Consider the following 72,089-nt stretch of genomic DNA (forward strand, 5'->3'; position numbering starts at 1 on the left):
TGGTTGCTGTCGCACCATTTAGTGAATATGTTAATCTCATCATGGAGCACCGAGGGGTCTGTATCTTTATCAAGGAGACTTAGAATTGCAGTGTCGTCAGCATATTTTATAATATGGTTGCTTGGGTGGTTACTTTTACAGTCGTTGGTGTATACTGAGAAAAGATATGGGGACAGAACGCAACCTTGGGGGACACCTGTACTGCAGTGTTTAGTCACTGACAGTGTTCCATTGACTTTCACTTGCTGTTCTCTTTCTAACATGAAGGAATGGATCCATTTGATTAAAGTACTATTGACACCCATGTCTTTGAGCTTTCCTAAGAGCACGTGGGGTTGTACCGTATTAAAGGCGGAACTAAAGTCAACAAACATAATTCGGGCATAGGCCTTTTTGTTCTCGAGGTGCTTGGATACAGAATGTGTGATATAGAGAATAGCATCCTCCGTGCTACGGTTCTGTTTATAGGCAAATTGAAAAACATCTAGCAGTTGGTCAATGTGTTTTCTAAGCAGAGACAGTACATATCGTTCAAAACATTTAATCACAATGGAAGTTAGAGCAATGGGGCGGAAGTCATTATTGTCCATGGCACAAGGTTTTTTCGGCACAGGGATTATAATTGACTTCCTCCACAGAGCTGGAACTTCGGTATTCAGGGACTTTTCAAATAACAGACACCATGCTGTGGTTAGTTCTTCTGCACAGTTTTTGAGAAGAGAAGCTGATAGACCGTCTGGACCTGTGGACCTGTTGGTAGACACCCTGCTAAAGAGGCGTTGAATGCTGGTAGGATTTACCTCCAACCAGCAGTTGGCATCAGTCTCTGGCAGGGTCTGCAACACACGGTCACACTCCTGAGGGTTCCGTGTGTCAAACCTCAGGTAGAAGTCATTCAGCTCGTTTGCTTTTTGTTGTTCGTTTAAGGTCATGATCTGTCTTTTTGTTGGGTTCATGTTGGTCACTGATTTCATTGTGTCCCATAGTTTTTTAGAGTTGGAAGTCAAAAAACGTTGTTCCATTGTGTCCCTATGTTTTTTCCTTGCACTAACAAGCAGTTGATAATGTTGACATCACATGTGGGGTCCCTCAGGGGTCTATTCTTGGTCCCTTGCTGTTCTCCCTGTACATGATCCCATTAGGTGGAATCATCAGAAAACATGGTGTACATTTTCATAGTTATGCTGATGATACTCAGCTGTACATATCAGTATTGCCTGATAATTCACATGCACTCAGCTCGCTGGAGAATTGTCTCCGAGATATAAAACTCTGGGGGCCGGTTTCACAGACAAGGCTTAAGCCTAATCCTAGACTAAAAAACATCTTCAATGGAGATTTTACATTGAAAGTGTGATTTAGTCCAGGACTAGGCTTAAGCCTTGTCTCTGAAACCGGCCCTGGATGTCCAAACATTTTCTACAACTAAATCAGGACAAAACTGAGATTCTTGTCATTGGACCAAAACCACAAAAAGACAAATTGTCGAATACGATGGGAACCTTGCTTTTAAACTGCAAACATGAATCTAGGTGTGATTATAGATTCTGACTTAAGCTTTGAGCCTCACATCAAATCTATCACAAGAAATGCTTTTTATCATCTACGGAATATTGCAAAAGTTAGACATTTTCTCCGGCAAGCTGATGCAGAAGTGTTAATGCATGCTTTTGCTATTACACGTTTGGACTATTGTAACAGTCTCCTTTCTGGTCTTCTGAAGAAAGCTATTGGCCAGCTGCAATTAGTCCAAAATGCAGCAGCGAGAGTTTTAACCAAAACAAGCAGACGAGCTCATATAACTCCTATTTTAGAAACTCTACACTGGCTTCCTGTTAAGTTCAGAATAGATTTCAAGATCCTTCTGCTTGTTTATAAAGCTCTCACTGGCATAGCACCAGAATATTTGAAAGACCTTTTGCTAGCATATCAGCCCAATAGAGCTCTCAGGTCTTCTGACGCTGGTTTTCTCTGTGTACCACATGTACAAAAGAAGAAGTTTTGCTTTACAAAATCGGAATTGAGCATCAAGACCTGCAGTATGAACGTAGCCCAAGTTTGACACTACATACATACATACAACCCTTACACATACAACATACCTTCTACACCCATTCACTCATGGCATACACCACTGATTCTTATCCATATTCATATACATGTAATTTAGTTTATTTTGCTTATTTACTCTAATAAAACTTAAGTTGTATAATTTAAATACATGTGTGGACTCCCTTTGTTGCCACTACCCTCGGGTTTGTGACAGATTTAACAGAAAAAAACATCAAACATTATGTGCAGTTGTCACTAACCCGGCTCAGAGCAAGTTAAAAAATTGGAGAAGTCAAGGGTAAAGGTAAATAATCAATATTTTATTATCAACTAAAGACTAAATAAGCAAAAATAGAGATGGGATGATAGTCAGTAACATCAATAGTGTAGGGTGTGGTGGGTGAGGGATCTGTATGTGGAATGTTGTAAGGTGTAAACATAGGGTATGCTTCCTTCCTGTATGGAGAGAGAGAGAGAGAGAGAGAGAGAGAGAGAGAGAGAGAGAGAGAGAGAGAGAGAGAGAGAGAGAGAGAGAGAGAGAGAGAGGCTGTGTTCGGAATAGCATACTAGCATACTACTCATACTAGATATGACGTAGATTTGAGTATGCGAGAGCGTTCACACTGTACAGTATGCCAGATTTGAGTATGTGAGAAATGTAGTATATAATATACTATATTTTCTGAATAATTTAAGTGTGTTATGACTGGACACTTCTGGAGTACTGCTTCCCCAAAATGCATTGCGCGTCCAGGGTTGCCAGATGGGGTGGGTTACCGCCGAATGGGCTACTGGATTTAGAGGTTATAGAAAGTTTAGGCTGTAAATTGTAAATCCCATCTGGCAACCCTGTGCACTTTCAGCCTTGTCAAACTGCGTCATACAAACTTATCATACAGCTGTTGTTTACATTGTCCGATAGCCTGGGGACCAAAAGCTCACAATAAACATAGTTTTTTGCACAGATTTGAGTGTGCAGATGGTGCTTTTTTGCACTCTATTTGATACTCTTCAGCTGCAGCACCCCAGCTAAGTCTGATCACGGATGAGCGGTGGTATTTTCACTATACTGGGAATTAACATGGTGAAATGCATTCTTAGACAAGGCTACGTCGTCATGATTACAAATATTCCACTTGAAATGCATGAAATCCAAGTTTATTCGTGTCTTACACACACGAATCCCAGTATTGTAGCTTCAGACGGACAAGTTGGTTGTAGTGCTTGCCCACGATATGTTATTGCTCATATATATTTATTTTAATCATGTTCTTTTACCAACTGCTAAGACAACAATATAGTAAGCTAGTTACTTGAGCTAACTAAAGATATTGGCCCCCCAAATTATTTTACAACTTGTAATTATATTACGATGTTTCTGTCGAACTCTGTAAGTGAAGGTATGTAAGCAACGCAGGGTGCGTTCGTAAATTCGCTCTGAGAGCGCCGGAGCGCACACTGGGTTCAACGTCATAAAGGGACCAGGTAATTTGATTGGACAAGAGGCATTCCATGAGTGCTGATCAGATTTCCAGGGCGAATTTACGAACACAGGTGTATGTAGCTAGCGAACAGAAGACGAAAAAAAACGTATCAGATATATAAAGAGGTTATTTTGATAAACTGGACACATTTTGGGAATATATGTGGTTACTTTCTCACCTGAAAACATATTAAAACTTCATAAAATGACATGTTAACACTTGTAAAGCCAAAATTACAGCTTTTAGCCAATGGAGGTGTGATTGAAAATGTCTTTGTTTTATTGTATTGCTTATGCTATGCTAGCTAGGTGCATAGAGCCGGAGGGCACAGTATATGCCCATATTTGGTTATGTCATGTGCAACTAAGCCGGTTGAGTGGAAACTCCCCAAAGTTCCCAAAGTCCCCAAGTCCCCAAGTTCCTCTTATTTCTCTTGTTGACAGTTTTGATCTAGTGATACCTGACATTCGGGCCGTTTGGGTTTTCACCAATAAGAACACGACACCACCCTTGGATCGAACCAATCAATGATCTTGGCTCGCAGGTATCAAAAAGGTAGTGCAGCCTCAGCTCAGCGCACATTCTGCCAGTCAAAAACCTTAAAATCTACAAGCTTCATTCAAATTGAGGTAAGTCTTGTCTCACTTCATTTGAATTCAAGTTGGTCTTATGTGTGTCTGTTGAAAACTGTGTATGCTCCAGGTCGAACCGGCGATTTGAGTACACAGGTACAAGAAAATCCGCCACAGAGGTTTAAAATGAAGGTTTAAATTCCTCGCTCCTGGCGAAATGCATTCTGGGAGGCAGTATGCATATGTAACAGGTTAAGGAAGGAGTCATATTTTTGTAACCTTTCATTTTATATTTTGTGGTTAGGTAAGTTTTATTTAACCAAAATCTGGTATTGTTAATTGTAATTTGTAGGTATTGGGAGATTTGTGTGTAGTTGCGCCCCTAGGGGGCAGTGGTGGCTATAGGCTGCATTTTCCGCGTTTCTCTCTCAGTCTAAATTCTATGAGACGGAGAGAGGTACGTGTCTACAGCAGTGCAATGTAAACTTATAATCTACCTATAATAACTTTAATTTGAGTGCACATGAGAAGTTGTACATGCATTTAAGGATGAGTGCACATAAATTCTGTCATGTTGTATCGAAAACATAGGTGTTATGAGCGTTTTAGAGACTTTAATTTAGCTAACCTCGTGGTTCATTTTTCTGTATGCTAGCGCTCATCACTGTGTCAGCTAGCGCTCGTCACTGTTCTCCGTGTCAGTTAGCTGAAATGCTTCAGTTGTTTTTTTTTGTGCTAGGTTGACTCGTGCTGAGAAGACACCTACATGTTTTGACGTTTCATTACAGCATTATTTTTGTGTGCATTCTACAGGTATGTTGCTACTCCCAATACCAGGTTCAAAATATAATGTGAAATGTTTTCTTTTGTTCAATGTTCAATGGCACTGAACTGCTAGATGTAAAGCATGCATTTTGTATCATACATGTCACTGTATGCGAGGGGAAAGTGATTAGTGAAAAGAAGGTGGTTTATTTAATGCTGTAAAATGTAAAAGCCAAAATCTAAATATTTTCTGTTTATTATTATTATTACTATTAGAGCGCAGTCTAAATTCTATGAGACGGAGAGAGGTTGACTCGTGCTGAGAAGACACCTACATGTTTTGACGTTTAATTACAGCATTATTTTTGTGTGCATTGTACAGATTAAAAGTGCCTAAAGTACACATCAGCGTCCTGTCATCGGTCATCACAGAACACAATGCAGGTAGTCGACTCGAGACAGACCGAACCGGTTACACATACTGTGTGTAAACGGTCGGCTGGTTTTCGCATACTTATTATGAATTTAGTAGGCAGTATGCAGTATATACTAGTAGGGCTGGGTATCGCCACTGATTTCCCAAAACGATTCGATTCCGATTCACAGCTCCCAATTCGATTCGATTCACGATTCGATTCGATTCCGATTCGATCTAGTTACAATATACATTTTTTGCTTGAATATGAAAGAGATTCTCCGAACTAATGCTATAAATGGTTCAAGGAACCCTATAACATGTAGCATTGTTAAACATATCAATGAATTGACTCCAAAGCAGTTACATGAATGTACTTTTTATTTACATATGACTTTGCTTTTGTCCAGCTCATCTCTAACGTCACATTTTTTAAATCCAAAATGCACCCAGACATCTGACTTTAAGCCTGGTGGTGACTTGAGTGTCCCTGCCATCGCCATGTTTTTAGATTTTAGTGTTGAGACCTCACGTTGCGTGAGATATGATAAATTCTTGTAGCGCGAGATCTGGCCACGAGATCTCGTTGCGGGTTGAAGCTGCAAGCAAAAAATAAATAAAAAAAAATAAATAATCGATCTCGGGATTTATGAATCGATAATCGCTCATTTTAATGAAGATCGATTCAGAATCGGGAAATCGATTTTTTGAACCCAGCCCTATATACTAGTGTTGTTCCGATACCATTTTTTTATCCCGATACCGATACCGATACCTGACCGTGCAGTACTTGCCGATACCGAGTACCGATCCGATACCACGGCGTTTGAAAAAACAAAACAAAAAAACATGTTTTTTGAGCCGCATACTCACCTCGATGTAAAATTATTGCTAACACTTAGTCTGGCACTGCTCAAAACCTTTGTAAAACTCGTAAAGTTTTTGTAAAACTTAAGTATTTTTTTAAATACGTTTTTGTAAAGTACTTGCCGATACCGATACCAGCATTTTTGTGCGTATCGGTGGCCATGCCGATACTAGTATCGGTATCGGAACAACACTAGTATATACTCATTGAGTATGCTAGTATGCAGTATGCTAGTATGCTATTCCGAACACAGCCAGAGAGAGAGAGAGAGAGAGAGAGAGAAACCAGCACCAACAACGATGTGCTGCATCAACCAATCAGGTCTCCTCTCCCCACTGCCATCCTGCAACACAGAACCAGACAGCAGTGGAGGGAGGAGACTGTGACACAGTAAGAAACAGTCCAGTGTGATTTAACATCCCCCCAGCCTGACTCTGAGTTGTACTGTCTGATTACAGCAGGCAGAAAATATCTCCTATAGCGCTCCTTAGAGCAGCGTGGTTGTAATAGCCTGTTGCTAAAGGAGCTTCTCTGTTCTGCCACAGTGTCATGTAGGGGATGGGAGGGCTTGTCCAGGATGGCCAGGAGTTTGGTCCTCGTCCTCCTATTGGCCACCTCCTCCACTGTGTCCAGGGTGACTCCTCCTCTTATTGGCCACCTCCTCCACTGTGTCCAGGGTGACTCCTCCTCTTATTGGTCACCGCCTCTACTGTGTCCAGGGTGACACCCCCTCTTATTGGCCAACCTCCTCCACAGTGTCCAGGGTGACACCCTCTCCTATTGGCCAACCTCCTCAACTGTGTCCAGGGTGACTCCTCCTCTTATTGGCCACCTCCTCCACAGTGTCCAGGGTGACGCCCCCTCCTATTGGCTACCTCCTCCACAGTGTCCAGGGTGACGCCCTCCTATTGGCCACCTCCTCCACAGTGTTCAGGGTGACGCCCCCTCCTATTGGCTACCTCCTCTACTGTGTCCAGGGTGATACCCCCTCCTATTGGTTACCTCCTCTACAGTGTCCAGGGTGACACCCCCTCCTATTGGCCACCTCCTCTACTGTGTCCAGGGTGACGCCCCCTCCTATTGGCCACCTCCTCCAAAGTGTCCAGGGTGACGCCCTCCTATTCATAGCGTTCAGTCACGTGGTTTCTTCCCTAGCAACCACCAACCTGACGGGCAAAAAGTATCATAGCAACATCGCTCAAAATGGCGAGTGGACGCAATATACCGGCTGCCTACTATTTAGACCACCTCACCCATGAAGAACTATCAAGATACACGACGGTGAGTAGGATTGACACCATTCAAATGGTTTTGAATTCCCTGACTTCTCCTCTATCCGGACACGTTGGAATTATTTTCCTAACCCCCGGAGAATCAAAGTTATTAATAACCCGCAAAAGGTGCTTCCTTGACCGGCTTTGTCCGTGAATAACACCGGTTATGGAGGTGGTACAAACACAAGACTATTATTGCTAAATTCACCATCAGTATACGGTCATTTTGAGCCCTTAACCAACTCGCTGACACCCCGAGAAGATATACTTTTAATATGAAACTCGATCAACCGGGAGTTCTACCGCTGCTGGACGAAACTCCCAACTCCCGCTGTTAGCGGGGCGAGGGAATATTTATATCCGGGAATTCGCTCCTTGCTGTGTCCACGGTGATAGGAGTGGAGGATCGACTCCATTCAAAAACTTTTGGATTCCCTGGCTTCTCCTCTTTCCGGACACGTTGGAATTATTTTCCTAACCCCCGGAGAATCAAAGTTATTAACCCGCAAAAGGTGCTTCCTTGACCGGCTTTGTCCGTGAATAACACCGGTTATGGAGGTGGTACAAACACAAGACTATTATTGCTAAATTCACCATCAGTATACGGTCATTTTGAGCCCTTAACCACCTCGCTGACACCCCGAGAAGATATACTTTTAATATGAAACTCGATCAACCGGGAGTTCTACCGCTGCTGGACGAAACTCCCAACTCCCGCTGTTAGCGGGGCGAGGGAATATTTATATCCGGGAATTCGCTCCTTGCTGTGTCCACGGTGATAGGAGTGGAGGATCGACTCCATTCAAAAACTTTTGGATTCCCTGGCTTCTCCTCTTTCCGGACACGTTGGAATTATTTTCCTAACCCCCGGAGAATCAAAGTTATTAACCCGCAAAAGGTGCTTCCTTGACCGGCTTTGTCCGTGAATAACACCGGTTATGGAGGTGGTACAAACACAAGACTATTATTGCTAAATTCACCATCAGTATACGGTCATTTTGAGCCCTTAACCACCTCGCTGACACCCCGAGAAGATATACTTTTAATATGAAACTCGATCAACCGGGAGTTCTACCGCTGCTGGACGAAACTCCCAACTCCCGCTGTTAGCGGGGCGAGGGAATATTTATATCCGGGAATTCGCTCCTTGCTGTGTCCACGGTGATAGGAGTGGAGGATCGACTCCATTCAAAAACTTTCGGATTCCCTGGCTTCTCCTCTTTCCGGACACGTTGGAATTATTTTCCTAACCCACGGGAAATCAAAGTTATTAACCCGCAAAAAGTGGGTTTTGCCCGTGGGTTTTGCCCGCAAAAAGTGCCTTTTGCCCGTCAGGTGGGCGTTTCCACTATGCTGTGACGTCACATGAAAGCTATGAATTGGCTACCTCCTCTACTGTGTCCAGGGTGACACCCCCTCCTATTGGCCACCTCCTCCACAGTGTCCAGGGTGACGCCCCCTCCTATTGGCCACCTCCTCCACAGTGTCCAGGGTGACACCCTCCTATTGGCCAACCTCCTCCACAGTGTCCAAGGTAACACCCCCTCCTATTGGCCACCTCCTCCACAGTGTCCAGGGTGACGCCCCCTCCTATTGGCCACCTCCTCCACAGTGTCCAGGGTGACGCCCTCCTTTTGGCTACCTCCACCACAGTGTCCAGGGTGACACGCCCTCCTATTGGTCACCTCCTCCACAGTGTCCAGGGTGACGCCTCCTCCTATTGGCCACCTCCTCCACAGTGTTCAGGGTGACACCCTGTCCTATTGGCCACCTCCTCTACAGTGTCCAGGGTGACACCCCCTCCTATTGGCCACCTCCTCCACAGTGTCCAGGGTGACACCCCCTCCTATTGGCCACCTCCTCCACAGTTTTCAGGGTGACGCCCCCTCCTATTGGCCACCTCCTCCACAGTGTCCAGGGTGACGCCCTCCTATTGGCTACCTCCACCACAGTGTCCAGGGTGACACGCCCTCCTATTGGTCACCTCCTCCACAGTGTTCAGGGTGACACCCCCTCCTATTGGCCACCTCCTCCACAGTGTACAGGGTGATGCCCTCCTATTGGCCACCTCCTCTACTGTGTCCAGGGTGACACCTCCTCCTATTGGCCACCTCCTCCACAGTGTTCAGGGTGACACCCCCTCCTATTGGCCACCTCCTCCACAGTGACCAGGGTGACGCCTCCTCCTATTGACCACCTCCTCTACTGTGTCCAGGGTGACTCCTCCTCTTATTGGTTACCTCCTCCACAGTGTCCAAGGTGACGCCGTCCTATTGGCCACCTCCTCCACAGTGTCCAGGGTGACACCTCCTCCTATTGGCCACCTCCTCCACAGTGTCCAGGGTGACGCCCTCCTATTGGCCACCTCCTCCACAGTGTCCAGGGTGACGCCCCCTCCTATTGGCCAACCTCCTCCACTGTGTCCAGGGTGACGCCCTCCTATTGGCCACCTCCTCCACAGTGTTCAGGGTGATGCTATTGGCTACCTCCTCTACAGTGTCCAGGGTGACACCCCCTCCTATTGGCTAACCTCCTCCACAGTGTCCAGGGTGACGCCCTCCTATTGGCCACCTCCTCCACAGTTTTCAGGGTGACACCCCCTCCTATTGGTCACCTCCTCCACTGGTCCCTCTCATACAGGACATCTGAGTTACCAGTCCAGTTTACTGTCCTGGTGCACCCCCAGGTAGTTGTGTCTCTGGACCACCCCCGCTTCCTCTCCCTGGATGTAGACAGGAGACAAGGGGGACACTAGTCCTCCTAAAGTCCACCACCATCTCTATAACTGGCTGGTAATTGCTTGGAAATGTATGCCCACGTGGGATTGTGGGGCGCAATCTTCCCGTCTCTATAAAAATCAATTATAAATAGATTTCCCTTTTTGAAAAAAAAAGCTCAACATTCACATCCCACAAGCACTCAGGGCCCCCGGGCAGCCCCATCCCACCCTCTGAATCAGACATTAAAGACTTAATTTGGATGAGTTCGTTGGCAAAGTCCCGGTCGGATGGATATGCAGCATAGAGTGCATTTATCTTCTCCCACCATGACATCACCGTTAGACACCTGACTCGTGTGAAGTCATCTTTCACCGAGAACTTGATCACCGCTGCAGTGTTCACCTTCCTCATCTGATCGCTGCGATCTGAGATCTGCCATCTAATAGCGCTGCCCTTTGTCCACTTGTGCAAGCGTGCGAGCATGCCACGATCTGTGTTCTGAACTCTTTTCGTGCTCCCCTATTCTTTCAGAGTGTTACCCGTCACTAAACCCCTTGACTAAAGCCACCGGGCTTGCTGGAGAACAGTTTTGCCATGCCAAACAGTACAAACAAACTGTTGTTGAGGGTGAGTAGGCCTACAGTAGCCCACTGTCTAGAACCCTTCTACCACCCATTCATTAATATACAGTTCAGAAGTTCATTGCTGAAACTTCTAGTCTTGCTCTCTCTCTCTCTCTCTCTCTCTCTCTCTCTCTCTCTCTCTCTCTCTCTCTCTCTCTCTCTCTCTCTCTCTCTCTCTCTCTCTCTCTCTCTCTCTCTCTCTCTCTCTCTCTCTCTCTCTCTCTCTCTCTCTCTCTCTCTCTCTCTCTCTCTCTCTCTCTCTCTCTCTCTCTCTCTCTCTCTCTCTCTCTCTCTCTCTCTCTCTCTCTCTCTCTCTCTCTCTCTCTCTCTCTCTCTCTCTCTCTCGGAATGAAGCTGGGTATTTTTCACTGCTGTTTTTGGAAGGGGACTGCTCTGTTCTTTCCCCAAGCACTGACTGAGCAATGTCACTGGTGCACAAAGTGCTTTTCCATGATGCAGAGGGTCAGTGGCCTCATAGCAGCGTGGGGAATGCCTTGGTTGCTGATTTGATTCTTGTGAGCTGGCCAACTGAGGAAGTAGTAATGACAGCTCTTGTACACCATAAGCGTATTGGTGAAATGTGTGTTTTAAGTAAAGGTGTCTTATATCAATCCAGGGTTAGTACAATAGTAGCCTTAAGTCTGGGCCGTCATCTCGGCGCCCGTGGTAACAGGTTAGAGCAGCCACACAGCCCATGTTAACAGGTTAGAGCAGCCACACAGCCCATGTTAACAGATTAGAGCAGCCACACAGCCCATGTTAACAGGTTAGAGCAGCCACACAGCCCATGTTAACGGGTTAGAGCAGCCACACAGCCATGTTAACGGGTTAGAGCAGCCACACAGCCCATGTTAACAGGTTAGAGCAGCCATACAGCCCATGTTAACAGGTTAGAGCAGCCACACAGCCCATGTTAACAGGTTAGAGCAGCCACACAGCCCATGTTAACAGGTTAGAGCAGCCATACAGCCCATGTTAACGGGTTAGAGCAGCCACACAGCCCATGTTAACAGGTTAGAGCAGCCACACAGCCCATGTTAACAGGTTAGAGCAGCCATACAGCCCATGTTAACAGGTTAGAGCAGCCATACAGCCCATGTTAACAGGTTAGAGCAGCCACACAGCCCATGTTAACAGGTTAGAGCAGCCACACAGCCCATGTTAACAGGTTAGAGCAGCCACACAGCCATGTTAACAGGTTAGAGCAGCCACACAGCCATGTTAACAGGTTAGAGCAGCCATACAGCCCATGTTAACAGGTTAGAGCAGCCATACAGCCCATGTTAACAGGTTAGAGCAGCCACACAGCCCATGTTAACAGGTTAGAGCAGCCACACAGCCATGTTAACAGGTTAGAGCAGCCACACAGCCCATGTTAACAGGTTAGAGCAGCCATACAGCCCATGAATGAAACGCACACGCGCTGCCGAGGTGGAGGTATCCGGTGTGGCCCAGGCGTAATGGCGGCGCCCGAATTCTGTTTCTCTTTGGTCACAAAAGGTTCTACTAGAACTAGTCTTTCGTACTCTTTACGTTTCCCCATCGAGCTTAAGGAGTGCTTTCGTCTTGCGAAAGCCGAAAGCCCTCCTTAAGCTCGATGGGGATACGGCACTGTAAAACAGGAACATAGTCAAACTGTTCTGAAACGTCTTGCTTCATTCGCAGGAATCTCCATCACTCCATACTTGTTTATATGAGGTTGAACCGACAGTTTCCCACTAGAGCTTTTTTCTGGGTCCCTATGCAACACAAGAATCCTATTAAAATCAGCGTGTGTATCCTTCAGTTTGTTTAAGGTTAATGTGGGTTGGCCCCATGGCTGCCTATCTATGTGGGGTTTTGCTCTGGTGAACAGCCACCTAACCCTAACCCTAATAATAGAGAGTGAGAGAGAGAGAGAGAGAGAGAGAGAGAGAGAGAGAGAGAGAGAGAGAGAGAGAGAGAGAGAGAGAGAGAGAGAGAGAGAGAGAGAGAGTTTGTAAGATATACACCAAGTAGGTCCCTGAAGTCTTCTGGCACTGAACTTTTAACATTCCCCAGAGCCAGAACCAAGAGACATGGAGAGGCAGCCCTCAGTTTTCATGCCCCCAGCCTCTGGAATACAGCATGTTGCCAGAAAACCTAAGAATGGCTGAAACTGTGGGAACTTTTAAGCGAGATCTTAAGACATACCTATTTAATCACGCTTTTATCATGTGGCTGTACTACTGTCATAATGAAATCTTCTTGATCTTAAACTTTTTCACCGTCTCTCTTAAACTTTGTTTTCTCTCTCTCTTTGTATTCTCTCTCTCTCTCTTTGTATTCTCTCTTATATATGTTATCTGTCTTGCTTTGTTTTCTTGTTTTGGTGTATGATGAACCATGTTTTTATTTGTCTTTCCTTATTCTGTAAAGCGCTGTGTGCTACATTTGCTTGTATGAACATGTGCTACATAAATAAACTTGACTTTGACTTTGACTTTAATCATGAATGAAATGAATACACAGCGGCAGATATACAAAGGACCACACCCAGAAACAGTACATATAAAAACACAGTAAACAGACAATGACGGGGTCTGTTGGGCCCCAGGCGAGATCTTGAAAATGCCCCCCCCCCTCGTAGAAACTCGTTTTTACAAATAATAATCGCCACGTTGCTCAACGTCCAAGAGAAACACTGTGACTGGTTAAATTGATTCACCAGACATCTTTCAATCATCTTAGCTGACACCTAATTTCACCAGTCACAGTGTTTCTCGGACGTTGACCAACGTGGCAATTATTATTTCGTTAACCTCATAGCATAATTGCCTACGTCATGCTTTACTTGGTCACCTGGTCACTGGGCCATCTTTGTAGGTAGTGTCAACAATGCCTATGTCAAAGAGATGACTTGGGCAGATAGTGATTTTGGAATGTAACAAGCATTCTGATAGGCTGATGGCATAGGCAATAATGCACAGTGAATCAGCAGTGTTAGGAGAGTAGAGTTAGGCTGATTTGGCAGTATAGCCCACAGAAGTTCACAGTATATATCTCAGTATATTTCTCAATATAAATCACAGTATATTTCTCAATATAAATAACAGTATATTTCTCAATATAAATAACAGGTTATTTCTCAATATAAATCACAGTATATTTCTCCTGGGTCAGGGTCCTCTTGAGTAGAAGGACCTGGGTCAGGGTCCTCTTGAGTAAAAGGACCTTCAAGCAGACATATGAGATAATATATAATAACCAGAAAATCTTTACCTTAAACGGACATACTGTATATCTGCAATGTCACACAAATAATTGTGCTCCTACATAACACAGTATAAAGTATGAAACATTACTCACCAGCAGCAGTAGTAGGATCTACTGGAGGAGGTGGCTGGGTTGTCACATCAGCTGGAGGTGGGGGCCCACTCAGGAATTTCAACAAAGCTCCTACAGGAATACAGCCAAAGCATACCATTAATTAACTTAATCAAGTAAGGTTAAGGTGATGGACTGGCCAAGTATGTCTCCAGACCTAAACCCAATTGAGCACATGTGGGGCATCCTCAAGAGGAAGGTGGAGGAGTGCAAGGTGTCCAACATCCGTGGGCTCTGTGATGTCGTCATGTGGTGTACTCACTTTTGAGATATACTGTATATATGTATATTTCGGGGCCCGGGCCGGCCATGCTCCCTAGAGAACACACGCTCATAGTCAAACATATACAGTAGGTCCCTTTTGTGTGTTTGTGTGTGTGTGCGTGTATGTAAGTGTGTGTGTGTGTAAGTGTGTAAGTGTGTGTGTGTGTGTGTGAAGTAGTAATGACAGCTCTTGTACACCATTAGCCTATTGGTGAAATGTGTGTTTTTAGTAAAGGTGTCTTATATCAATCCAGGGTTAGTACAATAGTAGCCTTAAGTCTGGGTGGTCATCTCGCCCATTAAATAAACTTGACTTTAATCATGAATGAAATGAATCCACAGCGGCAGATATACAAAGGACCACACCCAGAAACAGTACATATAAAAACACAGTAAACAGACAATGACTCCCTAGAGAACACACGCTCATAGTCAAACATATCGGTCCCTTTTGTGTGTTTGTGTGTGCGTGCGTGTGTGTGTGTGTGTGTGTGTGTGTGTGTGTGTGTGTGTGTGTGTGTGTGTGCGTGCGTGTGTGTGTGTGTGTCTGTGTGTGTGTGTGTGTGTGTGTGTGTCTCACCTCCATAGTTGCTACAACTTTTGTTTACACAGGATATCACACAACCAGGGGAGGCTGGTGGAGGTAGAAATCGGAGGACGGGCTCATTATAATGCATGGAATGGAATGAGGAGTGGTGTCAACGCGTGTGTTTCCGTTCCATGCATTACAATGAGCTCCCCTGATGTTCTACCTCCCCCAGCCTCCCCTGGTGTTCTACCTCCATCAGCCTCCCCTGGTGTTCTACCTCCCCCAGCCTCCCCTGGTGTTCTACCTCCACCAGCCTCCCCTGGTGTTCTACCTCCCCCAGCCTCCCCTGGTGTTCTACCTCCCCCAGTCTCCCCTGGTGTTCTACCTCCATCAGCCTCCCCTGGTGTTCTACCTCCGCCAGCCTCCCCTGGTGTTCTACCTCCACCAGCCTCCCCTGGTGTTCTACCTCCCCCAGCCTCCCCTGGTGTTCTACCTCCCCCAGCCTCCCCTGGTGTTCTACCTCCACCAGCCTCCCCAGGTGTTCTACCTCCGCCAGCCTCCCCTGGTGTTCTACCTCCACCAGCCTCCCCTGGTGTTCTACCTCCCCCAGCCTCCCCTGGTGTTCTACCTCCATCAGCCTCCCCTGGTGTTCTACCTCCCCCAGCCTCCCCTGGTGTTCTACCTCCACCAGCCTCCCCTGGTGTTCTACCTCCCCCAGTCTCCCCTGGTGTTCTACCTCCATCAGCCTCCCCTGGTGTTCTACGTCCGCCAGCCTCCCCTGGTGTTCTACCTCCACCAGCCTCCCCTGGTGTTCTACCTCCCCCAGCCTCCCCTGGTGTTCTACCTCCACCAGCCTCCCCAGGTGTTCTACCTCCACCAGCCTCCCCTGGTGTTCTACCTCCACCAGCCTTCCCTGGTGTTCTACCTCCCCCAGCCTCCCCTGGTGTTCTACCTCCATCAGCCTCCCCTGGTGTTCTACCTCCCCCAGCCTCCCCTGGTGTTCTACCTCCACCAGCCTCCCCTGGTGTTCTACCTCCCCCAGTCTCCCCTGGTGTTCTACCTCCATCAGCCTCCCCTGGTGTTCTACCTCCGCCAGCCTCCCCTGGTGTTCTACCTCCACCAGCCTCCCCTGGTGTTCTACCTCCCCCAGCCTCCCCTGGTGTTCTACCTCCACCAGCCTCCCCAGGTGTTCTACCTCCACCAGCCTCCCCAGGTGTTCTACCTCCCCCAGTCTCCCCTGATGTTCTACCTCCGCCAGCCTCCCCCGGTGTTCTACCTCCCCCAGCCTCCCCTGGTGTTCTACCTCCCCCAGCCTCCCCTGGTGTTCTACCTCCCCCAGCCTCCCCTGGTGTTCTACCTCCCCCAGCCTCCCCTGGTGTTCTACCTCCCCCAGCCTCCCCTGGTGTTCTACCTCCCCCAGCCTCCCCTGGTGTTCTACCTCCCCCAGCCTCCCCTGGTGTTCTACCTCCCCAAGCCTCCCCAGGTGTTCTACCTCCCCCAGCCTCCCCTGGTGTTCTACCTCCCCCAGCCTCCCCTGGTGTTCTACCTCCATCAGCCTCCCCTGGTGTTCTACCTCCCCCAGCCTCCCCTGGTGTTCTACCTCCATCAGCCTCCCCAGGTGTTCTACCTCCCCCAGTCTCCCCATGTGTTCTACCTCTGCCAGCCTCCCCTGGTGTTCTACCTCCCCCAGCCTCCCCTGGTGTTCTACCTCCCCCAGCCTCCCCTGGTGTTCTACCTCCCCCAGCCTCCCCTGGTGTTCTACCTCCCCCAGCCTCCCCTGGTGTTCTACCTCCATCAGCCTCCCCAGGTGTTCTACCTCCCCCAGTCTCCCCATGTGTTCTACCTCTGCCAGCCTCCCCTGGTGTTCTACCTCCCCCAGCCTCCCCTGGTGTTCTACCTCCCCCAGCCTCCCCTGGTGTTCTACCTCCCCCAGCCTCCCCTGGTGTTCTACCTCCCCAAGCCTCCCCAGGTGTTCTACCTCCCCCAGTCTCCCCTGGTGTTCTACCTCCCCCAGCCTCCCCTGGTGTTCTACCTCCACCAGCCTCCCCTGGTGTTCTACCTCCCCCAGCCTCCCCTGGTGTTCTACCTCCACCAGCCTCCCCAGTTGTTCTACCTCTTCCAGCCTCCCCTGGTGTTCTACCTCCCCCAGCCTCCCCTGGTGTTCTACCTCCCCCAGCCTCCCCTGGTGTTCTACCTCCCCCAGCCTCCCCTGGTGTTCTACCTCCCCCAGCCTCCCCTGGTGTTCTACCTCCATCAGCCTCCCCTGGTGTTCTACCTCCCCCAGCCTCCCCTGGTGTTCTACCTCCCCCAGCCTCCCCTGGTGTTCTACCTCCCCCAGCCTCCCCTGGTGTTCTACCTCCATCAGCCTCCCCTGGTGTTCTACCTCCCCCAGCCTCCCCTGGTGTTCTACCTCCATCAGCCTCCCCTGGTGTTCTACCTCCCCCAGCCTCCCCTGTCGGCCTGGTGTCTTGGTGTGATACCAGAGGCCGGGTCATCTCAGGAACTTTCCAGTCCACTTTCTTTTTTACATTAAATTAGATTAAAATAGATTAGATTTGGTTACATTTGATTACATTTGATTAGGTTCAACTTTGCAGAGTGCATTATGCACCAGGCAACCCAAAAGCAGTTTAGCATCTAACCAGAAGTGCAAAATAGTGATATAGTGCAAAACATTATGTGGTAGACATATAGTGCAAGGACATGATAGTGTAGATAAAATAGGATATGTACAGTTATGAAATGATAAGTACAGTAGGTAGTAGGTATATACAAGAGATGCATAACAATAAGCTACTAGTATGGTATGGTATGTTATGTACAGTATGGTGTGTACGGGTGTATAATTACAGACTAATTATGTACAAATATGTACAAAAAATATGGTCAATGTAAACAGCAGTAGTACTTCACCCTTTAATGGGATTGAAATATACACTCACCTAACACTTTATTAGGAACACTACACTAATACTGGGTAGGGCCTCCCCTTTGCTCTCAAAACATTTCCTCGTGGCGTTGTTTTTCAGGTCCACTTTCAAGCTGTGAATCTCCCGTTCTACCACATCCCAAAGGTGTTCTATTGGACACAGATCCGGTGACTGGGAAGGCCACTGAACTCATTGTCACGTTCATGAAACCAGTTTTAGACAACTTTTGCTTTGTGACACGGTGCATTATCGTGCTGGAAGTAGCCATTAGACGATGGGTAGGCCTACATTGTGGCCATGAAGGGATGCACATGGTCAGCAACAATACTCAAATAGGCTGTGGCATTCAAGCGATGATTGATTGGTATTAACAGACCAAAAGCGTGGCAAGAAAACCTTCCCCGTTCCCCAGAGAGAGAGAGAGAGAGATGACAGTTGTCCTCCACACAAAATAGGCACGGCCACAGGTGCGCTGTATCTACCAATCAGGCCTCCTCTCCCCACTACCATCCTGCCAGCCAGACAACAAACAGAACAGGGACAGCAGAGAGGGAGGGAGGTTGTAACAACACACACACACACACACACACACAAACACACACACACACACACACACACACAGAGGGAGGAGGCCGTAACAGCAGCCTGTCATTAAGAGGCTAGCTGGCAGAGCGGAGAGAGTTAGCGGCCGCGTTGGAGGTAGCATGAGGAGCCTTGGGACCTGTCTGAGCGTGTGTGTGTGTGTGTGTGTGTGTGTGTGTGTGTGTGTGTCTGAGCGTGGTGTACCAGGAGATGGTACTGAGAGAGAGGATTAGCACTGTCTCTAGTTGCTGTGTGTGTGTGTGTGTGTGAGTGTGCACCAGGAGATGGTACTGAGGGAGAGGATTAGCACTGTCTCTAGTTTCTGTGTGTGTGTGTTTGTGTGTGTCTGTGTGAGTGTGTCCATGGTGTGAGTGTGTGTGAGAAGCTCGTACAGATCTGGTGCCAAGCTGGCTTAAGTAAGATAGGCCTCTACTGGTGGCATGACTACAGTAATTCTAGTCTTTTCAAAGTTTTCAAAACAAGGTGGTAGTTAACATCAGGGTCTGGCACCCCCAGTTCATACAGTGATATTAGTATACTGCCCCCCCCCACACACACACACACAGACCCACACACACACCTACAGCCCCCAACCCAACCCCCCCCCCCCCCCACACACACACCTACAACCCAACCCCCGCCACACACACCTACAGCCCCCCACCACCACCACACACACACACATCCTGTCCTCCGATTTCTACCTCCTCCAGCCTCCTCTGTAACACAAGAAGAGGAAGGTTGGCGGAGAGAGTGTGAGATACTGAGACATGCGTGTCTCTGCCTGCTTCTGCTAAACAACAGGTATCACCTTCACCCACATGGTGTAATTAGGGCTTAGAGGAGGGGCTGTTCAGCAGTCCTTTATGGTTACTGACATCTCTGGGCGTCTGACACAGTGTCCGACACAGGTAGTTAAGGTGGGTTGAAAACACACCTGTCATACTCAGAGTTACTGTCGAATGTTAACGATCTGCATGGTGTGTGTATGTATGTGTGTGTGTGTGTGTGTGTGTGTGTGTGTGTGTGTGTGTGCGTGCATGCATGCATTGTAGTATCCACTACTTATGACAACCAGGGTAGGAACAGACATGGGCAGCAGGGAGCAGTTCAGTGTATTTCGGCGTATTTAATAAAGAATAATTAGTACATATGTGACAGGGCATGGTTAAAAAGTCCGAAAGTAGGGCAAAATCATTTTCCTGTTTTTTCCAGATTATGAAAGGGTAGATTGTAAGCTTTAAAATGATGTGTCATACATTGAAATCTGAAACAAGTTGAAGAAGTCATGGATATTTGAATGGTGATACCCCCTGGACCACTGTACTGAGATATCCAGCCTCAATGTCTTCAGAGATGTTTTTCACAGAGGTAATGGGTGGGAACAATAGCTGGTTAACTCCACCCTAATCACTCCCTCAAGACAACCACACCCTCAAGACAACCACTTCCCCATTACACTACACCTGTCATAATCTACCTGTCATCTGTCAGTGGGGTTGTCAGCTAACCAAAATTGCAGGGCTGTTTAAATAGCTAAATAATAATAATAATAATAATAATAATAATAATAATTCAAGATTCATGATTTTTTATTGCCATGTGTGCCAAAAGTGTATTTACATCCCATTACAAGTACAAGAGTAAAATTCATGGCAATGGAAAACATTTGGCAAGATACAATTGCGCAATACAATAATAGAATGGTAAAAAATAATAATGTTGTCCGCGTGCACATGCATTTATCATTATAGTCCATAAAGCATCTAGTGGGACTTCAGCGTAGTTCCTTCCCATCCCATCTAGGCATCAAAGATGTAATAAAAAAAGAAGACAGTACATTTCAAATGATTGCCCACTGTTACCAACACCACTTTTACGAAATAGCCTACTACTATCTTCATAAAATAGAATTGCTTATACAATGACAAATACCTGAAGTGCTGGTGACTCTCATCAAGGTGTCATCTCTCAGAACCTCTCACCTCCTCATTCTGTAACACAGATGTCAGGTCAGAGGTGTGGACACTTCTCTAGTGTAGGTTTTCCATAGACTCAGTGTACTGTACTTGTACTGAAGTAGGCTAGTGAAATCATTTAAATTCACAGTATTATTCTACAGCAAATCTACATATCAATGAATTAATCATTATTTTTGATTCCACACAACATTACCGTTCATTACAAAAGCATTTACTTTTTCTATAATCTATTACATCTCTAACAAAGCTAGCTAGCTAACAAGCTAACACTTGTTTGGCTAGCTGGTACACACAAACACACTAAAATGGTGCATGAAACATATTACAGTATGTTGCATGTTTAGTAGGTCTGCAACAAATTTATTTATTCATTATGTTTTATCTTTGACAACGTATTTCTTCCTCCCACCATCTCCTATTAGTTTTGGAGAGGGGTGGCATAATTGTGGTGAGCAGTTTCAGTGGTCTGATAACTGATGCTAACAAAGGCGCATACAACACATGTAACTCACTAAAACTTACCTAAGAACACAGCAGACGGTCTGTCTGTAGACGACTGTCCCATGAAAGTGAAGTGGAGATCAATGTCTGAAATTCTGTTGTCTTCTTCGTCATCTTCAGATTCGGAGTTCGGAGTTCCCGTTATGTATAGTCCAATATGAAGGAGTTCATTAATTGCCCACTGTCGATATTTCTACCGGCTTCAGAAATTCTGTTGATAGCGTTAGCTAGAGCGTCCGCATCCATCTTTTTGTCAACAGGTCCAGACGCACATGGCTACTTAAATACAGCTGGAGTGGGCGTGGCTACACACACTGCCACACTAATACGAATAATACCCCCCACCCGACTTTGCTAACTAAATGTAGGTATTTAGTGAATGTAAAACTATTGGATATGATATCGAGTGGGTTCTTCATCGCTTCGTTTGTCGTCCTATGCCAAAAACCGGAAAACACAGACCTTTGAAACCGTGTCACATATAAATATTCTTGGCCAGAGAATTGCACTGCTGGAGGCTGGGCTCTCCCCCTCTGTATGCGTCAGGTAGGTTTCCCTGCTCTCCGGGGCGTGTCTGTGGAAGGGAACCTCTCAGTAGAGGAGTTTTGAGTCCAACTTAGGCCCAGTCAGTCGGTCCTCCTTGATGCAGCACACCTGTGCTGGTGCCTATTTAGGCTGTGCTGGTTTCACCAGTCTGTCTCTCTCTCTCTCCATATATCTATATAGCCAATATGGACCTATCGCTAAGCCACGCCCCCTTTGAAAACTCGGACAAACAAACAGCGTTTCACTGACAGTGAATGATTGACCGACCGTGACTGAATGACATTCAATGACTGACAATGGCGGGAGTTGGCAAATTTCTGATTTACCACAGCAAGTAATAAACATGTTTTTTAAAGATGACAAGATTTTTTGTCTAGAAGCTTTTCACCATCAGATATTAGCGAGTTGTTTGTCTGAGTTTTCTGCCTGTAGTGACTTTTGCTGTGATATGATTGGACAATTTCTATTTTGGGGGCGTGGCTTAGCAATAGGTCCATTGACTATCATCCCCAACCACAGCCCATTGTTACGGTCTCCTCCCTCCACTGCTGTCTGGTTCTGGTTCTGTGTTGCAGGATGGCAGTGGGGGGAGGAGGCTGTGCTGGTTTCATCAGTCTCTCTCTCCCTCCCTCTCTCTCTCTCTCTCTCTCTCTCTCTCTCTCTCTCTCTCTCTCTCTCTCTCTCTCTCTCTCTCTCTCTCTCTCTCGGGTACTTTATTTGTCACATGCACAGAAATACAAAGTAAAACATGCAGTGAAATGAAATGGGACTAGACACTCAACACTGTACACTGTGCCAGAAAAGAAAAAGACAATAGTAACAATGAAAAAGACACAGGACAGGAGAGACATAAAGTGCTGAACATAAAGTTCTGTGCAAGTAGCAATAGTATCCTGCGCTATGTGAAAAGACTAATTTTAAAAAGGCAGTAGCCTAGCACAGTACAAGGGAACCAATTAAAAACCAGTTAATAAATAGGTGTGCTTTAAGAGATAAAATAGGTGTGCTATTAAGAAATAAATAGGTAATAAATAGGTGTGCTACGGTCCTTCTACCTCTAGTGTCTTTCGTTAAGCATGCGGATGGCCTGGAGGAAGAAACTATTTTTGACTATCTCTCTCTCTCTCTCTCTCTCTCTCTCTCCATACAGAAAGCATACTTTTTGATCCTTTGTTAGTGGCAAACCTTTTTTCCTTTGTTTACACTTTACAACATTTCACAGTCATTTTACAGATCACTCGCCCACCACACCCTACACCATTGATGATACTGACTATCACATCTAATCTCTGTTTTAAACCTTAAGTTCACAGTCATGACACGCAGAGACCTGTGTTGTCACCTGTGAGTCGGAAGGGGGGAAAAGACAGGAAGAGTTGCGTGTCGTCTTCATAGCAGTGGTAGGATGAACAACGCGAGGAGATTACTGAGCCAAGAGATTTGGTGTAGAGGAAGAACAGTAAAGGCCCAAGGACGTGGTGAGGGCTCCGTCGCTGGCCGCTGGCTGATTGTGAAAATGTAAGGATACTGGGTGGTAGAACGCACATATCTAGGAAAAGTCAAGAAAGGAGGGTCCTGAAATTTGAAATTTTGCTAAGATATAAAATGTTTCTCTTTAAAGCCGGATTGGTGAGGGTCAAGGAGGTTATTCTGAAGGAGATAGAGAGACAGATGGTGGGATGCAGCACGTTCAAGGGTTTTAGAGAGGAAGGAGAGGAGGGATACCGGTCTGTAGTTGTGGATGGAAGACAGGACAAGAGGTTTTTGAGAAGAGGCTTGAAGCAAATCGTCTATCCATTAGTCATCATAACAAAAAGTAATCGATGCCAAAACCACCAGTTACAATTCTAGAAGAAAGATGGTTTACTTTTTTTCACACACACACACACACACACACACACACACACACATAGCAGGCATATACACACTTTTGAAGATCCGATGCTGTGTGGTAGTGGCCTATATTTAGAGGGTGTGTCTCTGCTTTGCCCCCATTTCTTCCCTCCCTTTTCTCACCTCCAAAGCCAGGTTTCTCAGAACAGAACACTCCAGGGAAACCACGCTCTCTGCGCTCTCTTTAACGGCGTTTAACCTCAGCTCATCAACGCTGCGTCGGCGTGCCAAAGTGTAAATGATAATGGGAAAAATATGCAGCGGAGGGGGGGGGGGGGGGAGCAGAGGAGGTGGTCCACCGCAACTGTAGATTAGCATCTACTCACTCCTCTCACACACGCGCACCTGAGGCTCCGGCGTGCGTGAGAAACAAGCGTCAGTTGGGGATTTGACCACCAACCTCTGAATAGCAATGAGGTGTGTGATGTTTCCACGACGATGAAAGCCACACGCACGACCACTGTGTTGGAGCCACCGCCCTGGTTTCAATAATGTAAAATAGGACAAAAAACAAATACCGCCACTCATCCGTAATCAGACTTAGCTGAGGTGGCAGGGAAGCGTCATCAACTTGTGTTGCTGGTCTGTTTGGACGAGCACTTTGGTTAGGCTAACTCTTGAGTACTAGACCAGGGGAGGCTGGTGGAGGTAGAAATCTCATTACAGGTTCATTGTATGTCATGCAATGGAATGGAATCAAATACATTTTAATGTTATTTAATCAGGAAAAGTATGTATGTATGTATGTATGTACACTGAAAAAATATATAAACGCAACACTTTTTTGGCTTAAATTTTTTACGAGTTGAAATCAAAGATATAATACTTTTTCTATGTACACAAAAGGCCTATTTCTCTCAAATTATGTTCACAAATGTGTTTAAATCTGTGTTAGTGGACACTTCTCCTTTGCCGAGATAATCCATCCACCTGACAGGTGTGACATATCAAGATGCTGATTAGACAGCATGATTATTGCACAGATGTGCCTGAGGCTCACAATAGTAGGATAGGAGGAGTGTAGGAATAGGAGGGTGCAATTGGCAGGAATGTCCACCAGAGCTGTTGCCGGTGAATTTAATGTATGTATGTACATTTGCATTTACATTTTCGGCATTTAGCAAACACCTTTAACCAAAGCGACTATGCAATTGTCTATATACATTAAGTGAACAGTCTATGCATCAGGAATCACAAGAAATAATAATCTATGCCAACACCTGGGGCCGTGGGCAGCTACAATGCTCGCTACAAGAAAGATGTTTTAAAAAAAAAAATGTATTGTAGATAATTAAAAAAAGGCTTAGGGGGCAAAATATGCCTTAAGATAGGACATGGGACAATATAAGGATATGACCCCCGTCGCTAATGAACATACCATCTGACCAGAGCCACTATCAACATCCAGGGAACTGTGTCAAAGAGCTCCATAACAATGATCACGAGGATGGGTTAGAAACACAGAAACACACCAGGAGAAACACACACACACACACACACACACACACACACACACACGCAGGCCGGGGAGGCAGTACTCACCTGTCATACTCCAATGAAAACAGCTGTTACGAAACCTATACAAATAATTAAAATAATAATTATGGGGCTTCCGGTTTTGACATGGCTGAGTGAGGATGTGCTCCATAGCCTCTCCACTGAACTTTCATATAGTATATGTTTTACACATTTAGCGATTGAATCTTTAAAACACATGGTTACAGCCCTATGTTCCCTCAGCCCTATGTTCCCTATGTTCCCTCAGCCCTATGTTAAGCCTTAAGAATGGCGTCCCTCAGGGATCGGTCCTGGCCCCCCTCCTCTATAATATACACCTATGACCTGCCCAACACACTCTCGCGGAAGTACACCTACGCAGACGACCTCGCAGTGGTGTACTCTGCTGGAAATTGGCAGTCTGTGGAGGGGATTCTGAGCCAGGACATGCAGACACTAGTGGCATACTTCCGGAAATGGAGATTGAAGCTTAGCGAGGCAAAGACGGTGTCGGCTGCCTTCCACCTTAACAACAGGGAGGCTAAACGTGAGCTTAGAGTACACCTAGATGGAACTCCCCTGCCATGTTCCGCTGAGCCAATCTATCTCGGCGTGACATTGGACAGGACGCTCACGTTTCGCCGACACCTCGAGTCACTGCGCAAGAAGTTAACAGCTCGTGTGGCGTTGATGAGGTGACTGGTTGAATCGGGCTGGGGCGCCGGCGCAAGGACCTTGCGCACGGCAGCCCTAGCCCTCGTTTATTCAACTAGTGAATACTGCGCCCCAGTATGGTGTCGCAGTGCCCACACCCGCCTCATCGACTCGCCTATAAACGAAGCCTTGCGCATTGTGACAGGATGCCTGCGTCCTACCCCCGTGGACAACCTTCCCATCCTAGCAAGCATCCAGCCCGCAGGCCTCCGCCGCATGGGAGCCACAGCACGTCTCGCCTGCCGGGCCGTGGAGCTTAATAACCATCTGCTCCATGATAGGCTGACTATAACAGCGGATTATATGTGGCGCGCGGAGTGGGAGGCTAACACCTCCAAACTCCGCGACCACATCCCAGTCGCCGGCCCTGAGCCCCTCGGGATGGACTTGCCAAGGCTATCCTGGGTGAGGCTCAATCGTCTCCGGACCGGCGTCGGGCGTTTCCGCTCATCAATGCACAGATGGGGCTTGGCCCCAAATGCGTCGTGCGAGTGTGGCGCAGAGGACCAAACCGCAGACCATGTTATCCTCGATTGCCCGGTGTACCACCCACCCAACGGGATGCATGGTCTGTCGGTATTAGATGACGAGACGATGTCGTGGCTTCTGGAGGGGTGTCCAGAAATATAGCCCGGGTGAGCCCCTCAACCAGGTCTCGGGGTGGTAAAAGGGTAGCCCCTCGGCCCGAGCATGGTGGAGTGGAGAGGAAAACAACTACCCATACGCCGAAGAAGAAGCCCTATGTTCCCTATGTTCCCTCAGCCCTATGTTCCCTATGTTCCCTCAGCCCTATGTTCCCTATGTTCCCTCAGCCCTATGTTCCCTATGTTCCCTATGGGGATGCTGTGGGAACATAGGGAACATAGGGCTGTGGGAACATAGGGCTGTGGGAACATAGGGCTGAGGGAACATAGGGCTGAGGGAACATAGGGCTGTGGGAACATAGGGCTGTGGGAACATAGGGCTGAGGGAACATAGGGCTGAGGGAACATAGGGCTGTGGGAACATAGGGCTGAGGGAACATAGGGCTGTGGGAACATAGGGCTGAGGGAACATAGGGCTGTGGGAACATAGGGCTGAGGGAACATAGGGCTGAGGGAACATAGGGCTGTGGGAACATAGGGCTGAGGGAACATAGGGCTGTGGGAACATAGGGCTGAGGGAACATAGGGCTGAGGGAACATAGGGCTGAGGGAACATAGGGCTGAGGGAACATAGGGCTGAGGGAACATAGGGCTGAGGGAACATAGGGAACATGCTGTCCACACTTCTGACAACCCTGGCACGGCTCTGCTCTTTGATGCGTCAGTCAAAGTGCCTGTCTTATACAATGTAAGACTGTCCATCGCATTCATTATACTAATGCTAGACTGGCACCATGGATATTTCCTGGAGGTACAAGTGACGCTGTGCAACCGCTGTGGACAATCACCTGCTGATCTCGTCCACTTGTCTGATTTCTGGACAGACATTTTAAATCCTTTAGGGGGATATCTGGTGTGGGAACCGCTCCGTCCGATCCTCTTACGGTCTTGTTTGTTTGGTGCCCCGCCCCGCCCCCGCCCCCCTATGTGCCCCTTCCCCCCCCCCCCCCCCCCAGACGCCTCATACTTCTCAAATGGAAACATGCATCACCACCTACCCACACTAGATGCATCGAGGATGTATTACGTTTCATCCGAGTTAAGAGCAGATTCGATTTTTCCCTGAAAGGTTCACTGAGAAACATTGAAAAAAACATGGACACCTTTTCTGTAAAGACCTTGACAGTTGTTCCAGAGGATAGGGATAACTACAACATCAGATAGAATGTTCTGCATAGAAATATATATTTATGTATTTATTTATTTTTTCTTGTTATTGTAATATTTTTGTCTGCTCTGTTTTTATAACTCTATGCTATGTGGGAGGGAGTGAGGGAGGGACAGACGGATGGACGGACGGAGGGAGGGAGCGAGGGAGGGAGGAAGGGATGGAGGGAGGGAGGGACGGATGGATGGACAGAGGGAGGAGCGAGGGAGGGAGGGAGGGACCGAGGGTGGGCGGGATGGAGGGAGGGAGGGACGGACGGAGGGAGGGAGGAGGGAGTGAGGGAGGGAGGGACGGACGGACGGAAGAAGGGAGGGAGGGAGGGAGGGATGGACGGACGGAGGGAGAGAGGGAGGGAGGGACGGGGGTAGGGAGTGAGGGAGGGACGGACAGAGGGAGGAGGGAGGGAGGGAGGGAGGGAGGGAGGGACAGACGGACGGACGGAGGGAGGGAGGAGGGAGGGAGGTATGCATACGTATGATTGTTTATGTTATGCTGAATAATTGCAAATCTCAATAAACAAAAGAGGAGAGATTTTTTTAAATGTGTGACTGTGTCACCTAATGACATAACAAATCGATTAACATCATATTATGAACCATAGAGTCAACACTTAAGCCAAAGGTTTATGTAAAGAGTTAGACACAAAACTGTAGCATCTATTTAACTGCCACACTCATAGTGTAATTGTGATGAATATCCTTTGCCCATGTCTGGTCAACAATAAGAAAATAAACGATTTTCTCTAAACAAGTTCAAGGGAGTTTTCTTTGTGCTTGTGTGCTAAGGGGGGTCTCCCAAGCTCTGCCTCTCTACCAAGCTTCACTACAGGAAGTAGTAGGGGAAGGAGAGAAGGGATACCTGTCTGTGGTTGTGGACAGAAGATGGATCAAGGGTTGGTTTCTTGAGGAGAGGCTTGACTATGTGGCTATCTTGAAGGCAGCCGGGACAGATCCTGTTGATAAGGAGGTGTTCATTAGGAAATGGGAAATGGGAAATGGACTGCACTTATATAGCGGCTTTATCCAAAGCGCTTTACAACGGCCTCAATGGCCTTCACCCATTCACACACACATTCACACACCAATGGCGGCAAGCTACCATTTGGGGGTTTAGTGTCTTGCCCAAGGACACTTCAACATGTGGCCAGCCGGGGCTCGAACCGCCGATCTGCCAACCTTGCGATCATTAGACGGCGGTTTATGGAGTGTCTCCCTTGGTCATAGAACGTGATTACAGTTAATGTAAAATAAATAAAATAAAAAGAAGAAGAAAAAAGGGAAGTTAGTCAGTAGAAACTACCTGGCAGGCCTCACAGCCTTACACAAACACAGCACTCCTACACAACTGAATAAGCTAAATGCTATTTCACTTACTTACATCTGGGAAACAGATGTGTCCACTCCCTCAGTCCAAATGTATTTCACCCCCCCCCCAACATGGAGCCCCCCCCCCCCAACATGGAGCCCTCTATGGAGGCCCCCCCCCCCCCCCCAATGCTGCCTTCTCAGAGCTGCCTTCTGCAACTTGCTCTCTTTGCTCAACACCCACACCCACACATTGCTCAACACCCAACACCCAAGACTCGGCCATTGCAGAATATTCCACTTCTTTGCCTTACAAACCTCCTGGGTTGCTTACGCAGTATGTTTTGGGTCATTGTCCATCTGTACTGTGAAGCGCCGTCCAATAAAGCTTTCTGAGTTTTGGCTGAAATTTGAGCAGACAGTATATCCCTAAACGCTTCAGAATTCATCTGTCTGCTTCTGTCTTCTGTCACATCATCAATAAACACTAGTGACCCAGTGCCATTGGAAGCCATGCATGCATGCCCATGCCATCACATTGCCTCCACCATGTTTTACAGATGATGTGGTATGCTTCGGATCATGAGCCGTTCCAAGCCTTCTCCATACTTTTTTCTTCCCATCATTCTGGTACAGGTTGCTCCTAGTTTCCTCAGTCCAAAGAATGCTGTTCCAGAATTGGGCTGTTTTTTTTTTTTAAATGTTTTTTGGCAAAGTCTAATCTGGCCTTTCTATTCCTGAGGCTTATGGCTTGCACCTTGTGGTGAACCATCTGTATTTGCTCTTGTGAAGTCTTTCTTTTATGGTACACTTAGATAATGATCTGCCTACCTCCTGGAGACTGTTCTTCACTTGGCTGGATGTTGTGAAGGAGTTTTTCTTTACCATGTAAAGGATCCTGCGATCATCCACCACTGTTGTCTTCCATAGACGTCCAGACCTTTTTGTGGTGCCAAGCTCACCAGTGCGCTCTTTCTTTCTCAAAATGTACCAAACTGTTGATTTGGCCACTAATGTTCCCGCTATCTCTCTGATGGATTTTCTTTGCAAATGCAAATGCCACACTTGGAATCAACTCAGACCTTTTACCTGATTAATCGATAAGGAAATAATGAAGGAATAGCCCACACTGGTCCATGAAACAGCTTTTGAGTCAATTGTCCAATTACTTTTGGTCCCTTGAAAAAGAGGGAGCTACATATTAAAGAGCTGTAATTCCTAAACCCTTCCTCCAATTTGGATGTGAATTTCTTGTCCACATACAGTGGGATACGTTGCTCTCTATCAATCACAACTCTGTTACCATTTGGCCGCCGAATATGATCTCTGGCTGTCGAAAGCATCAACCTGCTTCTTCATAATGGCATATGAGGGCATTTTCAATTAAACGGATGGACCATTTGTGTGCTGCAGAATAACGTCATGGACATTGGATTCTGCTGTGCGCAAATCCACGACACAATGGGAGTTGTGGAACGGCAGTTTGACAGTTTCTATGATCGACTCCAGCAGAAATACGTCACACTCGTTCTGACAGACAACGCCCGGAGTAAACAGCCAATCAGAGATGAGAGGAAACCTTTATTCTACAACAGCATGTTTGGATACTGGATTCTGATTGGCTAGCAACAGTGGGAAATATCCCAACAACCTTCAGTTCAGACCGCATTTCCAGTATCAATGCGCCTCCCAATTAATTTGATTAAGAACACCTGTGCTGACCTACAATGCAATCCGGTTGTTAAGTCTGACGTCAAAAGTGACGTTTAGCCATTTCCGGGTCCAAACTAGAAATTCCCCGCACCAGAATACCAGTGTACTAAAGTGGTAGAATGACAGTTCAATAGTTTTTTAGACTCGGATCTATTCATACAACAATGAATATGAATATTCATACAACAAGGGACACAGCACTTTCCCGTTTTCTCCATATTGTCAGGGTATTTGAGCCTCGGAAAAGCGCTATAATTATTATTATTATTTCGGCATTTCGAAGACAGCGCCTCAGCCAACTTTGGACCCGGAAATACGTCACGACTTAACAACCGAATGGTTGATCTTGTTTATGGGACTATAGTCTGTGGCGGAAGGATATATGTATTCTGAAACGATTAATGATTGTAAATACATTGATTTAATGTTACAACTGTGTATTTATTTTTTATATTATGTGGTGGCTGTTGTAGAAAAGCAATTTAACATTGGAGGGCGGGGGTTGTGGACTCATTTACCACTGCACTGGGTTTTCCTACTCGGCTTCGCCTCGTGCCACAACCCTGTACCAGTGGTAAATGTCTCCAGAACAGTGGCGGCTGGTGCTAAAATGTTTGGGTGGGGCACAGGTTATGGGGGAAGAATATCAACTTTAAAATCTGGATTTACAGTAAATTTTAGCATGAGAATAGCTCTACCCCCCTGTACAGACCTCGCCATCCCCTCTACCCCCCTGTACAGACCTCTTCATCCCCTCTACCCCCCTGTACAGACCTCTTCATCCCCTCTACCCACCTCTACAGACCTCTTCATCCCCTCTACCCACCTCTACAGACCTCTCCATCCCCTCTACCCACCTCTACAGACCTCTCCATCCCCTCTACCCCCCTGTACAGACCTCTTCATCCCCTCTACCCCCTGTACAGACCTCTCCATCCCCTCTACCCCCTGTACACACCTCTCCATCCCCTCTACCCCCCTGTACAGACCTCTCCATCCCCTCTACCCCCTGTACAGACCTCTCCATCCCCTCTACCCCCTGTACAGACCTCTTCATCCCCTCTACCCTCCTCTACAGACCTCTTCATCCCCTCTACCCTCCTCTACAGACCTCTTCATCCCCTCTACCCCCCTGTACAGACCTCTTCATCCCCTCTACCCCCCCTGTACAGACCTCTCCATCCCCTCTACCCTCCTCTACAGACCTCTCCATCCCCTCTACCCTCCTCTACAGACCTCTCCATCCCCTCTACCCCCCTGTACAGACCTCTTCATCCCCTCTACCCCCCTGTACAGACCTCTTCATACCCTCTACCCCCCTGTACAGACCTCTTCATCCCCTCTACCCCCCTGTACAGACCTCTTCATCCCCTCTACCCCTCTGTACAGACCTCTTCATCCCCTCTACCCCCCCTGTACAGACCTCTTCATCACCTCTACCCCCCTGTACAGACCTCTTCATCACCTCTACCCCCCCTGTACAGACCTCTTCATCACCTCTACCCCCCTGTACAGACCTCTTCATCACCTCTACCCCCCCCTGTACAGACCTCTTCATCACCTCTACCCCCCCAGTTTTCTCTACAATTTCTACAATTTTCTCTCTACAGTTTCTACACGTCAACGTGTACCGAAACACTTGTTTCCAACGTGGTCCTACGTTTCTCCTACACCAAGACACATACAAAGAGCATAGAAACATACAAAGAGCATAGAAACATACAAAGAGCATAGAAGATACAATCAGAATACAGTCTGCCATTCCTTCTCCCAGCATCGATTTGGTTTTCCTATCATGACTGAAGGACAGATGATTCACTTACTTACACAAGTTTGACTTCGGTAATAGGTCCAGTTGCAATATCAAGTTGGGAACAAAAGATGCCTCCTTCTAATCCATTTGTTCAATTTGTTTACAAAGTCCGGTAGTGGAAAGCAGAACAACGCATTTGTTACTTCACATCCCGCTAGCCATGTTTTCTTCTCATACCAACCCCTCGTAAATCCTCGGTTATACGATTTTCCAATTTTCCCTGCCTTATAAACTTGCTTTATAATTAAATTTGGTCTGGGTGGTCCTAATTCCTTTACTGTTAATTTCTCCTGGTTGCTACGACGGCTGAACGGTGTTTCTTTTAAAGATTCAACCGAGTTGTTCAGAACATTACTAGCCATGGTGAAGCAGGTGAACGAACGTGACGCCGGCCGTATGACATGACGTAAGCACGTACGATTCTTTGTGCATGTCCCAAAACCCCATAGACAAATGACCGAATGGCCTGAAGTTACCAAAATAGATTTTACATGCAAGTCTACGAGAACAGCCTAGTGCAATTTCGAGTAGACTGAAAGTTGCCCTGAAAGGGGCGGGACTTGAAGCTGATTGGAACATACTCCACAGAACACTAGCTGATTGGACTATGATATACTCCACAGAACACTAGCTGATTGGACTATGATATTCAGAAGCAACACTGTCTAGAAGTCATAGAAAAAAAATCTCTCTCTTCTCCCTTTGGTGGGGCATTGTCCAATTGCCCCTAATGAACCAGCCTCCCCTGCTCCAGAACCCCCTTCCTCTCATGGTAAATTGCTTACTTTTATAACATTCTGGACAATATCAGTGTTAAAATGAAAGCTAGTTTTTTTTTTAATCATTTTGGTTAGATAACTTTCCTTGGTTTGGTCGATTGCACAAAACATTTCGATGAAGCCAAACTGCAGTGCCTATCAAAATATGCAAGGTACTTTGACTTTGTTAGACTAAAGGATGATCTTATCGGATTGTATAGTTCACAAACGAATGCAATGATGCGACAAAGTTCCTCCAGCTGTTGTTCACTATACCAGCTACAACAGCGTCCGTTGAAAGGTCCTTCTGCTGCTTTGAAACGACTCAAATCATACGTCAGAATCGGACTGACCAAGGATGACTTCCATCCCCGGCAATCAAACTCTATTGAGACGGAGAGACTTTTAAAACTAAAAGAAAAATAAAGAGGCCTTCCATAACAAAGTCAGTGACATCTTTGTCCAGAAGGATAGCCGAATGGACTTAATTTACAAGTAAAGGTAAGACCATGCAATATATATTTCATTCGTGTTGAATGAGTATGAATAGTGCAACTGCATTTGTCTTTAAAACGTGAATCGAATACATAACTTACCAGTATACGTGTGTTATATAGAATGAAATATGAAACATACTAATAGTCATTGTGCAACCTGCCATTTGACCTATCGCTAAGCCACGCCCCAAAATAGAAGTTGTCCAATCATATCACAGCAAAAGTCACGACAGGCAGAAAACTCAGACAAACAACTCGCTAATATATGATGGTGAAAAGCTTCTAGACTAAATATTCTTGTCATCTTTAACAAAACATGTCTATTACTTGCTGTGGTAAATCAGAAATCAGAAATTTGCCAACTCCCGCCATTGTAAGTCGTTGAATGTCATTCAGTCACGGTCGGTCAGTCAGTCACTGTCAGTGAAGCGTTGTTTGTTTGTCAGAGTTTTCAAAGGGGGCGTGGCTTAGCGATAGGTGCATTGAATGGTGAATTAAAGCTACCTCTATCGGGGTTCATATGTGTGTAAATCTGTCTCTACTAGCCAGTACCACCCAACCATAGACCTCACCGCACGTCACTGGCACACACACACACACACACAGACGTAAACACACACACAGAGCAGCACAGGAATAGCTCTCTATCCTAAACACACACACACACACACACTCTCAAACACTCTCTCTCTCTCTCACACACACACACACACACACACACACACACACACACACACACACACACACACACACACACACACACACACTCACTGAGGTGGATAACTAGAGAATACTCTGCTTTTACAAAAATGTTATGCTGTTTTCAAATGAAACAAAACTTCCTGCTCCTGTGATGCTTTTGGAATTTGTTTGTTCTTGTTTGGCAGCTGAGGTCTCTCTACCAGGGTTAACTAGCTGAGGTCTCTCTACCAGGGTTAACTAGCTGAGGTCTCTCTACCAGGGTTAACTAGGGGAGGTCTCTCTACCAGGGTTAACTAGCTGAGGTCTCTCTACCAGGGTTAACTAGCTGAGGTCTCTCTACCAGGGTTAACTAGGGGAGGTCTCTCTACCAGGGTTAACTAGCTGAGGTCTCTCTACCAGGGTTAACTAGGGGAGGTCTCTCTACCAGGGTTAACTAGGTCACCTGAGGTCTCTCTACCAGGGTTAACTAGGTCACCTGAGGTCTCTCTACCAGGGTTAACTAGGTCACCTGAGGTCTCTCTACCAGGGTTAACTAGCTGAGGTCTCTCTACCAGGGTTAACTAGGTCACCTGAGGTCTCTCTACCAGGGTTAACTAGGGGAGGTCTCTCTACCAGGGTTAACTAGCTGAGGTCTCTCTACCAGGGTTAACTAGCTGAGGTCTCTCTACCAGGGTTAACTAGGGGAGGTCTCTCTACCAGGGTTAACTAGCTGAGGTCTCTCTACCAGGGTTAACTAGCTGAGGTCTCTCTACCAGGGTTAACTAGGGGAGGTCTCTCTACCAGGGTTAACTAGCTGAGGTCTCTCTACCAGGGTTAACTAGCTGAGGTCTCTCTACCAGGGTTAACTAGCTGAGGTCTCTCTACCAGGGTTAACTAGGGGAGGTCTCTCTACCAGGGTTAACTAGGTCAACTGAGGTCTCTCTACCAGGGTTAACTAGCTGAGGTCTCTCTATCATGTTTAACTAGGTCAACTGAGGTCTCTCTGTCATGTTTAACCAGGTCAACCATCCATGTACTTAGTCTAAGGCTCAACCCCATAGGGTTCGTGTTAGGCTTAGGATCTGTTCTTCAGCAAAGAACATTTTGATGGATCTGATCGTTTTTTGGTTATTGATTATGGTGGAGGATATAGATCTCTCGTCATAGATATCAATCTCTCGATATAGATGTCTCTCGTCTCTTGTCTCTCGTCTTTGCCGACACTGTCAACAAGGCTCTACTAGCCTGAAACCACGCAAACACAACCCCTGTGACAATGTATGTACCGGTATGTATGTATGTATGTATGTATGTATGTATGTATGTATGTTTGTATGTGTGTATCATGTATGTAAGAAATTGTCATCAATTATCAATCCACACACAATAGCCCATGATGACAAAGTGAAAACAAGTTTAGAAATGTCTGCAAATGTATTAAAATTGAAACACAGAAATACCTCATATGCATAAGTATTCATACTCTTTTGCAATGACACAACATTAGCTAAAATGCTAAAATGTCATCAACAAATCACTCAATATGTTGAATTGAGTCCAACTTAATGCAATCTAATAGTTAATGTAATTTGGAATCAATCTCTTCTGATTTGCATATCAACACACTGTGTGGATCAGGTTGTCATTATAAATTGACAAATGGAGAGGAACAATACTGCTCAGGAATGCGACCCTGAGGCCTGGGGAGACTTACACAAATATACAAAGTTGAATAGTCGAGAGGAGAAAGCACAGTCGATGGTACAACATCATCTCAGTCACTCTACAAAATTGGTAATAATAATAATAACCAAGTGGCCAAAAATAATCCCTTAATGGATAAATAATCTATCTGATATCCATAATTGTGTTTGCAACAATGAATTCAAGTGATACAGCAAAGAAAGTGGCTGGAAATGTGTTTATTTGGTTTTACTACAAAGCATTACGTTTAGTGCAAATCGAGCACATGCAATGCAGTTTCCGCATCATCTCTTGTGTCTCTAGTGGTTAGCAGCATCAGGTTATGGGTATATTTGTTACCGGCAGTGACTGAGGTGTTCAGGATCAAGAGAAAGTTATAAAATGTGCTGAGTTGGTCATGACATCCTAATCTACACAGTGTGTAATTGATTCCTATACAAATCAGAGACCCTATAAAAACAAAGATATTGATTCCAAAATTACATACTAATTTTTAATACTAATACAACTATCATCCTTGCATTAAGATGGACTCAATTCAACTTAGTGAGTTTTGCTTTTTAGCTCATTTTAAGAGTGTCATAGCAAAGGGTGTGAATATTTATGCACATGAGGTATTTCTGTGTTTTAATTTTAATACATTTGCAGAAGTGTTTTATGTGACTTCTGAAGGTAATTGGTTGCACCAGAAGTTTTTAGGGGCTTCATAACAAAGGGGGTGAATACACATGCCAATTTTCAGTTCTTTATTTTTTTTAATTCTTTTTTTATATATATTTCTCATTTCATTTAAAAACGAACACTATTTTGTGCAGATTCATCAAATAAAATTCTGATTAAAAAAATGTTTAAATTACAGGTTGTAATGTAATAAAATAGGTAAAAAGCCAAGGGGGGTGAATACTTTTGCAAGGCACTGTATGTAATATGTATGTAGGTATGTATGTATGTGTGTATGTATGTATGTATGTATGTATGTATGTAATATGTATGTAGGTATGTGAGTGTGTATGTATATGTAGGTATGTAGGTATGCATGCGTGTGAGTGTGTGTGTGTGTGTGTGTGTGTGTGTGTGTGTATGTTTGTATGCATGCACAGTGATATGCTCCAACACACACCTCTCTAATCCATGTGTTGGCTTCAGTCCAGACAGAACTTTGTCAGGTCCTGCTCGCACTTTCTGTTTCTCTCTAGAACATTGTCATGACTTTTGAGCTTTTGAACACACACACACACACACACACACACACACACACACACACACACACACACACATACACACACACACACACACACACACACACACACACACACACACACACACAAACAAACACACACACACACACACACACACACACACGCATTCTATCACTATTGATATCATATATCATATTGCTAACATCTGTCGACCTGTATCCTGCCAAAGCATATCCAGTGCGCGCGCGCGTGCACATGGTGCACTCAGTTTCTCCACCCCTCAGAGATAAATACTGTAACTGGAGAAGTCCCGACTCATTGTAACCCCCCTCCGCACGAGCTCTCAACATGCACCTGATCCTCCTCATCCTCGGGAGCGCGCTGCTCCACAACGGTAAACTCATTTATTTTGTGTTTGTTGTTGTACAGATTTGATATAATAATAATAATAATAATCATAATCATAATCATAATAATAACTTTTTATTTGTATACTGGAGCTCAAAGTGCTCCAATCATTCTATAATCATAATTTAATATTTGTTTCATTTAAAGGCAATATTAAAAAGATGGGTTTTTAGTCTTGATATGATTTTAGTCTTGATATGTTTTTATTCTTGATATGATTATAAGTAACTGGATGTCTCTTTAATTAATCGTTTATTTGCTGGGTATTATTGATATTTTATCTATATATATATATATATATATATATATATATGCATATAGTACTTCTGAGTGCCGCTGTTGATTTTTTTGCCATATATATTTTATTAGTACTTTTCAAATACGTTCAGGCTTATCAATTAATGGGGCTACTTTAAACAGTAACTATAGCCTATCAATGATTAAATGTTTAAATCATGAAATTAATAATACTTTTTTTTTTTTTAAATAAGTAAGTAAATCCATTAACTTAACTTTCTAGAGTGTTGATGTCGTAGAAACTATTCTGTGTGTCCGCTAAGTTCTAAATGGCTGCCAATAAAAACGGAATTGGCCTGAACCTGTTTCATGCCCCGTATTGATCTGTGATGTAAACTTATCTTCTCAGCACATTCACTGAGATGTTATGAGTGTACTCCGAAAGGCCCTGAAGCGTGCACGGACGCGCCGACGGACTGTTACGGACCCACCCAATGTGGCGCAATCAGAATTTCGTCTTATGCTGGTGAGACAATAAACACTCAATATGTTTTTTTTCATTCAACAGAATACATGAGAATAAATAACCGATTGCATGCAGGACCTAGTCTTCTTAGTGCTTGATTGTTAATTGTTTTGTTTTGTTAAATGTTATGTTTTATTTGAGGCTATAGGCTATATTATAGGTTATATAGGCTATATCTAATAGGCTACTCTATCGAATGTGAAATAGGACAATATAAGCTTTTCCAAACAAAAACAAATAATATCATTGTGCTTAACGTCTATCTGCGAATTTACGAACGCACCCATTGACATGTCCCTCTCTGCAGGTGGTTCTAAGGTGGCCGACATGAACATGAAGTCGTGCGTGGTGGCGGAGCAGTGCATGAGAGCGTCCGTTAACTTTGGGATCGCAGCGACGTACATCAACACGCAATGCTGCAACACCGAACTGTGCAACTCCGGCTTCGCGGAGGGTAAGTTAACTTGACTTAAATGTATCACTGAATCAGCGCTTAATATGGTGTGTGTGTGTGTGTGTGTGTGTGTGTGTGTGTGTGTGTGTGTGTGTGTGTGTGTGTGTGTGCGCGTGCGTGCGTGTGTGCGTGTGTGTGTGTGTGTGTGTGCGCGCGTGTGTGTGTTTGTGCGCGTGCGTGTGTGTGCGTGTGTGTGTGTGCGTGCGTGTGTGTGTGTGTGTGTGTGTGTGTGCGCGCGCGCGTGTGTGTGTTTGTGCGCGTGCGTGCGTGTGTGTGTGTGTGTGTGTGTGTTCAGCTAGGTAGATTGGTTTATCGCAGTAAACAAGACACATCCACAAGATTGTTTATCTGAGTGATGGAGTGTGCCATTTTTATACCGTGTTGTTCTGCACGTTGGACTATGTGAAGTGAAGTGAAACGTTATTTATATAGCGCCTTTCGTACACGGATGCAACTCAAAGCGCTTTACAATGATTGAAAACAAGATTACAGAATAGAACAATGAACATTGACTATAATGAAGAAAAATTGACTATAGTCCAGAAAGAAGAAGCTGAAATTCACTGTGCAAAGTCTATGTGCAGGGTTGCCAGATGGGGCGTGTTCCCGCCGAATGGGCTACTTTTGATCACACTGGGCCGGCAAAAAAGCATTTGGGCGGGTTGGGCTGGATAAATAGCATTTATTATTATTATTATTATTATTATTATTATTATTATTATTATTATTATAGGTTTGGGCTGGATAAATAGCCTAGCATTTAGGCGGTATCAAAATGTCAGTGCCCGAAAGTTACAAAATGCGTGAAGTTAAAACACCTTACATCCTAGTAGCTACATAGCCTACAATGTGCAGGTTTTTATTTTATTTTACAAACATCATTGGCAAGAGACATACAGTTTGGGGGCAGGAGATGGGCACCTGGCCGATAGTCATGCCCAATGTCGAGCAGTCTGCTGCTGTCTGGTGCGCACGGGAGCGGTTGAGCTGTGACTCAGCAGTCAGCCTGCTAGACCGTTTCTCTTCATTTGATTTGATTTATTGACAAAAATACAAATACATAGGCCAAGCAATGAACCTGCTTGTAATTTTCTGGGATAGAGCGATGAAGTCTGTGACTTGTTTCCGTCTACGTCACATTTTGAATCAGAGTTTCTGTCCTTTAAAGGAGAGTTTCTGTTCTTTAAAGGAGAGTTTCTGTTCTTTAAAAGGACAGGTTTCCGAACCATGGCATCAAAGACATTTTATTTTATTTTTAATCGATTAAATAAAAGCACGGTAGAATAGGTTTCATCATGGTTTTGACAGTTTCCTCAAACTAAAAGTTTGCTTCAGCGTTCGGTTTTGAGTCAATACTTAATTGAGTCAATACTTAATACTACTCAATACGTAAAAGTGCACACACTCCGGTGTCTGTCCCTTTATCGATGTGGCTTCGTGTTTGTTGGGTTGTCTTCTAAAATCAATTATCATGTTTTTTGTCTTAGATATGTTGTATGCGTGCCTGCGTGCGTGTATGTGATTGTTCCTGTCCTGCCTGTTTACGTGTGCATACCTGTGTGTGTGTGTGTGTGTGTGTGTGTGTGTGTGTGTGTGTGTGTGTGTGTGTGTGTGTGTGTGTGTGCGTGCGTGTGTGTGTGTGTGTGTGTGTGTGTGTGTGTGTGTGTGTGTGTGTGTGTGTGTGTGTGTGTGTGTGTGTGTGTGTGTGCGTGCGTGCGTGCCTGCATGCAGTGGCGTGTCCAGACCTTTTTCACTGGGGTGGCCCAGTGGTGGCACCTAGTTATGCATGGGTGGCACAATTTTGAGAATTTAACACTTAATTCCCTGCATTCTGGTCAATTTGTATGCACCATTTTGTGCTTTTTATTGCCATTTCTGTCTCCACTACACATTGTATACTTTAATTAGGCTACTAACATTACAATCCCTGTTTAAAAGTCCCAGTGCTACCAATCACAACACAACAGAGTGGCACCATACAAATGTAATATTAAACTCCCATATTTATTCTTTAAACAAACAAATCTGGGGGAGTGGTCGGAGTTAACGAGATATTGTTCCAATCCATTACCTGGCCATTACCTGCCTGTGAAAAGTATGAAAAGTTTGAAAGGCATTTTCTCTGTTAGTTGATTTGGAATGTACCAACATTGAAATATGCATATCTTCTTCAACTCTTCAGATATCAACAGGTGCGTTTCCATAAAACATTCTGATTCGCATGAGAAATTTAATGGAAACAGCTTCATTCACATAAACTCGATGCGAATCACCTCTAATTCGCAGTCGCACAAAGTTGGGAATGCTACTTAAACAAACTAACTCTGTCAAATGGTTGGCGACTCCCAGATCTGTGTGCTATTACTGAGTGGGTAGATGACATTAGCAAGTGGCCTAATATTCAATGGGCAGATATATATACACCTATAACTCAGAACGACACAGGATAAGTTAACCAGACAGATAAGATAGCCAGACTGTGTTTACCACCGCAAATTAATTAATTTATGCCCAGCCAAATCCATGTTTAGAGGTAGCTAGCTAACATTACATTGATCATACTCCTAAGACTGTTCACTTTTCAAAACATGCCGGTCGAGAGAGGACGCTGGCATTGCTTGTTCGCCACTTCTCCGCCCGAAATCTAGATATACTTGCAATCAGGGCCGCTTGGGAGATATGCGAGGCCCTGTGCGAAGTCAGATTTGCGAGGCCTTTTATAATGATGTAGGCTACTGTTATAACCGCGCGACACGCACGCACCGATATATTGCAAGAAATGCGCTCACATGCTGTGCTGATAGACAATAGCATATCTACTTATTTAGATAGTTTACAACCATGTTTGTTTCATTTCAAACCTTTTATACCCGTAAAGGATTAGGATTTAGGATAAAGCAGTCATCATACCCAACATTAAATACGCACAAGCCATTATTGACATGAATAGAGATGTTACTCACCACCATGTAGGCCTATCCTTTATGTTGAAAAGCTTACAGCAAAAGCAAAAAGACATGTCCCGTTTTTGAGAGTACACAAGCCACTTTCTTTCTATTTTTTCCCCATTTGGTATTTTTCTGAGAAATAAAGTTTCACTAAAGTTCCTGTTCTCATTATTTTTAGGATAACTAAATCCAGGTTTCATCTTTGGGGGACCTCTTCTAATGATCACTTCTGTAACTGTAGAGTCCATATGTACCGGCCAATTTACCAGGATCATCATACATGACATATCTAACACCGTAGGCTCGTCTTGCGTTCCATCACTCTCAGCCCTGCTGCTGCTCTGAGTAGCTCCATCTTCCGCCTCCGTATCCTCTACTTCGCCACTCCTGACCATCATCACCTGGGGCTGGGCAGCCCCACTGCTGCCGGTGTAGCAGTTGTCCTCCTCCACCTCAGAGACATCATCTTTGCCTCTCAGGGGGGGCTGTGCCGTGCTACTACTAGCATTGCTAGTGCTAGCAGTAACGTTAGCTTCTTCGGTGCTAACGGGAGCCTCACTTGTTTTTAGAAATGTTTCGAACGAACCTCTAAGCGAGGCCCTGAAGCCTTCCTTTCTTTTATTTGTATTTATTTTTTCAGCACCCGATTAACATTTTCTTCCTCGGTCTCGTTCCCTCTGCATTTTGTCCGTTGCACTAAGCAGTCACTATGCACAACAAGTGTCAACGCGCGCCCAAAAATTCTTTTCACGTTTCACGTAAGGTGTCATAGGGGGAAATTACTTTTTTCTGTTGCTAAGAATCTCCCTGTCCTACAGGTATGCTAGATTTTAGATGTATGATTGACTATGATTATCACATGTGTGAACATTTAGAAATGTATTAAAGGCAAAAATAATAATATGGTCCCTTGCCTGGCGCTTTGGAGGGCCTCGCCAGCCAGGGTACAAAAAAAAAAAAAAAAAAAAAAAAAAAAAAAAAAAATTACCCTGCCTCACGCGAGGCCCTCCAAAGCGCGAGGCCCTGTGCCACCGCCCCAGCTAGCCCCCCCTTAAAGCGGCCCTGCTTGCAATATACAGAGTAGATTGTCCTACAAAGACACTTAGATTTAGATTTAGTAATCTTCTTTTTATTTTACTACTCAATCTTTTCAGTTTGTAAAGCGTCTTTGAGTGTCTAGAAAAGCGCTTTATAAGTCTAATGTATTATTATTGTTTGGTGGAGAAGCCTAGCGTGTAGACCCGTGAGAAATTGAGAGCATATAAATCACTAGATGCCTACAACTACGCAAGCTGTGGTCATGTACAGTACATCAAATACCATGACATAGATTCAGACTTTTATGTCTTGAAATCAGAAGTCCTCCGATGCAAGCCAAAGACAAGGATACAAGACGACTATGTATAGAATCATGAAACACGGGACGTGATGTTATACTGTCCATTGTGCCAATGGATGGTACGCACATGAGGTTTGCCTTGATGTTGAGAGTGGCATGGGAGCTGTATCTCAGACATGGGAAGGATGTTAAATTTCGGGACACATCGTCAGTAGAGTACCTTTGAATCATGGGGTGTTTCGGCCTTTTCAACACTAGACACCCTCATCTAAGGCGGCCAGCTACAGGGTGATCAAGCCTGAGCTTGTGTCCCATGCCCAATCATGAGAATTGCCTGGTTGTTTAAATGGCGCAGCCCACGGGACTATGCAAGGCAGGGGTGTCCTCTTCCCTGAGTCAGGCCTAGAGCTGACCGCATACCTTGTTCACCCTCCTCCTGGAGGGTTCTGACCTGGGTTCTCAAGTGGGAGTGGGGGTAGGGGGCGATTAGTGAGCGGGTCATGTTGCTGTTCTTTGAGCCCAGCAAGGGTCCTTCCGCTTGATCCATATCCACTGGCTGCTTCTTTCGGCCGCTTCAGAGAGTGATCTAATTGTCTGTCGCAGAGCCTGTCCATGGATGCCAAGGTCTTTCAGCAGCGTAATGGTGGAAGAAGCCACGAAACCTCTGCATCCCACTTCACCCGGATAGACTTTTGCCTTCCATCCTCGTTGTTGAGCGTCTGCTGCCAGTTCTGTGTAGCGCAGTTTCTTGCGCTCATAGGCCTCTTCAGCTGAATTCTCCCACGGGACTGTGAGCTCTATGATGTAAACAGACTTCAGTGAAGGGGACCAGAGTACCAAGTCTGGTCTAAGGGTGGTGGCTGCAATCTCGGGTGGAAAGATTAGTTGCTGGCCAATATCGACTAGCATCTTCCAATCCCGGGCCATGGCTAGCTGTCCAGCTTCTGGTTTGGTTGGAGGATGGTTGGACTTTTTATGTCCCTCTCGGATGAATGTTGGTGCCGTGATGGAATTGGTTGCTTTCAAGGGCAAGGAGTTCGTGGTATTCCTCTTGCTCTCAAGAGCTGCTGCCAGGCTCTTGAGGACCTGGTTGTGCCTCCAGGTGTAGCGGCCTTGTGTGAGGCTGGTCTTACAACCGGACAAGATGTGTTTGAGAGTCGCTGGAGTTGGGCAGAGGGCACAGGTTGGGTCCTCACCATACCACTGGTGAAGGTTTTTTGGAGATGGGAGCACATCATAGGTAGCTCTGATGATGAAGCTGATGTTGCTTGCCTCCATTCCCCAGAGCTCCCTCCAGCTGAGCTTTCTCCTTTCCAGACCTTCCCACCTCATCCATTGTCCCTGCTTTGCAAGAGAGACGGCCTTCGCGCTTCTTTCAGCCTCCTCCTGACGGCGCACCTCCTCGACCACCATTTTCCTCCTCTCTGATGTTGAGGCCTTACGCCAAGTTGGTTTACTTGATGCAAGGCCAAAGCCTCCTCTTCCCAGCTGGACATGCCCCACGATGTCATTGTGTCTCAGGGCTGACGTAGCATGTTGCACCGCGTCAGATGGTGTCCATTTCCGTCCAGTTATAAGGGGTGGTACAGCATTGCTGATGGTCTGGTCTCTGGAATCCTTCAACGTCATCTGGAGTCTTACTTTAGAGCACTTGTACTCTTCGGTGAGGCTCGTGATGGGTAGTTCAAGGACCCCTTTTCCATAGAGGCCGATGTTGGTCAGACAGCGTGGGACACCGAGCCATTTCTTCACATATGAAGTTATGTTTCGCTCCATCTTCTCCACAGTTGTTATTGGGACCTCATAGATAGTGAGTGGCCACATTACCCGAGGGAGAAGTCCAAATTGCAGGCACCAGAGCTTGAGCTTCCCTGGCAGTAGGGTCTTGTTGATGTTTTCCAGACTGTTGGTGATGTCCTGCCTTAGCTGCTGCACTTGGTCTTTGTCCCTGAGGCTTGCGTTGTACCATCTACCCAGGCTTTTTACAGGTATAACGCACATATCACACACACACACATTTGTTTACTAGACAGATAGAACACCAGCAAGCGCTGGTTACTTTGGCTAGGCCTGCCTTAGCTAGATGTTAGTTTTCCATTGAAATCAGAGAATAGATTAGCTATAGATTTCAGAGATACTGTAACGTCCCGACTTGGACAGTGGTGAAATAATAAGAGATATGTTGTCTTACAATCTGTGCGTTTAATTGCAAACTTCCACATACAAAACTGTCAGTTCACCGGAGCTCTCCTCTCCTCTACCGTAACAACAACAACACAACACCCGCCCCCCCATTTCTTTATGCTAGTAGCCGTTGTAAGCTATTTTAAGCATACCTAACTCTGGATCAAGAATGTTGTTTTTGTCCACGCTTCCGTTGCCTAAATGCGCGCACATATTTTGATGACGTTGACTGTAAAAGGGTCTATACCAGGACTTAAGAAACGAGATGCCCAACATTGGATTTGACAAACTCTGGCCCATTTTGCGCAACAAGTGGAAGAGTTTGAAGCAGCGGAGACAGGGTTGCCAGGTGGGCTGGTTTTTGGTGGATTTAGCTGTTTTTAGACTGGTTAGGCTCGAAATTGTCAATCCCATCTGGCAACCCTGAGCGGAGAGTCTATAGTATGTTTACAGATATCGCACTGCTGGAGATGCACACCACACGTTCTTTTTTTTTTTTCCAGGTTTTATCCCTTTTTCACCCAATTTAGTATCCAATTGAACCCAACCTAGCATCCAATTATCCCCTGCCTATTGCGTAGGATCCGCCGCACGACCCCGTGGCCGGCAGCCCCAGAGGAGATCGCCAGGCAGACTAGCTGACTGGCTCCTCGAGCCCAGCACCGTTATTCCGGCACCCCGGGGGCGCTGTTGCGCGACGGATCCTTGTCCGGAAATAGTCCTATACCGCCCTCTGGAGCGGCCGCTCAATATGCCGCTCCCTGTGTGCCTCGGCCATATCCGGGTCTGGCGAGACCGGGATTCGATCCCAGTCCCCGGTGGGCAGCTTGCACTAGTGGCTAGTGCTTAGACCGCTACGCCACCGCGGGGCTACACCACACGTTCTTAAAATAAATAAAGCTTTATTGTACTTAAAACACTATTTCATAAATGTTTTTTGCGAGAGTTCTTTACATCAAACTATATACAGCTGTGTGCCAATCAATCAGGGGGGTGGCCAATCAGATTTCAGGGGTGGCACGTGCTACCCCAGGCCACCCCCTGGACACGCCCCTGCCTGCATGTGCGTGCGTGCCTGCATGTGTGTGTGTGTGTGTGTGTGTGTGTGTGTGTGCGTGCGTTTTAAAGCCTTCTCGTCTCTCTCTCCTCCAGGTGCCATCAGCACCGCTGCTAACGGGAAGAAGTGTTACACGTGCATCGGAGCGGACTGCACCACCGAGCTGAGCTGCAAGGGGGATGAGGACCTCTGCATCTCCACCACAGGTATATCACACCTCAACCATAGTAGTATAGGCCTATACTGTTCTAATAATAACTATACTACTACTACTACTACTACTACTACTACTACTACTACTACTACTACTACTACTACTACTACTACTACTACTACTACTACTACTACTAATAATAATAATAATAATAATAATAATAATAATAATAATAATAACAATAATAATGCTAATAATAACAACAATAATAATAATAATAATGCAACTCATAAAAATAATCATAATAACAATAATAAGAACAACAACAATAATAATAATAATAATAGCTATTTTTCTCAGTATTCAAATACACAGCATTCCATGGACAGAACAAGAATATATAGAGAAATAAAAAGTAAAACAAAAGCACAATCAGTAGAAACAACAACAAAAATACTGTAGCCTAGTTAAATATGGCTTTTGAGGGATCGTATGAAGGAGTAGGAATGAATGAATGAATGGACTTTATTGTCATTGCTACAGTACAGGTACCAAACAACGAAATTTAGGAGGGGTGGCTCCCCTGGTGTTAGGAAAGGGGAAAAATAACACTTTAAAAAAAAAAAAATCACAAGAAGGGAAGGAGCTGGTTTACATAAATAAAGGCTATGTACACTATCCACTGTACTATACTGTACAGATAGACGACTAGGGTTGTCATATTGCACAATAGTATTGTTTCACGTTATTTAAAGTGTCACAGTTTGCAGGCTTGAAATGTACATGTTTGTGCCTCAGCACTACACCTGATTTTTTCAGTCCAGGAGTTCCAACTCGCGTTGCTTCTATTATACGGTTTACACAGACAGAGACTTTTTGTGGAGAAAAATTCCCATAGGAAATTAATAGTGGAATGTTGAGAATAGAGTGACAACAAATCGTTATTGAACTTTTTGTACACATTTTGCAAACGGCTCCAACAGCTACAATTGTATGTCTATATTCACAATGTCTACGTGGAAACGTACAGCAACTCTTACTGTCACTCAAATATCAACATATAAGCCCAAACATTAATCGTTTTGTAAGTTTCAGACGTTTGTTTGAGAGCTGGCCAAAGACAAAAGCAGGTCTGGCTAGACCATTGTTGTCATAGCAACCGCCAACTGCCACTTAACTCTTACAGGTGTCCCTCTGATCGCCAGAAGCAGGAAGGGTAAGAAAGAGAGGGAGACAGACAGAGAGAGACACACACGCACGCACACACACACACACACACACACACACACACACACACACACACACACACACACACACACACACGCACGCACACACACACACACACCCCAACCCCAACCCCACAACTTGGCCTCTGGGTGAGCTAGGGGAATGCGGTCTTCGCCGGGGGGTGCAGGGTGGTGCAGGGAGTTAGCTAACTAGCTATCTAGTTAGCTAGCGCTAGTGCTAGTTAGCTCGGCCCCTGGGTGAGCTAGAGAAACGCGGTCTTCGCCGGGGGATGCAGTGGAGTCGCCTGTGGGGGGGGCAAGCACAATTTACACAGGAATTGTCCACAGTCTAGTTATTGTACCCTTCTTCTTCTTCGGCATATGGGTAGTTGTTTTCCTCTCCACTCCACCAGGCTCGGGGCCGAGGGGCTACCCTTTTACCACCCCGAGACCTGGTTGAGGGGCTCACTCGGGCTATATTTCTGGACACCCCTCCAGAAGCCACGTCATCGTCTCGTCATCTAATACCGACAGACCATGCATCCCGTTGGGTGGGTGGTACACCGGGCAGTCCAGGATAACATGGTCTGCGGTTTGGTCCTCTGCGCCACACTCGCACGACGCATTGTACCCTGTTTAATCACATCTCAACCATAGGTAGTAGTCTACCCTGTTTAATCATTTCCACAGGAATTGTCCACAGTCTAGTTATTATTATTGTAGTAAAATTTGCACCAGCTACTTGTCCCACAGTTTTGGGACTAGCCATGAGAGGTGTCAAAACGTGCGGCTCATTCCAACTCACGCTGCTTGTACGGGAATTATACCAGTGGTGTAGTCTAGTTTTTTCTAGTGGGTATACTGTGATTTTGCCCTCCCAGTCAGAGCGACACCTGTCCCGTAGCGACACCCCATACGCACCACCACACTCACTTATGCATACAGTATGCATCTACACCAGTGTTTGCTGCCTTGGGGGGGGGGGGTGGCATGGACTGTACTTGTACATCAAGCTGCCTCACGCTACAGAAACAGGAGATAGGCTCCTGCCCCCTAAGGGCCGTTAGGCTCGAGAACCATCGGTTCTCAAGGCTACTTACGTGGTCTTGACTACATGTCCACTTTCTCACCTGGTTCTTGCTCTCTCTCTCTCTGGTGTGCCGACACCATCCTGCTCTCTCTCCTTCTCTCCCTCTCTATCCTCCTCTCTCCCTCTTTTGCTGTCACCCAAAAGGCAAATATAACAACCAGAGTATTTATAATTTAATAAGAGGTATACATTGAATTCATATAAAATCATAACATCATTCTAATTGAATATTGGGTTGCTGTGGGCAATAGAGTCAGATACTGTCTTTAATTACTCTCTCACCTGTAAGAAAATCGTATGTCCAACTACAAAAAACAGACATTTCCCATGAGTGAGGGTTTGTTCCAATGCTTCAATCCACTGTCCATGTACTGTAAATATGCCATTATGGTATTACCATAAAGCCCAATTCTAGCAGAATAAGAAAGATTGTATATCTACTTTAAGTAAAATAATAAAGTGCCTCCAGTTAGCTCTTTAGCTGGCATGTGTGCAGCAGACTAGCTCATCTAATCACCTCTGAGCTAGCTAGCTAGCTTGCTAGTTCTTTGACACTATTATTCACACCATGAAACTATAATCAGACACTTGAATGAATGAATGAATGAATTAATGAATGAATGAATGAATCGTCTTTATTGTCATTGCTACAGTACAGGTACCAAACAACGAAATTTAGGAGGGGTGGCTCCCCTGGTGTTAGGAAAGGGGAAAAAACACTTTTAAAAAAATCACAAGAAGGGAAGGAGCTGGTTTACATAAATAAAGGCTATGTACACTATCCACTATACTATACTGTACAGATAGACGACTAGGGTTGTCATATTGCACAATAGTGTTATTGCACATTTATTTAAAGTGTCGCAGTTTGCAGGCTTGAAATGTACATATTTGTGCCTCAGCACCACACCTGATTTTTTCAGTCCAGCTGGCTGGCGAAATGAGGGAGTGCTTCGCCAACCAATCAGGTAGCGGTATTGCCCTGCCTCCCCCTACCATCCTAGGTTTCGCAAATTCGCGGCCCGCCCACCCCAAGGCTCTGTAGGGGAAATACTGAGACTAGCATTCTGAACGACTGGTTATGTGATAACAAACATGTCAGAAAGTTCGAAGTAAGTGCTTCGTAACACAGGTCTACGGGGTGAATTTTATGAATGAAAGTGAAAGTTCTGTCACAAAACGCCGTTACGTATCCTCGCGCATTTTCTAGTGGGTATACGCAAATCCTTGGCCTTTCCTAGTGGGTATACGGCGTAGTCCTGCGTATCACGTAGACTACACCACTGAATTATACGGTTAAATTACGGTTTACCCACAATGCCCTGTTTAGCGGATACAAATCCCCATAGACAATGAATGGTGCCATATTCAAAACGCCACAGCTCGGCCTCTGGGTGACGTAAAGACACACGGATTTTGCCGGGGGGGGGGGGGGGGGGGGGCAGGGTGGTGACCCAAACACACACACACACACACACACACACACACAAACGACATCTCGGCCCCTGGGGGACGTAGAGACACAGGGTCTTCGCCGGGGGTCGCAGGGGGGTGACCCAGACACACACACACACACACACACACACACACACACACACACACACACACAAACCACAACTCGGCCTCTGGGTGAGCTAGAGAAACGCGGTCTTCGCCGGGGGGTGCAGGGTAGTTAGCTAGCTAGTTAGCTAGCACTAGTTAGCTAACGCTAGTAAGCGCTAGTTAACTAGCGCTAGTTAGCCAGTGCTAGTTAGCTTGGCCCCTGGGTGAGCTAGAGAAATGTGGTCTTCGCCGGGGGATGCAATGGAGTGGCCCGGGGAGGGGGGGGGCAAGCACACTTCACAATTTCCACAGGAATTGTCCACAGTCTAGTTATTGTACCCTGTTTAATCACATCTCAACCATAGGTATTCTACCCTGTTTAATCACATCTCAACCATAGGTATTCTACCCTGTTTAATCACATCTCAACCATAGTTATTCTACCCTGTTTAATCACATCTCAACCATAGGAGGTCTACATTTAAGTCATTTTGCAGACTCTTTCGTCCAAAGCCACTTACAATTCTTACTCTTACTCAAACTTACTCACTTACTTCTTACACTTACTCACAGTTCTAGAGAAAGGTAACGTAGGGTGTTAGGGGGTGGAGAGGTCTGAGGAGGAGAGGAGAGGGGGGGAGGAGAGAGGGTGTAGGGCAGGGGTGCTCACACTTTTTGGAACCAAGATCTACTTTTCAAGTAGCCAGTCTGCCAAGATCTACCAGTCTAGTTTCAACATCGCAAACGTACATGCACGTACTACAAACACACACACACACACACACACACACACACTCACTTTCTCTCACTCACACACTGACAGCCAGTCTGCAGTACCATAGCCAACTACTGATCCAACAAACAGAAAAGTAAACCAGATACAAAACAGGTAGTTCCCTAGTTTGAAAGGAGGAAATAAATGCATTTCTCTACCTTAGTGGGAGACCTGGCACTGGGAGGAGGCAGCTAGTTTCTAATAGTCAGGGCTGTAGGAGCTGGTTGCAAGGTGTCATCAGCCACTGTGGATCTGTCATCGAAAAGGCAATCTGCAGCCTCGAGAAACTTTTTTCACAATTTCGCCGTCTTTGAATGACTTCTTGTGTTTAACAAGAACGTGACTGACGCGATAAGAAGCTATCGTTGCAGCCGTACGTTTTCGCTCTTTTGCCACATTTCCCTTCTTCGAAACAGCCATCGTAGATTTGCTGATCAGACAGACACATTTCCAATATCACATCGTGTAAAAAAGTCCTCCTCCCATTCTGGATGGAAGTTATACGTTATTGGTTTCTTACTTGGTCCAGCTTCCCCACTCATTTGTATAGCCTTTATTTAGTATTATATAGTAAATAGTAGAAATTGGAAGGCTAACTAGGTAATTAGTCTCACCGGTATTTTGTATTTTGTAGTTGGTGCTGTTGACTGCGCATGCGTGGTGAACCGCGTGTTAGGTGTAGGTGAAAAGATCAGATCGCAGACTGGCTTACCTGTACATCAATCAAGTGGCAAAAGCCATAGTGAGGATAGATGATAGGCGAACTTTTTTTTCGTTGTTTTTTTTCCGTTTTTTTCCCCCGTTTTGTTCAATGCCATGCGATCTACCCATACTACCTTTGCGATCGACCGGTCGATCACGATCGACGTATTGGGCACCCCTGGTGTAGGGTGTTAGGGGGTGGAGAGGTCTGAGGAGGAGAGGAGAGGGGGGAGGAGAGAGGGTGTAGGGTGTTAGGGGGTGGAGAGGTCTGAGGAGTGTGTGGGAGGCTATATATACAAGTATGTAGGTATTGAGGGTATATATACAAGTATGTAGGTATTGAGGGTATATATACAAGTATGTAGGTATTGAGGGTATATATACAAGTATGTAGGTATTGAGGGTATATATACAAGTATGTAGGTATTGAGGGTATATATACAAGTATGTAGGTATTGAGGCTATACAAGTATGTAGGTATTGAGGCTATACAAGTATGTAGGTATTGAGGCTATTTGCAGTTGGCCCTCATTTGAGGAACTGTAGGCTTTTTTGGCGGGGCCTTTACCATACAGATATGATCACAAATGATCAGCTTATAGGCATGTAGTCACATGAATGATTAACTATGTTTATACAGTATTCCATGGTGTCATCATTTCCATACCGTTTACATACCCCCCTGTGCCCCCCCCCCACCCCCCCCCCCCCTCCTTGAGGCCTCATGAGGTTGTGCCAACAGACTGACCCGCTGCTGTTATCACCCACATGCTTTCCATACCAGACTGGGTCCCCACGTGGCAGGGAGGGAGGGTGGGGGTTTGGGGGTGGGGGGGGGGTCGGTTGAGAGGTTGTGAGCAGAGCAGGAGACACAGCAGGAGGGTGGGGGTGAGGTAGGGGTAGGTTGAGAGGTTGTGAGCAGAGCAGGAGACACAGCAGGAGGGTGGGGGTGAGGTAGGGGTAGGTTGGGAGGTTGAGAGCAGGGCAGGAGACACAGCAGGAGGGTGGGGGTGAGGTAGGGGTAGGTTGAGAGGTTGAGAGCAGAGCAGGAGACACAGCAGGAGGGTGGGGGTGAGGTAGGGGTAGGTTGGGAGGTTGAGAGCAGGGCAGGAGACACAGCAGGAGGGTAGGGGTGTAGGTGGGGGTGGGTGGGGGGGCAAAGCAGTAGACAAATTTCCGCTGCAGCAGATAGAACCATATGGTTGTGTTGTGTTGTTGGACTCCTGGGCTGCTGGTATGAGGAATGTGGACCAGTCTGAGTGGTGGAGGGGTCTATCTCCTGGGTGTCTGAGTGGTGGAGGGGTCTATCTCCTGGGTGTCTGAGTGGTGGAGGGGTCTATCTCCTGGGTGTCTGAGTGGTGGAGGGGTCTATCTCCTGGGTGTCTGAGTGGTGGAGGGGTCTATCTCCTGGGTGACGTAGTGGTGGACGGGTCTCTATCTCCTGGATGACGCAGTGACCTTGCCTGTCACCTGAGGGTCACTAGCGTTAGCCCCTGATAACACTGTGCTCCAGCGCTCTCCCACCTGCGCCCAGCAGGCTTTAGCTCTCCAGGCTAACCCAGGGTTATGGCAGACACCCTGGGTCTCTCCTCCTCCTCAATATGGCTCTCTGTCATATAGAACCCTCCCATGTTAGTGTTTAACACTGTTTCTCTCTCTCTCTCTCTCTCTCTCTCTCTCTTTTTCCATGTGTGTGTCTCTCTCTCTCTGTGTGTGTGTGTGTGTGTGTGTGTGCGTTTCTGTGCATGTCTGTGTCTCTCTGTGTGTGCGTGTGTGTCTCTGTGTGTGTGTGTGTGTGTGCGTGTCTGTGTCTCTCTCTGTGTGTGTGCGTGTCTCTGTGTGTGTGTGCGTGTGTGCGTGTCTGTGTCTCTCTGTGTGTGTGTCTGTGTCTCTCTCTGTGTGTGTGTGTGTGTGTGTGTCTGTGTCTCTCTGTCTGCGGCTGTGCCTGTGTGTCTGTGTCTCTCCGTGTGTGCGTGTGTCTCTCTGTGTGTATCTCTGTCTGCGTCTGTGCCTGTGTGTGTCTGTGTCTCTCTCTGTGTGTGCGTGTCTGTGTGTGTCTGTGTGTACGCGTGTGTTTCTAGTGGACGCGGGCAGTCAGAAGATGAAGATGATGGGTTGCGCCTCCAAGAGCGTGTGTGTCAAGGGCGGCATCGCCTCCATGATGGGCCCGGGGATGGGTGTGGACATGACGTGCTGCGAGGGGAACCTCTGCAACGGGGCCAACAAGGGCCGCAGCGGTTCCGGTTCTAAGGGCGCAGCCGTCCAGCAGGCGAGCCTCAGCCTCCTGGTGCTGTTGACCTCCGCCCTCTCCGTCACCCTCCTCCACTGAAGGAGGCGCACAGTGATGACCTCACTAACTCTCTCAGTACCGCCGCTGTGTTGCCTTTCCCCCCCCCCCCCCCCCCCCTGTTTTCAGATTTGCACTTTGTTTCACAGTAGATTTAGAAAAAATGAGGGGGTGAGTTCCCCCCCGAATGCAACGTAGCCAAAGTAGTACTTTTTTTCTTTTCGGCCTGCAAAGTTCTTCTTCGTTTAACGAAAATGTTCTCGTACGCAGAAGATTGATCTGCAAACATTGTTTTTTGTTGTTTTTTGTTGTTTTTTTGTTTGGCAGTTGTTACTGTCTTAAGGCTTTGCAGCTGGCTGGGTCGTCGTGGCGGGGGAAACGTAAAGTAGTCGTACTTAAGCTACGGAGCTTTTGGTGGAACTGACACCACCAGGGTGTTAACTTAAAAGTGTACATACATACCGTAGTTAGATGGTAGTGTGTTTGGGGAGATGCATTAAAAGCAAGCAACTTTTGGTACCAGGTATATTTGCCAATTGGGATAAGTTATATGTAGTTTAACTACACCAGAATGTAACACACCAGGTGAACACACGAGTGAAACAGAGTGCTGCAGCTTCCATCCCCCCCTGCCCCCCCGCCCACCCCCTCCGCCCACACCTGCCTGTAACAGGATCCGTTCTACCATTATGCACCTCGCCGACCTCGCCCCAAACTACATTCCTTGTTTGCTGTGTTCCATTTTAATAACACATCTTTAATAACACATCTTTCAGCTTTCAGCCAACAGACAATCCCCATCAGGCTTATATTGTGTGGTTAACCATCCCTCTCTCCTTTCTCTCCATCCCTCCTCTCTCTCCACCCCTCTCATCTCTCTCCACCCCTCTCCTTTCTCTCCACCCCTCCTTTCTCTCCACCCCTCTCCTCTCTCTCCACCCCTCCGCTGACCCCACCTCATTCTACCGCTCCACCCCTCCATCCCTCCATCCCTCCACCCCTCCACCCCATCCTCTGTGTAACACAGTCCACCTGCCTGCAGAATGCTGCATAGCTCTTTGATAATGGCTCGTACTAGACCTCCCTACCCCCAACACACACACACACACACACACACACACACACACACACACACATGCATGCACACACACACACATATACACACGCATGCACACACACACACACATACACAAACACACACATACACAAACACGCGTGCACGCACACACACACACACACACACACATGCATGCACACACGCGTGCGCGCGCACGCGCACACACACACACACACACACACACCACACACACACACACACACACACACACACACACACACACACACACACAAGCCCACCTATTACAGGGAGACATCTAACTGTCTAAATGAGCTCTGTATATATATATCATCTATATTTCAGCTTTTTAACTCACTGCTTTTTTTAATTTGCAGATTTTATTATAACAGACCAATTTCAATTGTAATCCCAACATGAAATTCATTGAAATATGATATACATACACCATAGATTGGTATAGCACTTTCCCTGAAACCTCAAGTGTCTGTTGTGAATCATATATAGATATATATATACAGTATATATACATATATAGTTGATCTATTGGAGTTAATGTATTTGGCATGAGTATTTCAATGAGAAAGAATGTTGTACATTAAATACAAAATAAAGTGTCTGATTTACTATACAATGCTGTCGATGTTGTCAATCATTACTCACTACCTCACCAGCTTCCTCCTACAGCCTTTAACCCATTTAGGCCTAAACGCTAAACAATACCTCTTAAAAAGCCTAAGTCATGTTCTGTAAACAACCTCCTAAAGCCTGAGGATTTTCAGAAAGATTTAACAGAATTGTCAACACCTACTAAAACCTTCATTTCTCAGGCTCTATAGCAAACATGGAATAAAAAACATTTGAGAGCTTAGACCTTTGGCTTTTATTTGAACTGACTTGATTTGCTATAATCATCAATTTATCAATAAACAACAAAAACATAAATAAAATGTCAATACAAACATAAAATGATTATAAAATGATATTATTATTATTATATTATTATAATAAAAGTATTATAAGTGGCAAAGTGATGTGTGAAATAACAGACTGAACTGCTGTCAATAAAATTATAAAATGAATGAAACCAAATCAAAGTGTGACTCAAGTCATCTAACGACATGTTGCACTCACCAGCTTCCCCCTACAGCCTTAAAACTCAAAAAAAAAAACTTTTAACAGAGAAAATATAATATATATATATATATATATTTAAGGACTGACAATCCATCCTGTTCTAAATGATAGTGGGTGAGACACGGCAGGCAGATTTGGGGGTATTTTGCTTCCATAACATGTCTTCTTTCACACTAGTGGAAAGAAGACGTCCAAAATACACATGTAGGTGTTTATTTTGCTATTCTTTGTCTACGTGCATCTGTATATTCTCCTAAATTAACCAATTATGAAGGCCGTTTTCTCAAAATTAGTTTTTTCTCATACTCTGAGCCAGAAATCTCCACTTCAGTAGCACGTACATACACCAACCTATCTATATTCTGATGGCTTTTACAGAGGCGTTTGTTAATATATAATTCATAGCTTGATTTATGTAACATTGTATTCCTAAAAATATGGCGGAAATGTACTTTGTATGGCTGTTGACAGTATTTTCTGAGTTATGGAGTGATAAAAAGAGATATCTAAAATCCCCTGTGTAAAAGTGGCTTTATCTAATGTTCAGATTTCTGTTCTTGAATGTTATGCAAATTAGCGCATATTTAATTGAACAGGGCCTCATTTTCATATTTAAACATAACATATGTATTGTCTTAATATAAGTGTTTAACTGGGGAAGTTCCATGGTGATATCTAGAGTTAAAAATCACCTGCCATGTCTCGCCTTAGGAGTCTGGGATTGATTCATAAATTCTTTGACTTTTAAATTAATATTGTCATTGATTCCTCATGATCAGAACATCTAAACATGTTTTAGTCCATTGTTTGTCAACATTTTAACACACTGTATAGCTTCAAAACATCTTTAAATATGCAAGTTTGGTGAATATCCTAAACCTTTTTGTCACTTCCTTTACCGATTATACACTCACTGGACACTTTATTAGGAACACCTGTCAACAGTCCAAGCTGGTGGAGGTGGTGTAGTGGTGTGGGGAATGTTTTCTTGGCACACTTTTGGCCTGTTAATACCAATCAATCAATCAATCAATCAATGCTTAAATGCCACAGCATATTTGAGTGTTGTTGCTGACCATGTGCATCCCTTCATGGCCACAATGTACCATCTTCTAATGGCTTCTTCCAGCATGATAATGCACCATGTCACAAAGCAAAAACCGTCTCAAACCGGTTTCATGAACATGACAATGAGTTCAATGTTCTTCAGTGGCCTTCCCAATTACCAGATCTGAATCACCAAAATCTCAAAGGAATGTTTTCAACATCTTGTGGAATCAATGCCATGCAGACTTGAGGCTGTTTTGAGAGCAAAGGGAGGCCCCTCCCAGTATTAGCACAGTGTGAGTGTATACAGTAGTAGAGACTCTAAATAAAGTGTTTGGTGAGAGTAACTTCTGTTTACTGTCTGTATGTTTTTCAATATTTTAACTATCGCAAATATGTGATTATAATATTTGATCTACATAATAAAAAAGTGGAAGCCAAAAAGTATTTAACAGGTATTCATAAATGTGGTGCATAGACTTAAAATGCTCATCAAGTCCCAGTTACAAATGTAATAAAATGAGTAAATAAAAAATAAAAATATTAAGTGCCTATTTTAATATTTGACATAGTAAATCATTCCAACATCTTAACCATCTCACTGATATGAACACTATTCAGTACACGAAAGGAGCATCTTCAAAATATGATTATTACCATAAACAGCCCTTAATGAAGTAAAGCTCTTTTGGAAAATATCATTTGAAACCTCCATAACACACATTATTTCTATACATATAATAACATAATCATAAATGTACAGTCATGTAGAAAAGATAGGACACCCCATGAAAACTTATTTTTCTACATATTTAAACATATGGACATTTCATCTTCATTTGAACAATATTGAGGGATGGGGTAATATAACTAAACAAATACAATTTATGTAATTAATAGAAATTAAATTTTCTTGTGAGGAAAAAGTTAGGACACCCCCACATTTATTACTATTTAAAATGCCTACAATTAGAATCAAGTGCATCATGTGCAAATGATTAGGACATTCAACAAAAGTCGTCTCAAACTGGTTTCATGAACATGAAACCAGTTTCATGCCTAAAGGCCTCCCTTTGCTCTTCAAAAACATGGGTTCGAGCCCATCAAGGCCAGCAGACTTGTTTGAGTCTAGCTTGGTTAGCTCCTCTAAAACCTCTGAGGTCAAGACAGGTTTAAAGGAGAAAGCGTCACAGCTGGAAGGAGGAGGAGAATGTGATGAAGCAGCAATGGGGGGAGTAGCTGAGAATACATGGGCCGAGTTGACAAAGTGATGATTAAAAAGCGAAGCCATGTGAGACTTGTCAGTGACAACAGTGTCACCAAAGGTCATTGCACTAGGAAGATGAGGGGAAGTGAGTTTGTTTTCCATGGCTTTGACCGTTTTCCAAAACATCTTGGCGTCAGAGCCACAGGATGCAAATTTGTCCAAGAAGTAACTGGTTTTGGATTTTCTGACAGCCTGAGTGCTTTTATTTCTACAGTGCCTAAAGGCAAGCCAGTCAGCAGGAGACTGGGTGGAACGAGCTTTCCGCCATAAGGTGTTCTTCTGGCGGATCAACTCAGCCAAGTCCTGGGAAAACCAGGGGCTGAAGCGATCCTTTATCCGTGATTTTATGTGTGGGGCGTGTTTGTTGATGATCTGATTAAAAGTTATCTTAAAATAGGACCAGGTGTCATCCACAGTGGAGACTGAATTAATTCGGTCCCAGTTTTCTGCTGCAACATCGTGGAGAAAGGCCCCCAGCTCAAACTTCTTCAGAGAGCGCTTGGTTACGATCACTGATGGTCGCTTGATTGAGGAGCCAGAGCGTATGCATGCAATGGCACAGTGATCACTCAGATCTTGACTGAAGACACCAGATTTATAATTAGAAGGGGCATTCGTAAGGATGACATCAATCAGCGTGGCTGATTGTGTCTGGTGGGCTCAGATATGATTTGGGAAAGATCAGAGCATCGAATTGCTGCGTGACTACGTCTGGGGGGTTGAACATGTCCCAGTTGAGATCACCCAGGAGGACAAACTCAGAGGAAACGTGTGGGGCCAGGAGTACACCAAGTGCAGTTAGGGTGCAAGCTGGGGCAGAGGGTGGTCTGTAGCAGACAGCGACAGAGAGAAAGAAATTGGAAGACAGTTTGATCCTTAACACTAGTCAAGTCAAAAAGTCAAAAGTCACTTTATTGTCCCATCACTGGGAAATTTGTATTGGGCTTGCACCCACAGCAGCCAACAAAGAGCAACAGACAATACAGAATACTAGCAGTTCAAATTGTTTGGGGACAGACTTGGAAATTAAGATTGCAGATGGTCTTTAACAAACAAAACTACACCACCACCTTTGGTGGCTCTGTCCTGGCGAAAAATGTTGTAACCTGGTATGGAGATGTCTAGATTGAAAACACTGTTCTTAAGCCATGATTCTGAAATAGCTAGAACATCAGGAGTAGCAGTGTGTGCCCAGGACTTTAGCAGGTCTAGTTTGGGTAACAGGCTACGGATGTTAATGTGTAGAAAGCCCATAGACTTGCGATCACAAAAATCATTGAATGACAGGTCAGAGATGGCATGATCAACAATAGCTGGGCCTGGATTGGGATGTACATTACCAGAGATGAAAAGGATGAGGATAATCAAAATGCGACTAAGTATGGAGCCATAGCATTGCTTAAGATGATTGTTATTTTTCATGGGGGGTTTGGCATGGATTGGGAGAGGAGGGTCAATAAATTGCTGCAACAGTATGAAGGAATACAATGGAGAGCATGGCACAGACAGACTAGGAAGACATGTATTCTTTGTAATCCAGAAAGTGGAGACATCTCTGGGCAGTAGACTGAAATCCAGCGTGCCACCACCATAGGAAACTATGTCTGGCCTGTGTAAACGCCCGGGTGCAACCTCAGGAGATTGGGCCAGAGTGAGCAGACAAGTCACCAGCAGTGTAGGCCAGAAGGCCACAGGAAAATACATGCCAACAAACACCGGAACCAGCAGAGAACAGGTAGCAGCAGAGAACAGGTAATGAAAAATGAGTTCAATGTTCAATGTTCTTCAGTGGCCTTCCCAGTTACCAGATCTGAATCACCAAAATCTCAAAGGAATGTTTTCAACATCTTGTGGAATCAATGCCATGCAGACTTGAGGCTGTTTTGAGAGCAAAGGGAGGCCCCACCCAGTATTAGCACAGTGTATCAGAGGGTGCTTGGGGAAAATGTGAGACTATCTGTCGAACATTTTGGAGGAGCCTGTCTTATTTAAACCATAGACATTTAGTTTGGCATTTAGTTTTTCATTTAAAAACAACTGCCAACATGGACAGGCCTCCAACAATCCTAATGTCATCACGGGACCTACAGGTAGCTCTACCATCAGAAAGAGAAAATTTGATTTTCATGGGAGGTGTGCAACGAAGAAACCTTTGCTGTCAACCCTTGCTGTAAAAAAAAAACCATCAGGACAAGACTAAAGTTTGCTAGAGAACACCTAGACCCCAGGATTTCTGGAACAATGTGCTTTGGACAGATGAATCCAAAGTTTAATTATTTGCGCAAACCAAAGATAGCATTTGAGAACAAGAACCTCATACCAACTGTGAAGTATGGGGGCGGAAATGTTATGGCCTGGGGCTGCTTTGCTGCAGCAGGGCCTGGCCAGCTCACCATCATATCCACTAGTAATGCTTTATTGTATCAGAGGGTGCTTGGGGAAAATGTGAGACCATCTGTTCAAAAATTGAAGCTGAAGCGGATGTGGACCATGCAACATGGCAATGGCCCAAAACAACTGCCAACATGACACGGTCTCCAACCATCCTAATGTCATCACAGGACCTACAGGTAGCTCTTGCCACAGTTGATGTGAAAGTTCATGCATCTACCATCAGAAAAGAGTCTGTACAAATTAGATTTTCAGGGGAGGTGTGCAAGGAAGAAACCCTTGCTGTAAAAAAAAATCAGGGAAAGACTAACGCTAGAGAACAACTAGATAAACACCAGGACTTCTGGAACAATGTGCTTTGGACAGATGAATCCAAAGTTTAATTATTTGGGCACAGTAACAGAAGAAATGTTTGGCGCAAACCAAAGACAGCATTTGAGAACAAGAACCTCATACCAACTGTCAAGTATGAGGGTGGAAATGTTATGGCCTGGGGCTGCTTTGCTGCAGTGCAGCTTGGCCAGCTCACCATCATAGAATCCACTATGAATGCTTTATTGTATCAGAGGGTGCTTGGGGAAAATGTGAGACTATCTGTCGAAAAATTGAAGTGGATGTTGACCATGCAACATGGCAATTACCCAAAACATTCCAGTAAATCCACCAAGGAGTGGCTCAAAAGAAAAAAATAGAGAGTTCTGGAATGGCCAATTCAAAGGATCTTAATCCTATTGAGATTCTGTTATTTGATGTGAAACAGGCTTTGCATGCAAGAGAGGGGGAGAGAGAGAGGGACAGAGATGTTTGTGTGTATATTGACATTGTGCTCCACATGTTAGCATACTGCCCTCTACTGCATTTTGTGGTTGTTGCCATTAACACTAGAATAGCCATGAGGCTGTGAGTAAAGAAAAATGTTATATCTTTGCACTCGATCAAATTTCAGGACCCTCCTTTCATGACTTTTCCTAGATATGTGCGTTCTACCACCCAGTATCCTTACATTTTCAAAATCACGTCAGCATAAGCTAATATAAAGCCGTTAGGGTTTGCCGGGTTAGGGTTTGCCGTTTTTCTGTGTAGGAAGCAGGCTAATTTACAAGCTGCCAGTCTGATGAAGTCTCAGTCTCATCTCCTGTTACGTTGTCATATCTTTGGTTATTTCACCTTTCCATCATCCAACGTTATGAAACTGAAAAGGTGTGTTGCATATCAATGTCTTCTTATGTTGGGGCAAGATAGGGCCTGGCCTATTACCAACCATTGAAATGAAATCATAAAGTCTCTCATTGTTTTTATCACACTTTTATTAAAGCAATGCTGTATAATGAGTGTGTGTGTGTGTGTGTGTGTGTGTGTGTGTGTGTGTGTGTGTGTGTGTGTCAGTCACACAGTGTAATGTTTAGTAAAAGGGGGGTGGGAGGGACATTGGCAGTCATATTGCTAGAAGAAGGAAGAATTACGATTTGTTTTTTTATTCTCATAGTCTTTACGAGAAATTAAACAATTAAATAATAATAATCTTAATTCTTATATAGAATATACAGCATTGCTTTAATAAAAGTGTGATAAAAACAATGAGAGACTTTATGATTTCATTGCAATGGTTGGTAATAGCCCAGGCCCTATCTTGCCGCAACATAAGAAGACATTGATATGTATAATAGAAGTGCCCCTCATATGTTAGTGATTCTACTAGACCTCAGCTATTCATAACAAGAGGGGTTGACAGTGGTGTAAACAGTAAAAATAGCTAATATAATTATGTTATGACACAAACCACCACCTCACATCTCAGTTTCACAATGCTGGATGGTGGAATGGTGAGATAACAGAAGAGGAGACAGTCATCTGAATGGCAACAACCACAACATGCTGTAGGGGGCAGTATATACCAACATACATGTTAATGTGGAGCACAACTGTCATCTCTCTCTCTCTCTATCTCTGTCTCTCTCTCTCTGTGTCTCTCTCTCTATCTCTCTCTCTGTCTCTCTCTCTCTGTGTCTCTGTCTCTCTCTCTCTGTGTCTGTGCCTCTCTCTCTCTGTATATCTCTCTCTCTCTCTGTCTCTGTGTCTCTCTCTGTCTCTCTCTCTCTCTCTGTCTCTCTCTCTCTCTGTCTCTCTCTGTCTCTCTCTGTCTCTCTCTCTCTCTCTCTCTCTCTCTCTCTCTCTCACTCTCTCACTCTGCGCCACGCATTGCCGAACTAGTAACAAACCTGCGTCTCTAACGATGGTGATAGTTTTAGCTACTATTTTTATTTATTAGTTTATTTAAAAGGGACAATGGACAGTCATTGACTCTCCCTGAATTAGCTGGGTAGCTAAATGACATCAGCAGTCCCTGGGCAGGTAAATCCACAGGGGAAATACGGCCTCAGGTGTTTTACAACAATTTAAAACAGAACTACAGGACATAAAAATATCACATTAAAACAGAACTACAGGACATAAAAACAACACACTTTACACTCAAGAAAACATTACATCAAATATGACATCATAGAAAATACAAAATAAAAGAAAGAAAACATTTTTGGTGTGGTTAGTGGTCACAGGATTGGTTATCTGTCAGGCATGATTGGAGTTTTGATTTGAAGCCTGTCAGAGTAGAACATTATTTGATAGAGCTGGGTATTAAGGTATGAAGTATATGACAGTGATGGAACCTCATAGGTTTTTTGTACAGGATGTATTTTGAGTGCTCTTTTATGTAAACTATGCATGGGCCCAAGGGTGTTTTTACCTGCTTAACAATGTGATAGTTTTAGCTACTATATTAATGATGGTGATAGTTTTAGCTTCTATATTAACGATGGTGATAGTTTTAGCTACTATATTAACGATGGTGATGCTGTACCTGGGCATATTCACAATCCACCTTATTTTCCACGTCTATCGGCCCCTCAGTCTTCTTCTTCCAAGTCACGCTGGAGTACAACACGTCAGAGTCATCCCCTTCCTTCTTTGCAGCGTCGTGGCCAGGGTCTGTGGGGGTGTCAGGGTCGGGGCTGGGCAGGTTGGCGGGGCCGGTCTCACAGGTGGGTTTGGGGGTGGGGCCGGTCTCACAGGTGGGTTTGGGGGCGGGGCCGGTCTCACAGGTGGGTTTGGGGGCGGGGCCGGTCTCACAGGTGGGTTTGGGGGCGGTCTCACAGGTGGGTTTGGGGGCGGGGCCGGTCTCACAGGTGGGTTTGGGGCCGGGGGTGGGGGCCACCAGGTCTTGTTTGTTCACAGAGAACTTTGTTGTGTTGTGGGTCTCCCCCTGGTTCTGCTGGGCTGCTCCTGTTCCAGCCCTCTCTTCTCCCTCTCTCTGGGCCTGACCAAGCATCTTGCTGTTGGCGTAGATGGACTCCTCTGGCGCAGCAGGATCCTGTAATAACAAACACTTCTGTCCTAAACGTCCTACTGGATTGTCACAACATTTCTAGAGTACGTTCAGTTTCTTACCTTTGTCACCTGAGTACTGGTCTGGACCTGGTTCAACACCTCTCCACTGCTGTTAGATTTGAGTCCTCGAACCCTGTGAAGTTTAGACTACTATAAGTAGTATATACTAGTATAGACTGCGTTGAATGCATCATTCCACAAACTGGTAAAACCAAACACCTACAGTAATTAGAGAACCAGAGAGGTTAATTGAGTTGTGAGGGAGGCCATGCAAATACATGAACACAGTAGTAAAACCTGATATCACACAGACAAGCAGAGGAACGTACCTGCAGTACAACATGAGATCACACAGACAAGCAGAGGAGCGTACCTGTAGTACCAAATGAGACCGGGACACAGCTCTCACACAGTTATTTTTTTTAAAATAATAACAGACCTGGGAGTCAACAGAGATAGAAACGATAGACAGGGTTCCCACACCTTCTGAAACATCAAATTCAAGCACCTTTCAAGGACTTTCAAGACTCAATTCCCTCAAATTCAAGGATCCAACATGGCGTAGTTTGAGACAGATCTAGATGAGAATTTATATAATAGGAACTATCCGCTCACAGACAACTATTAAAAAGAGAGGCTTTTGAATATAGAGGCTTGAACACTAGATGGTCTCTATAATTAAGTTAAACAAATATATATATATTTTTTAGAGAGAGAGGGTAATTCAAGCACTTTCAATGACCCATGTCTATTTTCCAAAACTTTTAAGGCCTTGATTTTTTTTTTCAAATTCACAAACTTTCAAGGATTTCAAGGACCCGTGGGAACCCTGCACACAGACAAGCAGAGGAGCGTACCTGCAGTACAACATGAGATCACACAGACAAGCAGAGGAGCGTACCTGCAGTACAACATGAGATCACACAGACAAGCAGAGGAGCGTACCTGCAGTACAACATGAGATCACACAGACAAGCAGAGGAGCGTACCTGCAGTACAACATGAGATTACACAGACAAGCAGAGGAACGTACCTGCAGTACAACATGAGATCACACAGACAAGCAGAGGAGCGTACCTGCAGTACAACATGAGATCACACAGACAAGCAGAGGAGCGTACCTGCAGTACAACATGAGATCACACAGACAAGCAGAGGAACGTACCTGCAGTACAACATGAGATCACACAGACAAGCAGAGGAACGTACCTGTAGTACAACAGCAGAGCACACATCAGACCGGTTACTAGGACAGAAACTAATATCCCCGTCAGGAAGAGCGGCAGGGACAGCAGACCTACACATGGACAAGACATGTTCAAACGCCATCATCAAGGGTGTCAAAATTAATAAACAAGACTGAGGTGGTTTCCAAAATGTTAAAGTACAGCTCATGAAAATGATATATTAAAAACTCCATGTCAAGTGAAAATAATTTGTCTCGTAGAGGAAAAAACTGAAAAGACTGACATCTCATTCATGACATTTGATTACATCAAATATACATAAAGAACATTAAGTATTTACCTTGATTAGCCTCAGGGCAATCAGCAGCAGAGAATTGGAGGCTGGCGGATCTCACAGAGTTGGTGCTGAGGCAGACCAGAGGGGGCGTGTCCTCCTGTGATTGGCTCATGGTGAGGACGCTGCCCAGAGGCTCCTCCCTGATGGCTGTGGCTGTAGAGTGATTGACAGGCTCTCCATCCAATAGCCACTGCAGTCTGGGAGGCGGGTTCCCAAGGCTCTCACAGGAACATTTGATCTGTGTTGTAGTTCTGTTGCAGTTGGAGGAGGACAGGATCTGAGGAGCGACTACAGAACACAGGAGGAGGAAGAGTTCAGCATGAATCCCAGTCAAGGTCTCAGGCCCATGTGTATAATGTGTGCTCTGCTCTCATGTGTATAATGTATGCTCTGCTCTCATGTGTATAATGTGTGCTCTGCTCTCTAATACATTGTTGTCATATAGATATTATTTCTTTCTTTCTTCTATATAAACTCCTCAAAAAAAGTTTGGAAATTTTATTTCGGTCGATTATTCCTCCCCTTTAATAATACCAATTGGTATTGTTTTTTATATCGTTGGAAGGCCTGATTAGTCACTTTTACAACGAGGTACAACTTGTAAGGATCATGCATTCGTGGAAGGAGCATCACAGCTAAACATGTGGGTAGAGGCCCAAAATGCCCAAATCCCCTGCAAAACAGAACTTGTCATCATTGAAGGCAATCTCAATGCAGTGAGATATCGGAATTATATCCTATATCTCCAGAATCTGGGACCTAACTCCATCCTCCAGGATGACACAGAGCCCGCACAGAGCCAGGACCAGAGTGACCAACACAACTATATTGGCTGACTTGCGGCAAATCCTGGTTGAGGAATGGGATGCCATCCCACAGCAGTGTGTGACCAGGCTGGTGACCAGCATGAGGAGGAGGTGCCAAGCTGTTGTGACTGCGTATGGATCTTCCACACACTACTGAGGTCCCTGACAGTGTAAAATGAATAAAGTATAAAAATGTCAATATGTGTTGTTCTTTCCGTTACTGTGGGAGAGTGCAATCATCCAATCCACCAAGCAACTCAAAACGAGAGTGAATACCAAAGAATATTGCAGGGGATTTTGACAGGTTTTTTTGGGCCGCTTCCCACACGTTTAGCTGTGTTGCTCTTTCCACGAATGCATGATCCTTACAAGTTGTACCTCGTTGTAAAGGTGACTAATCAGGCCTTCCAACGATAAAAACTACCAATTGGTATTATTAAAGGGGAGGAATAATCGACTGAAATAACGTTTCCGAACTTTTTTTTAGCAGTTTATATAAACACACACACACATATTATATATGAAATACCCTAAAAAACATGTATGTATAAAAAGAGGTATCTCAGGTATTCCTGGGAGGAACTGAGAGAAAGAACCCAAACAATATCTTATTGTCCTATTATATATATTATATAACCTATATATTAATAAACAACTACCATCACCACACTGATGTTTAAATGAGGTCAAAACAAGGTCAAGTTGATCTTACAGAAAACGATGATTGTCAGACTGGTTTCAGATGACAGGTCTCTGTTGCCATGTTGGCGTTGGTAGAGAGCCGTGCAGGAGATCTTCTGTCCATTATGGAGGGGTGAAGCAGTGAAGCTGAGAGCAGACGTCATGTCTTTAGTTTGATCCTGATTCTCCTGCAGTTTGTCCCCACTGTCACCAAGTGTGGGGGTCCATGTGAGAGTTGGGGGGAGAGAGGGACAGGGGGCTGCAGCAGAGCAGGTCAGACTCACTGAGGCCCCCTCCATCACCTCCACAGTAGCTGGGGTAAGAGTGGGTTTGGGTGGAGAGGCTGATATACAGTAGAGAGAGACAAGGGGTCTGGTTATTGTTAAAGCAATAGAATAACTCACACAGCTCTCATAGCATTACATTGATGTCTATCGATGGCTCTGCATGTGAACACTACACAGTCTAATTAGATATGGAAACCATATCTACTGGAAAAAAAAAGTATGCACTCACTGCAATGTAAGTCACACAATGCTATTATTATGATTATTGTTGTTGTTGTTGTTGTTATTATATTATGATCATATTATGATATAGATATGTGTCCTACCTGTGGCTGTTATTTTGACAGACTGACCAAAAGTCACCTTTAGATCGTTATCACACACTAGTCTGAAGTGGTAGTCATCGTTGAAACCAGTAGTGAAGTTATTCAGGATGGTGGTACAATCTTTCTCCTTTAAGTTCCCAGTAAGACGTCCTGTAAGAGTGCCTGGGTCTGTACTAGAGGAATTGGAATCAAACACATTTGGCCCACTTGTTGAACCTTTCTTCCATATTGCTTTGCATTCTCCCTGAGCTAGGAGAGGATTAAACCTTTCGGGGTCAAGCAGCTGAAATGAGCATGGTATGACCACACAGGATCCACTCAGAGCCTCTATACTCTCAGGAACGGAGACTATCCAGACTTGGCCAAGAACACCTGGAACACACACAACACAACTCTGTGAGGAGGTGGAGGTGACTGATAGGCTACCAACCCAGCAGTGGAGAGAGATGAAATATCAGGATAACAATGTCTGAATGTCTGATCATATGAAATCATTATGTGTGTTTCTGTCTACCTTCTGTTTTGGTTTTATGTTCTTATTTTCTATCCAAATTTACAAATCATGGTTGGAATATAAAGTGTGTGTCCATGAGAAGAACTAATGAATGACTTCCATGGCACTGAGAGAAGACACACTATTAGCACACCCAGCCTCTCTCCCCATAGCCACCTGCTAACACTAGAGTGTCCCAGCCTCTCTCCCCATAGCCACATGCTAACACTAGAGTGTCCCAGCCTCTCTCCCCATAGCCACATGCTAACACTAGAGTGTCCCAGCCTCTCTCCCCATAGCCACATGCTAACACTAGAGTGTCCCAGCCTCTCTCCCCATAGCCACATGCTAACACTAGAGTGTCCCAGCCTCTCTCCCCATAGCCACATGCTAACACTAGAGTGTCCCAGCCTCTCTCCCCATAGCCACATGCTAACACTAGAGTGCCCCAGCCTCTCTCCCCATAGCCACATGCTAACACTAGAGTGTCCCACCCAGCCTCTCTCCCCATAGCCACATGCTAACACTAGAGTGTCCCACTCTCTCTCCCCATAGCCACATGCTAACACTAGAGTGTCCCAGCCTCTCTCCCCATAGCCACATGCTAACACTAGAGTGTCCCAGCCTCTCTCCCCATAGCCACATGCTAACACTAGAGTGTCCCACCTTGCAGCAGACAGCCAATGAGGAGCAGTCCCTGAGCCCCAGCCATGTCTCTGTGTCAGGGGGCAGCAGAGCAGCTCAGTCACCTGTGACACTGGAGGTTGTGGACATTTCAGAACAAGTGGGTGAAACAGTTATGACCTTGTATCACTTTCGCATGTGAGGACATTCATATCAAATATAAATAACAGTGTTGTATTCCATTGTTTGTAAACATTGTGATTTCAAACAGAAACTGTATGCATTCCTCTACGCATTATAACTTCTGCTGTTCAGACACAAGGAACAACTATGTTTTTTTTTTTTAATGATATTTGGTCTAACCAAAAAGTGGAAGCCAAAAATGCACTTGATGGAGCTGAGTAGAACATCTAAAGGACATGGAGTGGCCAAAGACAGAATTCACCTTTGTTTAATGGGTGTTCATACTCGTGGTGCATAGACTCACAATGCTTATCAAGTCCCAGTGACAGAGCAAATCGTGAGCTTCGAATTATAAGGTTCTATCTCCGTTTAGGGCAGTTCAGAGATATTGAGCGTCAAAGTTTTTACATTCCATTATGTTTTGTGAGATGAAACCTTTGTATTTTATGAATTACTAACTTAAAAATAACACCACACAGGCATTAATGAACACCTAATGGATCAGATTATTATTAAAAAACTCAATTTTGACAAAAATGTAGATAGAACCTTATATTTCTAAAGTCACAAATGTAAAAAAAAAAGCACTCAAACCTGATGTAGTAAATCATTCTAACATCTAACCCATCCAGCTGACATGTACAGTCTTAAGTACATGAAAAGGAGCTTCTTCAAAGTATTATTATTCAATAAACACACTGCTTAAATAAACAGCCCTTACTGTAGTAAAGCTCTTTTGCAACATGTTGTTAACACACCATTCACCACACAATTTCAACATTGATGAACCGATCATGAATTAATAATTGACAATATCACACAGTAACGTTTCTTTGCAACAAAAGGTGAAGAATAAAGATGACAAATAATAATCTGTTGCTACAGTAGTATGATACTTAAGTAGCTTACCTTTATTTCTGATCTGTAGAATATACAGTAGGCTGTGGTGCCCAATGTTGAAAGAAGAAGTGTGAAGTGTGTTGCATTTCCTTTCAACTGTTGTATATCTGACTGGTTGTGTCATTGAAAATGAGGAACTTTTGTCTTTATTCAGCATGACATGAACTATTGTAAATGCACAATCATTAAACAGTGAAACCTCCCTAGAAACATTCCCCAGTTCCACTCACTTAAAAATAATCTGAACTCTAACACATAGACAGCATTTAGTTTATTAAGAATTATGCTATACACATTTGTGCATAAAGCTGCTTTGACATGATGAAAACAAGAAGCCATTGAACCGGGCAAGCTATTGTTTAGCAATGTGTGGCTGCACTTTCCCAATGAGCTGTTGCCTAAGGGGCTGTTTCCTAGAAAACCCCCATAGGTGGTGGGCCGAACGCGTTTATCGCGAAGTTTATCTTTTTCCATCTACGGAGTAAACGATCTCTTACATACGATATTAAGTAATTATCTTTAGTCTATAACAATTTGTTGGCAGCTGTATTTATGTCGGAGATTTTCACAAACTTGTTTTTTAATCGTCTGTCTGCTCAGGGACATCGCTGGTCGCTCTAGTTGATAAACCAATCAGAATTCGAGTACGGCTTCATTAGGACCCCGAAATGTAAACACTGGCTGTTAACCCTAGCAACTGACTGGATGTTAACCCTAGCAACCACGGGAAAATAACGAGATGTGATGAATTATGGAGTGTTGTATGCATTTAACAAACCGAACGGACAATATTATAGCATTTTCAGATGCAAGTTGGACCAAATTTGTACATTGTTCTCTACAGTGGGTGAATCTTCACACTGCAGAAAGCCAAATTGCAGAAAGGGCTGTAAAAAAATATAACCTAGTAGACAGTTACATTCCAGATGTGCCAGCTACGGTAATATTGGCTACCATAGACAATGCTATATAATAATAATAATAATAACTTTATTTGTATAGCGCTTTTCCTGCAAACGTTGCAGCTCAAAGTGCTTTAATCATTATATAATCTTAATTTAATTATTTTGTAACTTAAATGCAATATTAAAAGCATGGGTTTTTATAATCTTAATTTAATTATTTAGTCATTTAAAGGCAATATTAAAAAGATGGGTTTTAAGTCTTGACTTGAACATATTTGCTGAGGTTGCATCCCTAATGTATATGCAGTATGCCAACATACGAAACATTGAAAGAGCCCACAAGAGAAGGGAAAAATCAGTAGGCCTACAGGAGGCTGCAGGTTTTTTATAGCAATATAAGTTATTTATAAGAACAATATGATATAAACAAGCTAAGATATGACATGAACAAGATATGAACAAGGCATCAATGGGTCAGGGTCAGCCCTGCCAGGTCAGGTCCAGAAGATGTGCAGTGCAGTCCAGGGCTGAGCATCTGGGGTTACCTTGGTAAACAGATTAGGAGAGTTTTAAATAAACTAGGCTATAACTTTGGAAGCTTTACTACTTTTACTATTGTTGTGGGAACAGTGAGGAAGATAGACATAGGGGAAATGCTGGTCTATAGTCTGGGACCCTTTCCTGCAGCAATTGCGAACATAGATGGCTCTCTTGTGAAAACAAAGCCAAATTAATGCACTTTCTAGAAGGATCAGTAAATCCACCAGCCACCGTAGAAATCCCTGATGGCTCAACCTGGGTGTGGGATGCAATGGCACTAGTACAGGCTATGAAACCCCAAGATACATTTGGAAGATTTGCCAACAGTGCACTAATGTACCTGATCAATGCAGCCAAAGTGAGTAAATCTAAAGTGGTGCATTTTGTCCCTGACACCTACAAAACACTGAGTATAAAGAATGCAGAACGAGGTCGACGAGCAACAAAAGGATGTCAGTTGATTGATTGATTGATTATACTTTATTGTCCCCGAGGGGAAACTTGTCTTGGGCATGGTACTTTCATGCTTCAAGTGCAACAGAGACGATAC

At 44.9% G+C, this 72,089-nt stretch overlaps 1 protein-coding gene across 1 annotated transcript; it reads left to right on the forward strand.

The window, feature by feature from the left end:
- The first annotated feature begins 37,341 nt into the window (after positions 1–37,341).
- On the forward strand, positions 37,342–55,311 carry LOC308165825 (urokinase plasminogen activator surface receptor-like). Its single transcript, XM_080539995.1, has 5 exons — positions 37,342–37,431; positions 38,092–38,208; positions 38,516–38,662; positions 46,286–46,396; positions 53,761–55,311. Exons 1-5 carry the CDS (start codon positions 37,386–37,388, stop codon positions 54,006–54,008), a joined length of 669 nt encoding a protein of 222 aa, XP_080396121.1. The 5' UTR covers positions 37,342–37,385; the 3' UTR covers positions 54,009–55,311.
- The last annotated feature ends 16,778 nt before the right edge of the window (positions 55,312–72,089 follow it).

Source organism: Nansenia antarctica (assembly GCF_963989245.1).
Source record: "Nansenia antarctica genome assembly, chromosome: 10".
In the NCBI taxonomy this organism is placed as follows: domain Eukaryota; kingdom Metazoa; phylum Chordata; class Actinopteri; order Argentiniformes; family Microstomatidae; genus Nansenia; species Nansenia antarctica.

Excerpts from the sequence above, each read along its gene's own strand:
- LOC308165825 (XM_080539995.1), top strand. The coding sequence starts at position 37,386 with ATGCACCTGATCCTCCTCATCCTCGGGAGCGCGCTGCTCCACAACG. Across the intron at positions 37,432-38,091 it reads GAGCGCGCTGCTCCACAACG|CACATTCACTGAGATGTTAT; the intron begins GTAAACTCATTT and ends TTATCTTCTCAG. Across the intron at positions 38,663-46,285 it reads CAACTCCGGCTTCGCGGAGG|GTGCCATCAGCACCGCTGCT; the intron begins GTAAGTTAACTT and ends TCTCTCCTCCAG.